The sequence below is a fragment of the Saccostrea echinata genome, unplaced genomic scaffold (assembly GCF_033153115.1).
Source record: "Saccostrea echinata isolate AGI-Se365-2 ecotype Australia unplaced genomic scaffold, CSIRO_AGI_Sech_v1 ptg000054l, whole genome shotgun sequence".
In the NCBI taxonomy this organism is placed as follows: Eukaryota; Metazoa; Mollusca; class Bivalvia; order Ostreida; family Ostreidae; genus Saccostrea; species Saccostrea echinata.
This window is the reverse complement of record NW_026889803.1, coordinates 47634160-47706248: the sequence shown is the minus strand read 5'-3', so window position 1 is coordinate 47706248 and position 72089 is coordinate 47634160. Positions and strand designations below refer to the sequence as shown.

Sequence of the window (72089 nt, the reverse complement as noted above, 5' to 3'; positions counted from 1 at the left end):
TCTTAATTAATCAACTTCTCCTTGAATTTCCATAAAAATACGTAATTAAATTCGTTGCACACGCTTTCTTGCAGATGCGCAAAATCTATGGAGGTGGAATTTCTATTACCTTTATGAGCTTTCTTAAAATTTATTGAATCCTGCATGGCTAAATAGGTATAAATTATTTATCCCCCTGGCAGCTCTAAAATTTGCTTGCATGTACAGGAGAAACTTTAAAAACACTTTTAATGTACAGTGTTTAAACCCAGTGTAGGTTGCAATTTTCACTAGGATATACAGGGAGTTTCAGCAAACATGTCCCGACTTTGAGGTTTCAATAAAAAGCTAGACAGTAAAAATGTAAGGAAATTTTTGCAAATATGAAAACTACATAACCAAGTAATTTTAACAATATTTAAGTTGAAGTTATGCTGAATCACTTATTTTTAAGACAGGCATTTTTAAAGTTTGGACATCAACAGCAGTTTTCAATTTATTGTCATTTTATATGCTCAAAATGGCTGCAGTGGTTCTCAGTCAGCAACCTCATTTTGTCTCTGAAGTCTTGAAGTCTTGTATGGCTTAAATTTTGACATTTTTTTTAAAGTCTGTTTCCTAGAAAGATGGTTGTTACACGAGTACTTCTTTTTCATAATCCTATGCACTAATTTTGGCGATTTTTGAGATTTTCTGTTTAGTTAAGAAATATCAATATAACAGATCCATTTCTGGAGAAAAAATCTGACAACCTGACTTTTTCAAGACGCAATCAAAACTTCAAGGAAAAAAATATAGTAATCTTATTTTATATTGTTTTTATCACAATAATATTGCCGGAAAATATACTATAAAGTACAGTTATAATTTAGTAAATATTTTATAAATGTGCAAAATATAGACTTCAAAAGTTGGGATATGATTGTTGAAACTCCCTGTACATTATGAAAAAAATGGACGTTGCATTCAACCATATTTCAGGTTGACGTCTACACCCTGTATTTCCTACAGATACTCCCCAACCGTTGCTTCCAAACTTTTCAATTATAAAAAGTCTAAACAAACAAGTGCCTCAATATTGAATATCTAAAACATCCATATTATCAAATCCTTACAATTAAAAGACCCTCTTAAGTGTTCTTGTGCTCTTCCTTTTCGATTCTTCTTTCAACTTTAGTCCCGCTGGACATGTCATTACAGATGATGTAAATATAGTTGAAAATGAGACCTAAGAGCAATCAATTTAAAAGGTCCTAAATACAGGTAGCCTCGATTTTTTAATTGGCGACTAAACTGTTCTGAATTCTGTCAAAGATTACCCCAGGTGTGGGCTAAATATTATGTGGAAGACCTTAACACTTTGTAAGAATGGATTGAGTGTTATAAATGGATGTTTTATATATATATATATATATATATATATATATATATATATATATATATATATATATATATATATATATATATATAAATGAATGGTATTAGAAAGTTTAAAGGCAGTATGCAAATCATATATTATTCCGTTTTCACTAAATCGGAAGTGAGAAAAGAATTAGAAAGACTACATGAAGTATATGTTTTGCTTCAAGCAGACAAGGCTTGTAACAATATCGTCCGTGTTTTGTAAGGCTCATTATTACAAGTTTGTTTTAGACGGAATTGCTTTTAATTCTACGTGGAAATCCAACCTATATTTGCAGTTCACTTTCTAATGACGAAATTCTTCAAAATCACATTTCAGTCTTTAAAACTTATAACATGCCAGTCAACGAGTGTGTTCGATCTACTGTACCGATGATGGATTCCTAAACTTTTTAAAAATCCCTACAAACAGAGATACATTGCCGGGTCCAGTATATTGCTTTACCAAACACCTACCAAACACCTATGTTTACTCCTCACAAAAATATTTACTGCTGTAAAAGAGAAACTTCAGACTTACTGTGCTACGGCATATTCGAAAAGGGGTGTAAATCAAAAGTGGTTTCTCTAAAACTTCAAAGAACTTTTAGAAAATTTAAAATCACATTTTTGTTAAAGTCAGTAACATAAAAATCTATGACTTTTCTATACTTTATACAACCATTTCTTACAATAAATTAAATACTTTTAATATCATAGACAACTACTTTTTCAATAAAATTGAAACCGAGATATTTTCATATTTTGTGATTGATCTCTGCAGAATTACTTTGAAAAAAAAAATCACTCGGATTCTACACACAAGAACTTTGAAATTGATATTCAAAGTATGCTTGATTTCCTCATAGACAACATCTATGTATAGTCTTTGAAGACCAGGTCTTCCAACAATCAGTTGGAATTTCGATAGACACTATTTGTGCTCTTTTATTTGATTTTATTATCTTTTTATATTCCTATAAAGCAGGATTTATTCAAAAACTTCTACATGAGAAGAAGAAAACAATTTCTGTGTCCTTCAACTCGACATTCAGATACATCAACGACGTTTTATCAATTAACAATAGTCACCTCCATTCATATATCGACACCATATATTCCAGTGAACTCAGAATAAAAGACACCACAGGTTCTGCCATATCTCTTTCATATCTGGATGTTTTACTGACGATAGGCGATAAAGGCCAACTTACAACTAAACTATGAAATATGGAGATAACGAACAGTATTTAACCTCAAAGTCCATTGAAACAATACAAATCGATAGCAGAGCAAATACGGACCTCCAAAAACATCAGAAGTGCGATCAGGTGCCATGGAGGAATGAGCATCCCCTGCCAACCGGTCAAATACAAACGAGATGACCAGCATTTCCATCGTCAACTTTCCTTATCTTTGTAGCAATATTCCAAATTCTCCTTATCTCCCAACGTAATCGATACACGAGAACATGCTCTTAGTACGATCAATTTTAATTAGACAGACTACTGAAAAATAAATTTCACAATATAAGAATAACACAAGTAGAGTAATATCTTGTTCTCAATCTTTAAACAATTTTGTAAATCTTGCTTTTTATTGTCATTCTCTCTTTTTTTAACAGAAAATACAAGTTCTACTCATTCAAATACTTCTGAATAGTTTTATGTACTTGTATTATGCATTGAGAAAACTTAGAACACTTGCACTATAAATTTACCACAGTGATAATCCTGTGGTTTTGTTAGTAACAGGACAAATCGGCAATATACAGGTGAAATCATAATAAGGCATTAATTTATTTCTTCCTGTCTCGTGACCTATTTATTCATCTAAGTCATCGAGGTAAAAATTATGTTTTGTACCAGAATTATTTATCAAATGATAAATGAAAATAGTGCATTAAGATCATTATTTTTCCGAAAACTTCTCTTTTTACCCAAGAATACAGATAATTCTTGTCGATCAAAATTAAACAGAGTTGAAGCGATGTAAAATTTGATAAGAGTGGACTTGAACATAGTGATATTACACACAGAAATGTGATTATCATTTATGTGATTTTTTTTTTTTTCAGTGACCTTCTTTCAATGCTTTCAATGATTTCAATGCATGTTTATTGTTAAAATGTATTGAAAGAAGAAATCATTTAATATTTCTGAGTTATTTTTATTTAAACAGTTTTCACAATCTAAATTTTTAAAAAAATCTATTGTAGATATAAATTTTCGGGGATAAATTAGTGATAGTCGAATTTTGTATTCCTATATACATGGAAAATATTCATCGTCATTCAGCATTCTTTTCCATTTTCAAAAAGGACTTTGCAGATAAGATGGAAAATTATATGAAAAATTGAAAGAATATCTGCTATGTGACTTTTTTTTTTATTTCAGGTCTTATTGCTATGTCAGAATGAATAGGAATAAATTTGTTCCATTACAAGCAGTTATATGTACCAACAGCTCCTTGTGTAGCATAAGACAAGATAATGAAATTAACTTATTTCATCCCAACTCTCATTTTCACTGAAACCTGTTGCAGAACGGTAAGATCGGCGCCAGATAGAATTTATAATATTTCGGAAACCTATTGAGGAATATTCCTATGCGCATATTAATGAATATAAAACTTAAACATCTTAATGAATTTTAATAAGTTTAAGAAATGTTCCTATAATTGCACAGATAACACAAGTGTCCCTGATTATAGCCTTAATCTTCTAATCAAAAGAGAGAAATAATAAGCTTGCATAACTTTGTGGTAGAAGAAATGTAAATACCCTTTTATCTTAATAAAAGATTAATGATATTGTTCGATTGATTGATTGTGTGGGGTCAAATGTCCCAGCGAGACATCTTTTCATACATTAATACGTCACAAGCTCTATGTGATCATGGAAGCTCCAAATTTAGACCTATGCTACACCGTGGGGAAGGTTCTTCCTCGAACTAGCACTTGCATATATCATGGATAAGAGCCACAGTTTAATCTCTTTCAAGAGAATAATGCCATCTACAATTGTGTGCATAAACAAATTTCCACACTGCAGAGAACAGAGCATAGTACTCTCTGCAGAAGTTAAGATTACTTTTTGCGAAAAGAAAACAGAAAACAAAGCATTTTTATATTATTATTATTACGTTTCGTTCTTTGCTGTAATCGTTATTTTGTCAATGAACTCTCTTTAAAATATCATAAAACATAATATTATTAACATACTAACTACAATGTGACGGAAACTCCAGGAAAATTCGTCACACGCCTCTTGTTTGGGATTTTGATTTAGTTCAGGACATCGACTACAAAAGAGATGATTTACAAACATTTTGTTTGTTTTTTATTGAGTATGATCTTATCATTAATCTTTGTGTATGCTTAATTACTCTTTTAGTACACTTCTTGGAAGATATGAACCTGATTTCAGGGCGATGTTGTTTACATTTGGTTAATTGTTTACGTTTGCGTCTTATTTCATTGCAAATCTTTTTTGAAAAAAGTTTAAATTAACGAACATATAACTATATAATATAATCACTTTTATAATTTATGAAAATTAATGAAATTTTATATAATAATTTAAAACAATATTAAATACTTTTAGAGAAATTTATTTTTAAAAAATGCAAAGATTAGGGAATTTTCTTTTCTTTTATTTACATATTTTGGCGAGTGAATTTAGAATTCAATAAAAATTTATGTATCGCCCTCATCTAGTAATCAGGTTTAATTTCAAGGAAAACAAGGAAACGTTTTAAATAAAAAAAATTTGATGTCTTATTATCGAATCAGAAGTCAAGGCCATTAAACGCCAGAATCATTTATATTAATTTTGAAAAAAAATCCTAACATGACACATTCATGAAATATTCTTATCTTTTTAACATTGAACCAAATAAAATTACCAAAAATCGTCATCTGATACGATTTATAATAGTAATACATCACATTTAATTACACGTTAACAAGGAGACCCCCGCAAAAATCTCCCTCCTAAATGACAGCATGTTCGGATTAATGCAACAGAACATGTCTAAGAACAATTGTTTTAAAACCAAAGTACATTTGTTTAAAAGCCATTTCAATCTACATTATCAATTTTCTCCTTTGATATAAAATTTATGAAGAGTTTTGAATTGAAATTTTGTATCTGATGCTAAACTGAAGTTAATGAAATTATAATGGGGTGCCTACAAGAATGTATTTTGAGTCAATCTACAACAACACTCTTACATTAGTCCTAAAAAGGTTTAGTACACATAAAAGTTCAATATGTATAACCTTTCACTTTTATTTAGAATTATGCTTTAAGGATTATTATTATTAGCATATTTATAACTGACTTATTCCAATCAAGATCCATAAAGTCAGTGCAAAGGTCTGTGTATAAGGCGGATCCCGTTCAAATGTTCTCTTGCCGTTGTTTATGTATATTGACAAGGAAATGTACATAGTGTCAGAGAATTAGAGAACGATTAGGGGATCTGACACAAAGCCCATATTCCCTGTCTCTCGATGGTGGTCCGTTATTTGAACTTCCTCAAGGCGAAACTTTTTTATCGTACAAATTAGAATATAAAAATTTATTATCACATTTACTCAAATGTATTTTATTGGCGTTTTTTGATTCGACAAATGGTGTTTAATGCCAATTTCATTATTTTGACTAATGAAGCAACAGTTGACACAGAACTCTTATAAATGATTGATGAACGAGTATTTGATTAAACATTAATGCATGTATAATATTACATGTAGGCCTATGAGACCTTTGATGTATTTGCTGAAGTGCAAAATTTCTTCCAGTGCTATATAGAGCATATATAATATTTTTTTTTGTACTTTAGGAAAGTATTTTTCATAACATTTAAATTCTTTTAAACTTTTGTTATTTTTATTTAGTTTTTTATGCTCAATGCAGTCATAGGCCGTCATCAATTTGAAATTTCTCAAGATTTTATGAATGCAGTCGAATTAAATATAAAACAAACAAACAAAATACTCGAATTCCAATAACTTAGGTGCAATTTAAAAAAAAAAGAACTGTTCTGAAGAAGGTAGTCTACTATCATATTTGTAAATAATATCTTCATAGAAGTCATATGGCAGAGTTTTTACAGAATACATTGTTTTTATTTGGTTTTCATGTTAATCGTTCTGATAACGATGACTTACCAGACAAGCATGATTAGAACGAAGGTAATCTTGTACAAGAGATTGTTTATCATGTGAATACATGTAAGGAACACGCAATTGTCTTAGCTTTTTTCTCTGACGTCGTTAATGAAAACCTTCAGGTTCATTTCTAATAAGAATACAATAAGGAACGTAAGCCATCGGTTCTATAAGCAATCAAATTAATAATAAAAATTAAAGCGTAATTGTCATTATGATACTGCAAAAATGCTTTTAGATAAATAGTTCATCGTTCCATATTCAGTTCTTCAGACTTGTTCCAAGTATATGGGATTTGTTTTCTGTAATTTCATTCTGACAATAGGTTTGGAAGATAAAATTTCTTTTCAGAATTAAAGCTTTTTTTTTTTTTACAACATGTCTACTTTTGTCTCAAGATATACTGACAATACTTGTACATCTGTTTGAAATGTTTAGTATAGATTAACGATTAAAAGTACACATGTGATTACTGAGGTACTTTTTTTGTTTGAAACATCTAAGGAAAAATAACGAAAAGACAATTTCACTTGCACTTACCTTCAGAACATGGACACTAACCTAAATAGTAAAAAGGAAAATTTTGTCACATTTGTAATCAATAATACATATGTTTTTTTCTGCTCTTTCACTTTTATTTTTGTTGAAAACTTGTTCACAAATGTTTGTGTGTTGAGTGAAAAAATTCTAAAGCATTTTTCAGTGCAAGAAAAAAAAAAGAATGCTTAAATATAATTTACGTATGCCTATTGTGAGTTTGATTTCAAATGCTATTGCTGTGCAAGTATATTGAGAGTGCATGATACATGGAATTAAATACTTTTGAACAACAGTATGCTCAAACAAAACCCATGCTAGCAATTTAAAATTTTTGTGTATTGTATGCTTGAACAAATATAGTGCCTTTTTCACTTGTATGATTTTGCTTCCCTTGCATTAGACAAAGAATTAAAGTAATATATGCATTAACTATACGTACAAAAGATATTGATAGATACACAAATAATTCATATTGATGAATATTCAGAATGTGTTGTTGATTGTTGTTTTACGTCCCTTGCCAGAATTTTTCGCTCAAAATGCCGTTAATTAGACGTATGCTCAAGTGAGGGTTGTTTATCGTGCCAAAGCCTCTATTATGACAGGGAACCTACCTTTCTAAGGACATATCCGAAAGCCAGTGTCTCTCACTTCTCATGCAGGGAGCTTGGCAAAAGAGCACTATTTAAGTCACTATTAAGTCACTATCTATGTAATACTATTTCGAAAATACACGGCGCCAGGAATGAAAATCGAACCTGGACCTCCCGATCACGAAGTAAACGCCCTATCACTACCCGAATTGTAGAGAAAGTAAAAATCACAGCATCAAAATTGATACCTTATATTATTCACATAAACGTGTTCTTGTAAACCGTACATTTTAAAATTCGACTTTCTGTTTATGAAAATATGATTTCTATCAGTACTATAAACTCATGTCAACATTGAGTTTGGTCACCGTACATTTTCGTGGTTTTCATGGATAGACAGGTGCCCCTTTGTTATTTGTTCTGCTAGCGTATTTTGTATGTTTCTCATAAAGTAAATTAAATGCTGTTCATCGTTTCGATAATCAACTGCGTGGAGAAATCTGATTGAAAATAGTACAAATTGAATATCATCAGAAGATTAAAACGTCACCTTTCATACATTTAATATGATTTGAATCTGCTGAGGTACACCTCATAGAATTGATCATTCAATATATATATTATATCTGATGTTGAAGATAATGTTGTGCAATACGATTCACATCTATACTGCTCAACCATCGATCTTTCATTGAAAAGGTACTGCCGACACATTCCCCTTGTGTTGCACGATAATAAGTATTTTCCATATACAGGGTCAATTTTAATAAGAATATTTTTTTTTCAAGTTCCTCATTGTTAATGCCTTTATACAAGCATACCCTCTTAATCTTTAAAAGTTAAATGATATTGAAAAACGTTATGGGGCATATTTATTTTGATAGGCTTCTTAACGGTTTAAAAAAAATTAATGTACATATATATAACTGCTAATTTATTGAATACATTTTCAAAAATTTTAGCACAACCCATAAAGTGAATAATTTGCTTGGCATAATGAAGATAACTGTCATCTTATTGGCAATTCTTATGATTTAATATTTAAACATCAAAATAAACAAAAGATAACATTACTTGAAACACAGTGACATAAAATTTTTAACACTACAAAACTAACCCTACAGAGTTAGGTTAGGCTCTAGGTAATACTAGTATATTCAAGTACAGGTGACTCTCCATCTCTCGAAGTTCAAGGGACCGCAAGAAAAGTTCGAGAGATCGAGGGGTTCGAGAGATAGAAAGTGAATAAAATTCCGAATTTTCAGTTCCAATCATCATTGTTCTACTATCATAAATACCGGAAGTATATGTTGATAATGTCATTGCACGTTTTCATTTGTATTTTACAGGTAATTCACTTGATTTCAACAACAACGATCGTATTTTGAATAAATAAAACGATCTCTTTAAGTTTCAATATTTATTTGTTCTCATTTCATGATAACATGAAACCTGAATAGCAATCGTCGGTGTTGCTACTCCTCGGGCTTGATCGGGTCCTTCACCAGATTTCTCGTATTAAATCGGTATTCAATTCTTGACATACGTTTTTTTGTGCAATGTTTGTCATACTGGGATTGTGTAGACTCTAATAAAACTTCATAATCATTGAAAAATTATTAACAAGTCTCTTAAATTATTTTCTAAAAATTATCGTCTCGATGTCAAGTCAAAATAAGTAGTGAAGCAATTCGTTTATAATTTACCAATTATAACCAATTATTTATATCAACTCTCGGATGCTCACAGGTATAGTGCCTTCAATGTAAACACCCAATTAACACCTCCATGCCAGCCCCAGGCGTTCACTGTTCTCCAGGTAAGTTTAAGCTGCATTAATTTTCCGCTTGATTGACGTGTACACACGCGCAATCAAAACTTCGAGAGATAGAGAGTAAAAAACAATGAAATGTGTGTAACGGGACCCAGGCCTTGGTTCGAGAGATAGAGAACTTCGAGAGATCGGAAGTTCGATAGATCAGAAGTAAATTTGCTTAGTTATATAGAGGAAAAAAACGGGACCGGAGGTTCACTTAGAGAGATCGAGAACTTCGAGAGATCGGGTTCGAGCTATCGAGAGTCACCTGTATTTCTGTAATTACAGTTAACTAAAGTAAAACTAAAGTTTCCTACTACAGCCATGAAAAATGGAGATAAAGAACAGTAATCAAGCTCAAAAGTCCATTGGTACAATGACAATCGGGAGCAGAGCAAACACAGACCTCTAAAAACATCAAAGGTGGGATCAGATGTCATGGAGGAGTAAGCATCCCCTGTCGACCGGTCACATCCGCCGCGTGCTCATTTTCATGATCGGGTAAATGGAAAAATCTGTAGACAATTCAATGTTTATATAATGGTTTAACAATTAAGTATGAAAAACTTCAGTTAGCGTTCGACTTAATAATAGATTGTATTTGCTGACAAGGTCATTGAAACGACCATAGAACACTTCAAAGGAGACTGTTGATATCTTTGTTTCATCAACTTGTTTGTCAAAAGGTTGCCTTGTTTAAGACATTGATCATACGTGGAGCATTATCTTGCGTATTTAATCTACTGGGAGATACATGTATAAACTCCATATGCAGGTGATAAAGGTATATTGCTGCATAAGCAAGGGAAGGTGACGATAGAAAAGTTGAATCCATCGCGTTTATCATAAAGTTTTGTAAGGTTACCATCAATGTATTTTTTAGTAAAATATCCAAACATGAAACAGATGTGTCAGACTCTGAAGTATTTTTTATTTCAAGTTCACTGGGATACATCGAGTCGACATATAAATGGAAGTAGCTATTGTCGTCGATATATCTAAATGTTGAGTTGAAGGCCACAGCAAGTGTCTTTTTCTTCTCATGCTTAAGTTTTAGAATAAAAATTTCTTCATATGAATACACAAAAGGTCTGCTAATAACGGGGCGCAATTGTTACCCATGGAAATTCCGACAGATTGTTAAAAGACGTGATCTCCAAAAACTACACAGACATTGTCAATCAAAAACTCAAGCACCTTTTTAATATCTACTTCAGAGTACTAGTTTTTGTGTACAAATCAGAATGATTTTTACCAAATAATTTTGCAAATGACCAATTGACATGGTTAGTAAATTAATGAGTTCCAGTTTTATTGAAAACGCAGTTGTCTATGATGTCAAAAAGCCTGGACTCTAATTTATCGTGGGGAATGGTTATATATATAGTATAGAATACTATAGTATAGAATAGGATACTGTAGTTTTCCACTGTAAATACTTAAATACCTTGATCAACTATGATACTTTTAATATTTACTTTTATGTTCTATGTAATTTTTTTAAAGTTTTAAAGCATAATATAAGTATGTATAAGTAACATTTCCCCCAAATATAACAAAATGCATAAAAATGAAATATATTTAAGGAATCACTGTCTCGTAAGTAGAGTATGCCAGGGCATCAACGATAGTTGGAAACGTGGGATAATTTGCATAACGGGCGAAGCCCGTTATGAAAAAAATTATCCCACGTTTCCAACTATCGTTGATGTCCCTGGCATACTCTACTAACTAGACAGTGATTCCTTTTATTTCCATTTCATTTTGAAATAAAAATGTAAATTTAGATTTTAAAAATATAGAATAATAGACTTAAATTACACGAAGCCTCACATGTCAATTTCAATAGTCTCCGCCCACTGACGTCAAACACAAAGCCGCACGAGAATTACATGCATATTAAGCCTCCTTAGAGTCAGACACAAAGACAGCCGCACGAGAATTACATGCATATTAGGCCTTCTTAGCTACTGACCTTTCGCTTGGCAAAATTTGCATTCCTTTAGAATGATCAAGAAATCAACTCTCCTTACTTTCAAAGAGTTATCACAGAGAAAACAAATAGAAATGGAAATATAACAAGTTGAACTTCATAGTTACGCACTTAATTTTTTTCGGTCAAAACTTTGATAATATAATGAAATATAATAAATTATAATTCACTTTGATATTCTTAGGGTAGTTACTGGGTGTTTTCCTTCTCAAAAATAGACTTTGTTTCACATATCAGTCTTTGATATTTTTAATATTTCAGTCCACAAAGGAAATTTCGATCTACCCTACCTATATTGGATTTCAAAAAATTCATATAAATCACTGGCCGGGTTTAGCAAGTGCTATAACAACCACATAAAACTATTAACTAGTATGACTTCTCTACATTTTTTACAACCAATACTCACGATTAATTAAAACTAGGCTTTTTGATATCATAGACATCTGCTTCTTCAATAAGAAAAGGAACCCAGAAATTTTCATATCTTATGATTGGTAACCTACAGAATTTGTTAAAAACCACTCTGATTCTACACAAAAGTATTCTGAAGTTGACATTAAAAGGACGATGGAGTTCCTCATTGACAACATCTCTGTTGTCTTTGGAGACCAGGTAATAGGGCAAACTGTTGGACTTTTATGGGTTCTAATGGGCTCTTTTATTAGCAGACCTGTTTTTATATTCCTATGAAGCAGAATTACTTCAAAAGAAGAAAAAGACACTTACTGTGGCCTTCAACTCGACATTCAGATATACAGACGATTGTTTTATCAATTAAGAATAGTTTCTTCCATTCACATGTGGACTCGATATATCCCAGGGAACTCAAAATAAGAGACATCAGAGAGTCTGCCACATCTGTTTCATACATGTACCATAGCGAGGATTCAATTTTGGCATTTTAAGCAAGGACGTTGAGATCGCTAAAATTAATTATCGCTAACAATTTATTCCGCATTAGAATTTACCGTTAACTTTGCATGCACGATAAAATCGTTAAAATTACTTCTTGCTAAAATTAAATACTGATTTTTAAGGACTAATTGCTAAATTTGCGTCACGCTGAAAATTCCACTTATACGGTATTTGGATGTTTCACTCACTTAAGAAGATAAGGGCCTACCAACAGCTAATCTGTATAACAATCAAGATGACGTCAGCTTTTCCATCGTCAACTTTTTTTTTTTTTTTTTTTTTTTTTTTTTTTTTACATATGTATGAAGTAATATTCTGCTTTCAACTACACAAAGTGTTTATGTCTCCCAGTTTATTCATACTCCAGATCATGCTCTGAGTGAGATTAATTTTTACACCAACGCTTGCTACTGACAGATGAGTTAATCCTACAAGGATTTCAACAGCCTCGTTTCAAGTCAGTATTTCGTAAATCCTATGGTCGTTATAATGACCTTGTTAGCAAATATAACCTATCATTGCGTCATATTTTGACCGACAAATTTTATACTAATTGATAGGTCTTTGTTATTATACTAAAATTTTGTTTACCTGATCAATATAAAGGGCTCATGGCATTTATGACAGTTCGACAGGGGATACTTATCCAAGGCACCTGATCCCACCTTTGGAATTTCCGGGAGGTCCGTGTTCTATGCCCTGCTCACAGATTTGTATTACGTTTTTTTTTTCCAAATCGATCACTGTTCGTTATCTTCACCTCTTCCCTCATAAAAACTTAAATATACTTAATATTGATAATTGAATTGATTTTACATCTTTAACTGAATGATGAGTGTACATTGTTTACCTGCCAAATGTTTTTATTGACGCACCTGTATAATAATTGTTTATTCGATCAATAAAATGGGTAAGTTCTTAATTTAATCATTCGTGAACTATATTATACAATGTGGTATCTTAATGAGAACTTTGTGGTCACATAAGACAATGTAGTTTACAACAACGATCATAAATCACGAAGCCTTTGTAATAATTTCGTACATACACAGTAATCTGTCATAATTATTTCCACGATTCTATTGAATGAAAATTAAAAAAAAAATGAATGGGGTTTTACAGTCTTTATTTTTGAAGAACATTATGATGAATGAGGTGATTAAGGTTATATAGTACCTTACTGTGTTAGTAAACTTTCATCCCAATCTACAATCTACATTGTTTTATTTCACAATTTCTCACTTAATTCAGTTTAAGTTGAAAATGAAAAATTGTAAAACAAGATATAGATATAAAAATAAGCACTAAATCATATCTCCTTAGGAAAACGACAAAAATTTTATTTCTTTGCTTTCGTGATGCGTTTTGTAGAACAAATAGATTTAACTTTATACGCAGACATACAGACCAGTGCGCTTGCGCGTTGCAGCCTCAAGAGCCTTACAAACAGTCAAAACGCATCTTAATAAAGCGGACATTAGTATAAAGGCGGTCAAGACGAGAGCTACAAAAAATTAATTTTCGTAAAAATTACATCCAGCTTTTAGCACCTCTCTGATCCATGACCGCATTAATAATGCATACTTTAGTATATGATTTCACACTACTCTATCAAGATGTTTCCATGTATTATTTAGATTGAAATTGTGTGATTAGTTCCAATTTTTTTTTTCATTTTGACAGTTTTTTGACATTCGGTCTTTTTCCTATATTGATGCAATAGTAATATCTAACAAAGGAACATAAAAAAAAACCTTTTAGTGCGATTGGCGCAGTTACAGGTGTATAAAAAGTATCTATGTATTAGTAAGCATTCGTGTTATTATATACAAAAGTTCTGGTGTTGTGTCATTTTTAGATAGTTTTTAAGTATCACAGTACGATTTGTTTTATACCTTATAAAAGATCTGTATAAAAATTCACTCTTATTATTAAAATCAGAGAGTATTAAAATCGCTAAGACAAAAACATGTGAATAAATTAAGTTCAAATTTTAGCTTTTTCAATCATTATATTAATTACACTTTTTTTTCGAAATGAAAATCAGGCATGATATATTGCAACAATCTTAAGTTAATTGACATTTAAGGCTCAGGCCCAAAATTCAGATTAGTTTGATCAATTGTATTCTTTGACGATTGTTTATTGTTAAAAATATCTGATCTTTAAAAAAAAAAACAACAAACAAACAAAGATACAAAAAAAAAATATGAAAGTTCAAATCAGCTGGATGTTTTGAATTGAAAAGTGAAAAATGGCATTCACTTTCATTTTGAATTTTTTCTTTCATCAAATCTAAAAGTCAAATAATGTATAAATTAAGGTCAATGTTTGCATTTTTGCCTCTTATAAGTATAACTCTTAATAAAAGTGATGTTTATTGGACTAGTTCTTAAATTAAGTTTTGAGAGGGTGGAATTAACACATTCTTTTGCATTATTTATTAGAAAGAAAAACCATAAGTAGAACTTGAAACAATTGATATTTTACTCTTGGAATACTTTACACTTCAAATCGGTCACATGTAGTTATGTACATGTACTTCAAATGCTGGCTGGACATTTTCATAGCTATTTTTGATAAATTAGATACATCAAATGCTGTAGCTACACAGAGGGTTTCTTAAACGATAAAACCTCCGGAATAAATTGCATAATAATTGCATAATAATATTAACAAATACAAAATTAAGTCACTAGTTTGGTTTCGAAGTTCACAATTTAAATTGCTGAATCATATACACTTAAATTAAAGTATAATCATAATAAGGGGAATATTGACGAAAGTAAAGAAAGCATAATCAAGCTAGGAACCTATCTTTCAATGCGTTATTGCTACATTGATCACCGAAGATATCTCATGTTCTTTCATATTGTAGGTATTTTTGAGGACAACAGTCGTTTTTGTACCTAATGTTTTGCCTAGTTTTGCTTGTGTTGTTGTTTATTTTTCCTCAAGGTATTACATGTAAAAAACAAACAAACAAACAAACAAATTAACTCAAGTTAATATACCTATTACAATAGACATAAAATAAATTGATATTAATTATATACTAACAGGTGGTGCAATGTAGCGACGCAGTTTCTAATTGGTAGAAAATCAAATCTTGAATCCTATAAATCATTTTATCACCCCCCCCCTCCTTTCCCCTCGTGTCAGTCTGTACCATTAAAAAAATACTATATGCATGATATTAAATCCTGTAATTTGTTAACATTTTGCAAGGAGAAACTAAAATTCTGCTAGTTTATTTTTATTTATAAATCATAACCGTCAGATATACTTTCTGCGTAAGTCAACTTATAATTAGCATATAATCAATACGCCCAAATTGTTCCCCCGAATGGTCTAGAAGTCCAACTCCTCTCTCCCGTTCGTCATCGATTCGCATGGTTGGATACTTATAAATAAGCGTGCATCGCCTTGTAAACATGTCATAATCCTACAGAAAGACTCTGTCATACCTACAATGAAGACTCTTGCTTTGACCGTGGCCGTACTTTTGTTAGTACATCTTGTTTCTGCCCAAATTACGTGGACCAGAACATGGACTACAGGTCCTAACGGAGGAGGCGGTGGGGGTAAGATTATATTCGAAGTATTCATTTTGAAACAAACATTTTATTTTCTTATTCTTCAAATCTGACTCCGTTCACTTTAGAACTTTCTGCTTTTTAAACCGTTAAATAACAATTTCAAAGTCTGATATAATTACTGTATTTGATGACAAATGTGATTCATGGCACTGTTTTTACATTGTTCTTTAGGAAGATTCTTTGGTAAATATTTCATTTTTTTTATTATACATGTCATGTTTTTATAAGTCTTAACTTATGTTTGTGATGTGGATTACTAACATAAATTTAAACTATTCAAGCACAAAATATCATAAAAATTCATTTTATATAAATACATTGTATTAGGATAATACATTATCATTTACAATAGAAGTGGATCGTTTCTTAGACAAGTGTGCTAACCAAAATGTTTACTTGATCATCAATTATTTGGAATTATATGTTTGGTTTTATTGATCAATACAAAACGAAAAGATTTATTAAAATCGGTACTTCTAAATTGACGATTAATTTTTTTTACTGTCAGAAATAAGGCAAAAATTTTATAAATATAATGAACGATGCAAATTTTTATACTATAAATAATTCACATCAGACTTATATTCAAAGGTAACCAAATCAAACTGCATAGAAGTATGACACAAGTCTTTCATGTAGAACATTTCTTTGTCTGATTTCATCAAGTGTCACATGATGCAGGCTTTTTTATATTCCTTAGTATGTTATATATTTTAAATCGTTTGACAAGCTTGTAAATTTGAATCTTTTCTTCCGATTTCCTAAGCTATATGTACTTACATAAGTTTATTGAGTGTTTGTAGTTTAGTAAACTAAGTTAATACGTGTGAAAATGGTGCAGGATAGTTAAGTTGGAACTAAATCTTTGCATGAAAACCACAAGCCATATATTAATCTTTATGACAGCATAACAAAGTGAAAATGGTGTATATATTTACATAGGAAATATGTGTAGTTATGTATCAGTCAGCAATTTGTGGTTTACGGAGAAGACGTGCTAACAAAAAGAGATATCAATCTTAAAAAAAGATACATTGAAAAATTCACTTTCAATTTCATACATTTTTTTTTAACATATAATGCCTTCATTTAAAAAAAAAAAAAGGCAGTAAGAAACTGCACAGAATTAGTGGTTATAGATATTGCTTTGATGAGGAAAGTACTAAACTACATGTAGAAGTAACAAGTTTCCTCTGGTCAAGAAAGTCGGAACTCCATTATTTTGTCACAATTTTATCAACCTTTGACTAAAAGGTGTTGAACAGATCACTAAATGTCCCTTGCATGTTCTTTTGTCTATAATTTATTGGAACACTTTAATGGACCTTCAGTATTATAACAATCCATCAACTACTAACATTTATCAACTATTACTGTTTAATGATTATCTATAATCTGATAAAGTTCCTTTTCCTCTTTTAATTTACATGAATTATATACTTCTATTTATATAAAACTATATCCAATCTTTATCATTACGATATTTGAAAGAGAATGATCTTTAAATATTACATTTGACTGATTCCAAATACTCGTTATCATGGGATTGTCGAAGGATTTGCATGGGAATTCATATGAACTTGATGTGAACAAAAAGGGCCCTTCGTTTACCGTCGGAACAACGTATTAACTACGATAAAATCAGAAGGATTTTTTATGTAATTGAGACTTTTGCTTCTCAATGAATTCCATGAATACGAATATATCATAAGCGTCAACTAGCCAAAGATGTAATACACAATCTTGAACATATCTGCCTTATCGTCTCATGTGCTTTCTTTTACAGATATTACGAATAATATCTTTCAAACGAATTCTATTCTTTTTGCAGACTTCAGTCAGCTCTTTCGAGAACTTCTAAACAATCTCCCAAATGCACCGAGCTTTAAACAACTTATTAATTACGGAGGACAGCTTCCTTCTAGGAGACCTAGTATTCCCCGCCCGGGTTACACACCAATTGTTCCGTCCAACGGTCCCCCAGTACCTCCCAAAGAAACCAATGATCAATACAACCCCAGGCCAACACAGCCACAGCAACCTAGTGATATTAAACCAATGGTAACTGAACTTTGTTTAAAAAAAAATTAAAAAGATCTTGATAGAAAAAAGAACAAATTTGTGTTATATATGCATGTTTTATCCAATGATAATCGTTGTAGACAACAACGTGCACAAAAGAATACCAGAAACTTAGAGGACACACCCTCTGTATGACGGACAAACCTAACGTCAGTAAACAGGGCATCACAGAAGCCATGAAGAAAGCCATTCTTGACCAACACAACAGACTGAGAGCCACAGTTCAGCCACCCGCAATGGACCTGGTAGAACTAGTAAGTCCTAATGGAATATATTTACATGTACCAGTTAAGCTTTTATCGACGATTTTCCCATACGAACACTGGTGATTTTAATTTAGATAATTACAGCTTATCCAAGCAATACACATTGTAAAGTAAGCCAGCTCACATTGGATTCTTGAGATAGGCTAAATATATATGCAAATTTTGCAAGGTCACTATGAATTTAAGTTGAATTAACGACGCTTTAGCCGTTATATTACGTCATTTGAAAACGTACGCAGGAATTTTATCAAATGCAAATTGAAATATTTTATATGATTGAAATTTCATTAGAATTGTCACTCAAAGGAAGAATGAATAATTGTAAACAATCAAGGATTTATATATTTTTTTTAAAATGCCCCCAATATAGTACTATTTGGCATCGCTACCCATAACAATAATTATCAAATAATTAACAGTGAGAATAAATCATAATTATGAGAATTGATGATGAAGTATCGTTATGACATTATTTTATTAAGTGGTTTCCGGGCTGTGTCGTGTGTAAAATACAAAATATCGTCATTAACGCTTGAATCACCATACAGTTCTGGCTTTACCTTATATGTCGTGGTCGTCATACTTCGGACTATGTCTCCTTTGGTCATCATACCTGTTTTGGTTATATATTCAACATGTCTAATAAGTGTAGGCGGTGACCGGGCGTCATTTGTTCGCTGATCACCGTTCCTTTTTTGTACAATTTCGTCCACTAAGAGCGTTGTACTTAAGCATAAAACCATCAGCGACACGAGTCACCAAATTACTTGATCATCATTTCTTATGTCTTTTGAATAATTACAGATATTTCTATTTTATTATAAACAATAGTTTTGTTTTGTATGCTAAATATAAAAAGAAAAAAAAACTTTTAATCCTGCAAAAAGATTTGCTTAATTTTGATAATCTATATAGCTACAGTATTTTCTTCTTGCAGAAATGGGACGAGAGACTTGCTGCCGTTGCTCAGAAATGGGCCAATCAGTGTGAAGCAGGTCACGACAGAGAAAGAAGTATTCCTTGTAAGTACTTTTTCCTATATTGATGCAATAGTAATATCTAACAAAGGAACATAAAAAAAAAACCTTTTAGTGCGATTGGCGCAGTTACAGGTGTATAAAAAGTATCTATGTATTAGTAAGCATTCGTGTTATTATATACAAAAGTTCTGGTGTTGTGTCATTTTTAGATAGTTTTTAAGTATCACAGTACGATTTGTTTTATACCTTATAAAAGATCTGTATAAAAATTCACTCTTATTATTAAAATCAGAGAGTATTAAAATCGCTAAGACAAAAACATGTGAATAAATTAAGTTCAAATTTTACCTTTTCCAGCTTACAGCTGGTTATCTTCTTCAAAAGACTTAAAATAATTGATTTATTGTGATCTATCGTTTAAATATGATAAATTATATCGATTTCTGTTCCCCTTGTGTGAAAATTGACAGATATTATGCACTTAATAAATGCTGTTATTTTCCGATTGACAATTCATCAATGTTCTGAGGTAAATAGATGATAATTTATTCCAACCTTGTCTCAAAGTTTGAAACTACTTTCGCTTCTTGGCAGCCATCGGGATGTCGATTGGACAGAACGTTGCCGGGGGTTACCGCACGTGGGAGCAGGCGGTACAGATGTGGTGGGATGAAATCGACATGTGGACCTACGGCGTGGAACCAGACTCCTACCTTGGCCCTGGGGGATGGAAGAAAATTGGACACTTTACGCAGGTTAATTTTAATTAATTTTCTCTCGTAAAAGTAAAATTTGAAGGAAAAGTCATACAACAGATGGTATGGAATCAATCAATCGATGCCATTCTTCGGTGATGCAATCCCTGAGCCTAATAGAACAATACATTTAGTCTGACTTATAGATCAGCTAGTTTCAATGGGCCTAAATAATTTAATAAGCCTTTCCATTTATGAGAAAATTTTCCTTGTAACAGAAATAGATGCTAGTAAACGATACAGACTAAATCATGATAAAGGGCATTAAGAATAAAAAATATATACTTTCATAAGTTGTACACATGTAGCTGTTCGCATTAAGAATTAAAAAAAAATAAGCTTTTATAAATTGCAGCTGATTAAGATAAATGTAATATAAAATATAAAACTACAAGTTGTTTATACTTTTCTTTTCAAAGTTTCGGAATTCTATATATCATTTTGTTAGATAGACTTACATGTACCACCATTTTAACTTGTAATTCATTATAATCAGTTTGTTTTACAATAATAAAGACTTGCCATATTAAGTGAATGATATAGGGTGACTTAGTTAACCTAATGAACTAAAAGCATTAACTTACAAAATCACGCAGATTATTGTAATATTCAAATAATGTCATTGTAGATGGCACAGAATGGTACCTACCTCGTAGGGTGTGGTTTTGCTGTGTGTGACAGAACAACTTTTACGCGTTACTACGTTTGTGATTATGCAGCTGGGTAAGTTTCACACTTGTCTACACATTTATTGGAACTGGACGCTTTTCTACTAGGAGAGTTCTAGTTTCTTACATTTTTCACTATTGGAATAAACGGTATACCTTTATTGTATAGACAATCCAATCTGGCTTCTCCTTATACCGCCGGAAGAAGATGTAGCAAATGTCCAAAATTCTGCAGGAATGGGCAATGCGGTGAGTTTTTCTTTCTTTTTAAAGATTAAGTACCAATTCACAACGACAGAATAATCTGCAGAATTGCTTACCTTAATATGGAAAATCATGGCCGTTCTAAAATTTTAGATTGCGGTGGTAAAGTTTGTTACAATGGCGGTACTCTCAATATTGAAACTTGTCAATGCCAGTGTCAAAAGCTGTACAAAGGACCTACTTGCGAGCAATGTGAGTGACATTTCTACATCATTATTTTTTCAAATAGTCTTCAATTTGGTAGATGACTTCTTTTACTTCCGCCTCTTAATTATATATTCAAATTATTTTAACTATATTTTTTGCTGCCTCCCATTTCAGTGGATTGTCCGGCCGAGGATAAGTGGGTGTGTGGTAGAGACTGGACCCCGTCCTACTGTGGAAAATTTGTCAACGTCCCCTTTGACTGTCCCTACATGTGTGGCAAATGTGGCAACACAAATGGTGACTAAGATACATGTGTACTTATACATATACTTAATTTTGAAAGTTGAGATGTACCTTGATTTTTATGGCCAAAATTTAAAAGAAAGAAAATAATCAGAAGAAATATTTTAGCAAAGTCCAGTAAATCTTATATATATATATATATATATATATATATATATATATATATATATATATATATATATATATATATATATATATATATATATTAGGGATGTCAACGAATAGTCGACTATTCGACTATCAGTCGAATGGACCGACGATCGAATAATGAAACGACATTCGAATATTATTTTAATTAAATAAATGCAATAAATGAGTGATAGATGAGATGGAATTCTCATCCAAAAATTGAGAAACAGTCTTTCCTCATAGACAGTCGATAATTTTCCTCAACAAAAAACGGTAGATTTTCCAAGTATGTATAGAAAGTACAGCAATTATAAGTGCTTCATTACTGCAAGAATTAATTGTCAGTAACTGCCTGTGTTGTTTTTGTAATAAGTTACCAACCAATATGATCGACTTTGTTTGTAAAATTATTAATTGGACTTGAGCTTATACCATGTACCAGTTATTTTAAGTTTGCTCAAATGCAAGGAATAAACCTGTTTTGATACTTGGATAATTATTAAAAAATGCGCTTACATTTTAAACTGTTTGAGGACATTTTGATAGCCTCCATCCACTTTATTTCATAGTAAGCTTTAAACAATATCGGCTGGCAATTTTTTAATGCTTACTAAATAAAAAATGACTGCATGTACAGGCCGATTTATGAATTCTATTGAGGGGAAATAATAAATTTTGGAGAATAAGGTTTCTAAATTTATTTCATAGAATCATGCTATCCACGCGTTACGTTGCATTAATTTTGATGTTACTTTTTAAATAGATTTAAGTAAAAAGGTTTTTGAGTATGTACCTGTGAAGCTTGAAATAAAATTTTATTTTCAGAAAATGTTCCGAACATTCGACTATCGTTCGAATAATGCAATCGAATGATCGACTAAGGAAAATAAATATTTTGACATCCCTAATATATATATATATATATATATATATATATATATATATATATATATATATATATATATATATATATATATATATATATATATATATATATTCCACAGAAGATGTTATGGTTGCCGAGAGCGAGAAACCAAAACCTCCCTTCGTGTCTGCGTTCGGGTGCAAGTACAGCGGCAAAAGATCCAGTCGTGGTGAGTATCTTTTCTACCAGTTTCTTTTACACAGAACATGACACAATCGATGTACATGTACGCGTACAAATTAATTTAAGGAGAAATAAAAATTTGGTAAAAAATTACCTTAATGGTTACACTTTTTATGTAGAATTTAATTTTAGAATTGATTGTTCATTCATATAAGAGAGAATAATAATGTTTAAGAGGAAAATAATATTCTTGTTATCAGAGGAGTGTCGAGCGTATGGGGACCGCGGCCTGGACATTAACCAGTGTGGAACTAAAAAAGGCGAATTAACATGCCATGACTGTAACCGATTTTCCAACGTTAAAAGGGAAATGTGTCCCGTCATGTGCGGGCTATGTGATCGTGAGTATTTACGCTTCTTTGCGCTCTTTAAGTAATAATTTGATGAAATACATTATAATAATATTCTTTGTGGTATGTATTGTGCCTAACTATGATGCAACATCAAAGGAAAGGTTAATGATTGATGAAAAGTATATACATGTATATTTACTGTTCTGAGTGGAACACTTCATAAATGTACTTCATGAAAAGGCTGTTTTTTTTAATGAAAAAATGATAATATTCAGTAGAATAAAAGTAAACATTTTTGTCATCGTCATTGGTCTGTAGAAGAGACCGTTTACAATTTTGTTTTCCACACAAGGGTGGCTTCTGAAACAAAGGTGTGTCAAAAACAGCATACATGTATTTAATTAAGGAGTTCCATGCATAGCGTCTTTCTTTCCTTATAGATCCATGTAATGGAAAGGAATGCCTGAATGGGGGGACACTGGATGTTGATAACTGTACCTGTAAATGTGAACATCCCTTCATTGGAGAACGGTGTGAAAAAGGTATCACAATCTACAGGAATTCTTCAAATATATTAATTCCATTGCATTTTTTTAAAATCATTTTTCAAATGTAAGTATTTCAACGTTGAAGCCGACAATTAGGCTTATTTCTTGTGAGGTCTAGATATAATTTTTATTTTTCGCCACAGTTGATTGCAGTAACCCAGACAAAAGCCATTGTGACGCATGGCCTGTGGCTTACTGCGAAAAGTACGATAACGTTCCTAGGGATTGTCCAATAAGATGTGGACTATGCTCACTACCTAATGGTCAATAAGCCCTCGTAAGTACATGTATATTTATTTTCTAAAATGCATCATTAATGTATGCTTTAAGATATTGCTGCATTATTTCACTGAGATTTTCTTTTCGGGTTCCGATCATTAATATTTGCTAATGTCTGTGCCAAATTTAATAAAAACACCCGTGTAAGGTTTATTCAGCTGTCTTAATTTGAAATGGTACACTAGGAAGTGACATTCGAACATCCGCAAATACTACGAAAAAATCAGTATAATGTACACCAAATGTATATATCACTGATGGAGAATGGGAATGGGAAATAATTTTATGGAAATGTCAATCAACGATGAAGATTTTATAAACTTTACCACGAGTTGATATTAAGACCATTTTATTTTCTCTTTACAGATTTGTTTTAATTCTTACAGAGAAATCCAAGCTGCATTTTTGACTTTCATGATGATCACGTTACAGGAGCTAAACATGATGATCACGTGATAGGTATAAAAATTCCCGTCTGTGTACAGTGTATGCTTTATTTGTTGTGTTTGAATATACATTGTTCAGAAATTTCTTTATGTTATATCAAACAAATGTACATATATGCACTTTATGTTTACGTGAGAATTTATGTTATTTTCACTTAGTTAAATAAATTATTACAAACTTTTGAACTTTTGATTTGGATTATTTTTTTTTTTATTATGGCAGTTTTTTTTATATATAGTTTAATAAAAAAAAATTGCAAAGATAATGGACAGTGATCAATATCATAAATCACAAAAACAACTGGAATCGTGAACAGGGCAAACATGGATCCTCCAAACACAAGAGGATGAATCAAGTGCCTAGGTGGAGTAAGCAATCCCCTGTTGACCCTTCAACCTCTGTATTGATCAGGAAAATAAAGTAATCCGGAGTCAAAAATAATGTAAAATCAAGAGCCTAACAACTGGGATAAAATGTCAATCAAAATACAACAGAACAATAAGTTGCATTTGTCCATCACAAAATGGCGAATTTAAAAAGTTGTTGAAAGTCCTGTAACATCAACTTATTTCTCAGTAGCCTGCCTTGGTTTTAGGAACGACTTTCACTCAAAATATGCTATTGCTTACCGAATGTGGTTGAGATATATAAGCAGCATATGCTGGTATTTTAAAATATTACTGCATTGATAGTGGGAGTTGACGATGGAAAAGTTGTTTGTTATGTAGTTTAGTTGTAAGTTAGCCATTAACGTCTATAGTCAGTAAAACAACAAATATAAACAGATGTCGCAGATTCTGTGGTCTTTTTTCGAGTTCACTAAGATATATCAATCGCTTCCCTTCGACTAGCTATTCAATCTATCTCTTTCTTGTTCAAACCTCTGAAAGTTGCAGGGATGGTAGTGAGGAGTTAGGGAATCACAACCCACAGAGGAATGAATGAAAATGACTGCTGTTAATCAATAAAACATTGTCGTTTATCCAGATATCGAATAGATGACCTCAACAAGAAATTCTTCCCATGCAAACGTTACTTTTTTTCGTTTTTTAAAATTAAATCAAATATAAAACAGGTCTACTAACTACGGAACACAGCATATATCCATCGGAATTTAACACATTTTTGAAGATTTCGTTTTACATGTACTCTTTGTTTTAAAAGAACTAATTATAATTTATCTGCATGCTTACCGTAAGTTAACAAGACATATCTAATTCAGTTTAATTTCTTAACCAAAAATGAATTAGATCAATCAACCAAATATTTCCGGCTCTGGATTTGTGATGTTAAACTCCACCTCCACTAGGAGAGAGGCTTTCGCGGCATTCGTCATGGCGGCATTAACCGTGATTCCGTATCCACTAGCTGACAACCAATGTCCAGAATTCCACACAGTCAATTTCTCTTCATCAGCTTCCATGCTTTTAAATAACGCTTCATTTGCATGGGCATTTGTCCATACCTAGAAAAATCAAACAAGTAAACTCTTATGTTTATCTTTAATTTTTGAGATGAAAACGTAAATATAGTTCCATGTATATAACATCTGTCTCTCACATAAGATAAGCTAACATGAGCTCTGTTCATCTGTTCCAGACTAATAAGACTAATAAGTATCTATAATTTCGTGAACAAATGTTCATTAAAATAATTGGCAACTCTTTTAGTCAATGCTGATTTTTTTTTTTAAACTAATCAAAATTTAAATTTCCTACTTACAAAATCTTTCACAATGCTACATATAACTGAATTTCTTTTTTTTTTTTTTTTTTTTTTTTTTTTTTTTTTTTTTTTGGACTATGGCGGTTCTTTTGTTTTCAAGCATTCTAAGTGAAAGTAGATCTTCTAAAGCACGTGAAGTATTGCTCTATATATTAATCATCAAAATCATCACTGATCGACATTATATACATTTATAATCTTTCTATAACATTAAATACATTTTAAAAGCCCTAGTCATCGTTCATTTATTTATGCGCGTTTGTGTACATCAACAACATGTCCCATTTCCATGCCGATATGGATACTTTTTGCGCCTCAATTGCTGGGAAGCTACATTCTCGAAACTAGCGTAACTACTGTTGTTACGGTTAAATTTACACGTTTTTGTGCGAATCATACGTTCTCCAATTAAAATAATCTTATTCTTACCTGGACGTGAAGCTCGTTCGAGTTTATTCCAAAGAAAAATGGAACACTCCAGAAAACAGCCACCTGGTGGTTTGTCCCGAAAACGGTGTACGTCAGTACTCCGGAAGTACCCGCCGTAGCATCTAGGCACAAATCACAAATGAAAACTGATTTAACCAATATCCATCAAAGTCCAACAACTGAAAAAATAGAAATTAAAGCTGGTTTTTTTTTTCTTTTTTTTTTCAAAAGAAACCTTTTCAAAGAATCCACTTACAGCTTGTTTTCTCAAAAGTAAAAATTCCTGCGTCCCCAGCCGGCAAATATCGAGGAAGAGGCTGACGAATTACACCGTGAGACAAATACCAAGTGGGATCCACGAGCTTCCGGTTACCAAGGTTCTTAAGTCCAATGACACATACACGGGAAAAATCGACATTGTCTGCTATCCCCTTCAAGACGCTAAAGGAAGCAGTTACTGCCGATATCACGCCGACAACTGTAAATTTAGATTATCTAATCGAAAAACTCACTGCGTCTTTGGAATTTTTATTTTAATCAAGACTACCTGTGAAATCCAAATTTGTTGTTTAAAATAATCAAAAACATTGATATACATGTACTAGTATTTAAATTTTTATGAATAAAAAAAAAGAGAATACCTCTCTTCTGCGGAAGACCAGCGTGCGTCAGATCTCGAAATCCCTGGTTCGTTTGGAGGAGATCGTCTTGATTAACCACCATTTTGTCTGCAAGTCGTGCTTCATGTTCAAGTCTGTGTGTATCTTTATTTGATTTTCCAAAACAATAAGAAAGAAGTACTAATCTAAAACAACAACGAACACAAAAGTTTCACAGATTGTTTGGTATAGAGTCCATCTAGTTACATGTACAATTGAAAGAATGATTAAAATATCAGGAATGGATAACATCAGCTGCGAAGTACATGTACAAAGGAGAAGATGAATCTGAAGAGGGCGCATGCCCAGAAGAGAATGCAACGATGACTGTAGACAGCTGTAGGACGGCAGCTGAAAGGAAAACATACTGGTATCTTTCCTACAAAATTAATTGTGTGTGTTACTTTGTTATTTCATTCATTAATTCGTTTGGTTTCGAGTACATATACATGTAATTGCCATTACTGAATACTTTATATATATATATATATATATATATATATATATATATATATATATATATATATATATATATATATATATATATATGTATATGTATATATGTATGTATACGAAGCAGGCAATGCGTACATATAAATATGTTAAGTTAAAAATTCTCATCTATGAAATATAAACGACTTCTACATCAACTTTTGGTGTGCAAAAAATGAAGAATTTCCTTACCCTGTCAAAACAATAAATTTCCATGGAACCATGATTCAAGTTTAAAATATTGCGGTGATGACCTTTTCCTTCAGTCAAGATAACGGTTCTTATCATGTAGACCAAAGAAAGATAACCCTACTCCTTTAGCCTGATTAAAATTACAAACTAGATGCTGTTATAAGACAGTAATACCAGCACATACATGTAGGTGATTGCCTCTAAAAATGTCATCCTTCATATTTGAGTAACCAGGGAAGAAGCCACAATAATACTATAAATAACACAAATTATACATTGTATATATATTTGATATATGTAAAATGGTCAAGTGAGTCTGTTGCTCTTATATAAGTATTTTAAGTAATAAATTTATTTCTAGTCTGAAATGACAGAAGAACGAGGGCGCTTTTGATTGGCATTCGGCAGGAATCTGAGCGCACTTAAAAACTGAAAATTTCATTGATCTGTCACATGAAATTTTAGCATTCTTTTGATGTATCGAGTTCCTATGAAATAGGAAAGGGAAATAATTTCCCGATATTGTATTCTGATTTGCTAAAAAAGAACTTGAAAGTTGGCTAGATGAGTCATTTGGTACAAAATGTTACATTTTTAAACACGTTTTTCTAAAAATTTGCAATCTCTGGGTCATCTCTCCATGATTTTGAAACTTTATTTGTGTGCATTTTAATTCAAAGAAACTAACAAACATTTGTAAAAAATGGAGAGAAGACCCAGAGACGATAAAAAATGAACATTTTCCAAAAAAAAATTCAAATGTGTAAATGCGGTGCTTCATTATCACTTTAGAAACCTATAAGTGTGTGTAGTGGTGATGGACCGCGGTGATAGCTCAGTAGTAAGCGTTACCCGTCCAGTGCAATGAAAAGGAATTTTTTTTTGGTTCGATCCTCGCAGGGAGCGTTAATATTTTTTTAAGTACGAACAATCAATACTTTTGTCAGTTTAATTTTATGAACTAATTTATTTTCAAATGGTTAAATTCTGGTTCTGTTTCACCGAAAGCGAAAGCAATTCTTTCAACCTACTGATACTTTAATATATACAAGTATGTACTTGTAATTGCGTTTAACTATACCCTATATATGTATTTATTATTTATGTGAAGCGTTACCAAGTTTTAGATGTAGTAAATATTAAGATAAGCGGACTGATATATTAAATTTGGCAAAGTATTTCAAACTAAATGTAAAATTTTCCCATGTGCGTAACTTTGTAAAGTAGCTGTAAAGTATGTCCAGCTGCGTTCAACCGACCAAATCGTAGACATTTAAACTATATAAATGTTTCGTACGTCTTATTCCTGCAGATCACACGCCAAACACGCCCATATTCTTTAATGAAGTAAATTCTGTGTAAAAAGGAATTTTCAAAAGAAGGTTTTTGTGTTTAAAACAAAATATGCACGCTGAGGGGTTACATTTTTGGCGCATAAGTAGTGATAAACATGCTATATTATTTACATTCACTGAAAATTATCTCCTTTATTTCTTATTGAAAGTCAGTCAGTAAGTTTACTCCGCTAAGCAAGCCACCTACAACGACACGTACACCGACATACATACCTATATATGATAAAATAATTTAAAACTACTTAATTTTAAGTTATATGATTATTTGCACAAATATAAATATAAACAATAAAATGTCTTTCTTTGTTAGTGCAGGAATTAACGTTGCAGCTATTGCAGTAAAAATTAACATAACCCGCGTAAGCGGATTATGTATTTTTTCCTGCAACAGCTGCAACATTAATTCCCGTACTAACAAAAAAGAAAGCATTTTATAGTTTTTAAAAATGAACTTCTACTGATTTAACATCACAAAAAAAAATAATAACCCAGCATGGTAACTACATACACATGTACCAGTACATCACATGCGACCGAAAGAGTACGATAAAATTAGTACAGTGTACGTTTTTATTGTATAATTTTGTTCTATCTATATCAGGAAAACAGATGAATTGAAAAGGGAGGCGGGGGGGGGGGGTAATTGAGGCAAAGTTGATCAGGTGTGCATATATTTGGAAAATAGCCAGGTTTCCAATAAATACTGATATCATTTTTGAAAGCTGTCAATTTTGTATCTAAAATTTTATATCCGTATATTATATACAGGTATATAGTAAACATGCTTGATTTTTTTTTTTTTTTTTTGATGTACGAATTCATAGCATGTTTTAAATAGGAAATTTATCACTATGATGTTAGGTACTAGTAACTGGCGGTGAGTACGTTACACGTATGTCATTAAAACGAAATACAGGTAAAATAAATCTGAATTGTAAATGGTTGGGTTAAAGCTTGGGTGTCATGCGCTATTACTAAGTAGGCTTAGAGGGGGTCATCCGCACTCCCCAATAGCTTTAATCAAAATTGAAAGCCCCATTACTACCTTTATATTATAATTTATGACTCGTACATTAAATCTATTGGTCATGATTCCGAAGGTCATCACCACCCACTGAAACAGGAAACAATCATAAAAATTTTGTTTTGACCCCGCGTTTTGCCCCAAGGGTGAAAATGAAAATTTCAAAATCTTTTTGCACATTTACAGGACTTCACCACACATATTCCAAAAGATGATTTGGCTACTGCAAAAACGTCACTATTTGACTCCCAATCGCCCAGGGTGAAAATTGAAATACCGAAACCTTATTGCACATCTACAGGTCACTCTCGATCATATTCCAAAAGATACATGTATAAATGGGCTAGCTACTGCCAAAAAGGTAAGTGGAGTTCAGGGCAGGTCCGCAGCAACGGTTAAAAAAAGGGGGGTCAATCCAACCTCCCAGAAATATCTGACAAGAAAACAAAAAAGAAAGAATGGGATAACGTTTGTAACCGACAGACGGCATTAATTTGTTTCGTTTGACGACTCCTGTTTCTACTGTTTGATTGAGATTTTATATTAATATCTGATCCTTCATTAAGGATTGATACCAAAGGAGAAATAGCAACAGTACTGTATGCCGGTAGGGTATACATGTAAGTACTTCTTTCACTTTTACTTCTGTCAATAATTTTAGCAAGACAGTGTACAACACACATACCAATACATGTAACCAGTGGGCAATTATATCGCAAGCAATTCTTCTCCAACTGCTATTACTTGTAGACATTCAGTTTATAAATCTTTAACTTGCTTTATTATGAAGGTGTGTATGGGTTGTTTTTTTTTAGCCAATCAAAAATTTACCAGAATTTCGGTGCCTCGTTCTGACGTAACAAAACCTATCACGAGCCTTTACCAGACTCTCTGCTCTCGCAGCTTACGAAGACAGCCAAGTGTCCATTCTCTATCCAGAGTTGTCGTTCCCGCTACGCTCTCACATACACCTCTATCAACGCTTGTTAATATACAAAATTCTTGGAAAATTTGTAAATGATAAAATTTTTTGTTAATAATCGTTTTAAATTATATTTCTTACCAGAAAACAGGATTTATTTCTAATCTATAACCTTTAAAAAGGATTTTTAATTAAGATGTTAATTATTACGCCGCAAAATAGTTCCCTAAAACTTTGAAAATAAATCGTTTTAGGGATGGTCAATTTAAAACAAATGATGAATTATCATCTTTATCGATAATTACAAAAATTATTTACGAATTCAATTCAAAATTTTCACCGTTTAGAATTTGTACAAGAACGAGCGTTGACAGAGGTGTTGGTAGCGCAGCGGAAGACAACTCTGGATAGAGAATGCCTTGAGTGTTCTGGTTGAAAGAGACTATCGTAGACAGGGATCTGTGTACAAGAAATAAGACTATTGTAGATTCTGGGTACATATAACTTGCTCAGGGGCTAAACTTTATATGTACGAATTTCCAATATGTTTTACATGTTTTAGGAATATATGTAATAAAGGTTGATAAAATGTAATGATTTCATTACAGAGGCACTTGTTTCTGTTAAATGTTTATCCCAAAATCATACTACACCAATGTTAATTGTATTCCGGGTTAGCATAATGTGACCGGTATGGTTTTGTGTCTTATTTCTCATTCTGTTATCAGTCACTCTTTCCGGTTTAAGGGAAAAGAGTACCAATTAATTTCCCATAGAACTCTTTACAAACCTATTGCCCTTCCAGTACTTTACTACTAGTAATTCCCTTCCAAACATATCTCTGGTATCATTTAAAACTTCATTCTAAGGACTTATTAAAAACACGGAAAAAAAATATACCGTGTCGTGACGTTTATAGGTCAAATTTGCAGTTGTTTACGACTTACAGTGATCGACTGTAAATGACACTCTACATCTAAAATCAACCCCACTCCTTTAGTCCCCCCCCCCAGTATTTCCATACTTTCTGTAATATTCCCTCATTCCATCATTTATTTAAAACATTAATACATGTATTTTTACTTTAAAATGAAAATATTTACATACCTGAATTCAGCCAATCAGGTAACTCCTACCCATTTAGTACTCTTCTCCATCTCGTCTAACTAGGAAATGATGTAAACATCCGGGGATTTGATACTCTTTTTCATTTTAACTGTGTTAGAGATATACACTAACTGGCGTAGTAGAGCGGTCATTTATCAACCCAAGCTATTTTTTTTACGCATATTCATCTCTCCTAGAATTGGACAGTAACCGCGTGATAATTAAAATTCACCCCGGAGAATCAGGTATTAGCGTATTATGCATAACATCGTAAACAGCATGGCAAATAGAGCGCCAAATCAGTTGTGCATGACAAAGGTAGAAACTCTTACGAAAACTGGAGACAAAATTTATTATACTCTAGACAAAATTGCTAATGCACCACCAAAATAAATTAATATTTTTTTCTTTTCAAAACTTGTTTTTTGATATAAAATTATGTTACTTTAATAAAAAAAAAAAAAAGAGGCATTTAAATTCTTAACTGATAAATAACAACAATGTTTACTGAAGCGTATCCATTTCATAGAAAAAATTCGTGTCCATACTTTTTTGGTGGAATAAATTTCTATTTTTTCTTTGAGGTTGTGTTCCTTATGATTGTACTAATGAAAAACTCTGAAAAAAAGTTACACCGTATGCGGCGTTTGACCCAAGAAGAGCGTGATAAGGCAGTCAGTATGGTGTCTGCAGGGAGTGCCTTTGGAGAAATTTGTGAAAAATTAAAACAATTAAAAGATTATTCATTCCTCTAATGAAAAATTGTTACAAATGAATTAACAATCTTAAAAATGTTTACTATAGATAGTGACGGCATTAAGTAAGCACCACACAATAATTTCAAGATTGATCCATAAAATTTGGGCAACCGGAAGTTGTGTGGGTTTGGTAAGGACACCAATGTACTGGATGACTACTAGGCAATATGGTAGTCAATCAGGGTATATTATTTGATTTTTAAGTGGGAGACTGCTCCCGTCGCAATCTCACGGACCACCTTCGGTAATCACCAACTTCATTATCTTGGCAAGAACGGTGCGCAGTGCAAGTCGGGAAATTGGTTTTCGGGCAAGAAGGTTCTTTAAGGGTCTTGTCATGACACCAAGACATTTGTCAATCCAACTGTTTTGGAAAAGATGGCATATTTTATATACTTGTACCGATCAGGCAAATGATCAATTCACAAATAAGAATAAAAAGTAGTACGTTAGCAATTTTGTCTAGTGTATACTATCTCTCTGGACCCTATTTCTTTTACTATGTCTAGAGGACGGAACAACTTGGGGGAAGAAAACCCGCGCTAACCCCCATAGAATCTTCGAGGACGACGACGAGAATATACCCGGGGCCAATCGCAAGATCCGCGCACAGGAAGTGAGAACCCTCGAACTCATGCTCGGTCAGATCGCAAATTACACACCTATTATATTTAGAAACACTTTTGTAAACAATTCTACGACACTTAGGGAGATATAGCAGATTATTCGCTTAAACTATGGATTTTAGTCAACACGTGCAGATTTCCTGGACTTTGTTAACATTTGATTAAGCCTAACGAACGACCTGAGGACCTTTTTTCAAGGACTAATGGCATTTACTAAAGAAAATCTGAAAGCAGAACTGGGTATTACACACAGAGGCCAGGAAATCCAAGAGGATGGGAAACTAAACCCCTACATTGAAGAAGTTTATCGTACTAACCTAGCTTACCCTTATCCATCCTGATCTCCCAAGATTATTGAAACAACAGTATAGGACCGATCTAAGATCACGTAGACTAGCTACATTGAAACCTAAAATACCCCAAGCCCTTGATTCACTGCTGGAAAAACTACGAAACACAGAGGACGCCAGAGCTATTCGCACACAGTTTCCTTCAGTGAAAAAAATCTCATCACCACAAGTCCAGGAATCATGTCCATTGTGTAAAGCTTCTGGGCGTCCATACAATCAATACCTTAGCAAGTGTTCATACCTTCCCCAAGAGTGACAAAAGAGACTTTACCACGGCAAGGCAGATAATGGATACAGACGATAACCAGTGCAGTGATGAAGATGAAATTTTATTCACTAAGGATCCAGGGTGCAAATCCGTCAATACATTGATACATATCTACATTCTACATTTAGCACACCGTTCTGTTCGTTTTACCACAGACAGTGGCGCAAGTGATAACATGATTCGATCGGATGGTGCCCACAATTTACAAGCATCTGTCACCCCTTCATCACAATATGCCCATCAGGCAGATGGATTATCACCACTCCATCTATCTGGTGAGACTAGACTTACCTTTACTCATGATGGGCAAGAGTTAACATTCGAATGACTAATTGTTGACACTCGGACACTCCCATTTTGGCTGGAATTCCATTTATAGAGGCAGATGACATTATAGTCAGACCCGCCCGTCATTGTTGCTGACAAGTGTGTATTCCAGTATGGCACAAAAGCTCAGGAAAGACACCACTCCATTCGGCTCACATAAGTACTTCGAGCTCCAGTACCCCACACCACAACCCTGTGGCCAGGAGAATATATCGACGTCAAACTTCCTGACAATATGACAAGTCCTGATGAGTACAATAAATTTTCGCTTCTGCCTACATCATGTCAAAGTTCTACAACAATCGGCTCCCTCCTTCATTTATAGATAGCGTGGCAGGAAAAGTACGGATTGCAAATTTGTCAAATGAACCTTGTACCATTAAACGAAACCAGCACTTGTGGCTAGTGAAACCCACCCACTTTCTCTCCGGATGTCTCTCCAAATTAAAACAATATACCTGTCCCTAAACCCAACACTAAATACAGTGAACGATCAACCACACACTTCGCTGCAGTCAATCTTGACCCTGTCCCGAGATGAAAGCACAGTTCAAGAAGACTCTTGACGCATACAGCGAGGTGTTTAGCCAAGATTTTAAAGGCTACAATGGCGCTAGTGGTCCACTTAAAGCTGTTGTAAATATGAGGTCAGTTAAGGTTCCTCAAAGAAAGGGACTTACCTCAGTACAATATAAACAACTTCTTTCAACATTTCAGGACAAGTTTAATGAGTTTGAGGTATGTGGTGTTCTTACTAAACCAGAGAAAGTCAACGTCGAGTATGTAAATTCATCATTTCTGGTCAAAAAGCCATCTGGAGGCTTCAGATAGTTACAGCATTTGCAGATGATGGGAGATACAGCAAGCCCCAACCATCGCTTATGCCTGATGTAGATTCGACTCTCCGACAAATTGCTCAGTGGAGGTATATTGGCATAATACACCTTACACAGGCATTTTAGCAAATTCCACTGGCAAAAAATCCTTGGGTATGTCTGGCTAGGAGGGCATTTTAGAGGAACTGACCTGTAGAGTTTAGGGTGACTTAGTTAAGGAAGCTGTAGTTGCTTAGTTAGCTGATAATTTGTACTGTCGTGGATCTACTCCTGAACACCTCCTTAATGATTTCACAAGAAATCTTCAAGCTATACAGAGAAATTATCGTAACTTATCTGCATCAAAAACCATGATTGCACCAAGGGAAACCACAATCTTGGTATGGATATGACGTGAAGATACCCTTCGTTAAAGCCCTCATCGCATCGCTGCACTAGCCAACTGTCAACCTCCATCTACTGTCAGCGGCTTGAGGTCATTTATTGGTGCTTTCAAAGTCCTCGTACGTGTCTTTAAAAGATTATTTCTCCTTTAGATGCTGCCACTTCTGGCAAAGACTCCAAAGACAAAATTTAATGGACTAACGACCTCAATAGTCACACAGTCGGGCATCTAAACAACCTGGAAAGAGCAGCTTCCCTGTAAAAGTTTGTGACTTGGTGTACTTATATTGCAACCGGAATAAATCAAAAATCCGAGAAAGATATATTGTAGAATCTTGCGATGGCAAATGACGACACATAAGCAAGTTCAGTGGCTCCCAGCTTCGACGAACAGCTTACCATGTTAAAGACAGTGATTGCTACTTTAAATAGTACTATCGGAGGAAATCAGTTAAGACTGTATTCCCAACAACCTACCCTCCGATGATGAGTATGATGAATCGCCTCATGAATTGATGGACTTGGGAAAAGAACTTAACCACTCCTACATACCCATTTCCACCAAAAATACCTATTATTTTCTTGAATCCACCAATTCCACTTCGACCTTTAGTGCCCGCAGATAGACCCACAGAACCACTAGTTTCTGAAATAACACAACCTGACAGTGACGCCGATTTACAATCCACTTGCAACGATGCTGTCCTTCAACCTACAAGTGGACCTACCCGTGTTCGCCATCCACTAAAGTGGTTATCCGACTATGTATATGATTAAACCGTGTGATTTTTATTAGGGGCATAATAATCCCCTTTTGTGCTAATTCTAGCCATATATCAAAAAATCAATTCAATTTGTCATAATCTATATTGTGTGCTTAATAATACTTTCTTTCGCATTTTCTCTGTGAACTTTGCATTTTTATTCAATAGTAATGTTTCCTTGTAAAAAAAAAAAAAGAAGAAAAGAGGGGGAAAATGGTGACACCAGTATGTTACTTGTATTCCGGGTTAGCATAATGTTACCGGTATGGTTCTGTGTGTTACTTACTGAGTATCATTCTCTTCCGGTTTGATAACAACTGAGTGTTTGTCGCCGTGTTGGATATACAGTAGCGAACTGGCGCGAGTAATTATACAAGGTTTATATACATGTATGCAACTCCATCAAATATGGAGTACTACCTGCCGAGATTTGCGATCAATTTTGCTTTCAGAGTAAAAGCAGTGGAAAAGAGTTTACTACACTTTTCCTTTTTTGACAATTTAACCTTCAAAATCTTGTCTGGCACGCTTGTCTTATTTATTGTCTTCTATCTGTGTCCAAACACTGCTTAGGAAAACTCTTTTCACATTTCATCACACGAAAATTAAATAAGTAATGTGAACTTTTAAAATTTAAGTTAAAATACATATATTCAACTTTTAATACACAAACAAATCTGCTAGTAACTATTTCTGTACAAAATTACATCATCACTCGCATTCATGGCACAATTATCACGTAGCGAAATGTTTTGTTGTTAAGACTATTGAGCAAGATCGTAAGTTAAGACGTGAGATCTAATTTTGATCCAATATGGCGGTAGTGACTGCAGTATTTATTCCACATTTCCCTTGTCCGCGTAGCATTCGAAAGTAACCTTTCTCGCCCCACTTAGGACCCCACGAGTTTTTGATTTTCCAATAGTCTTTGGTTCCGAAAATAGATTTTTCTGATCCAAAACCCACTAGCAACACAGCTGGAAAGAAAATAACATCGTTTACTAAAGGTAGTTAAAGAATTGCTTTAAATTTTGCAATTCAATAAAATGAACCCTATTCGAATTGCTGAGGTAAGAAAATCATACCATGATCCAAACTTTTTGGGTTACAGACAAAGGATGGCGGATCAAAGATCCCATGGTGGTAGAACTGTAGAAGCTCGGCGTTGAGCGCCACAGACAAGGGTCCCAGTTTAATGAGCTGCTCTGCGATTGATGTTTCATTCTGCAATATGTAATTGATTAATATATGATAAACTTCTATAGGTGTTTTTTTTTTAATGACAGCTACTACAAAGAATTTATTTTAAGAAAAGTTTAATTACCTACTAGAAGTAAATGTAAACTGTTGAGTACTTTAATATTGCTTGATTTTTTTCTTCTTTTTTTTTTTAATTTTTTCTTCTTCATATTTAACTTTTTGAATTTCACTCACATAAGAATATGAAAAGAAGATGGGTGAACAAGGCGTGCAGAATGCCTATAGCTTCAAATATTAATAAAATCACATTCTATTTTTGAATTAAGTAATTAAAATAAAGTTCTCATTATTGAAATTTATGAAATTATGACCAACAAAACTTTTCTGGTAAAAAAAGATCTCGGAAAAAATAATTCTTTTATTAAAAAAATAAAATGGTATTCGTGGGATTCGAACCCCTAACAATAAAAACCCGGAGTATCATATTGCTTTGAGACTAGCGCGTTAACCACTACGCCACGCAGCTCCTGATGAATAGTGGCATTTAAATCGTGTTTGTGATATGACCCTTGACTTAATGGACTTCAAGTATTTCTCGGAAAGATGCGAATGATTTGTCATAAAAGTGTACTTTTAAGGTATAGTGGGTCTTTGCTCCATGTTTTTGTTAACCAAAAAATGTATATTTTTATGCAAACTTTTCAGATCAACTTACAAAAAAATGGAGCGAAGACCCACTCATATCGAAAAATTTTGTTAAAATGTGAGAAAATGATCCTTTTTGTCCTCTTTAGTGTGTGTGTGCTATTTCGTAGGCAAATAATTTCAGTCTTTGTGAGATTTTTGTAAATTGTAGAGATTTAACAATAAAATATACTTTAATGTTAGATGAAATATCAAAGAGAAATTTTATATAATTGAGATTTTATTTTTCACTTCATGTTTGTCGCACTATAGGCACTTCGCCCGCCTTGTTCACCCATCTTCTTTACATCTTGAAATAGTTTTGCAAAAGAAAAGCCTCTACAAATACAAATACGAAGTACATATGTACAAAGCGTTACATTATTTTAACATTACCTCATCAATGGCTTTCCAGGACACTACTTTTAAACCTGGATGAAACTTGCTGACGTCTAATTTTGTGACACAGCTCTGACTCATATTACAGTAGGGTATAGGTGGGCCACAGAGTGTTGTGTTGTAGCCAGGGGCGGGGCAAACCTCACATGTGCCCGGAGCGCCACCTAGACCGGAACAATACCAGTAATCTTCCCAGGTCTCCAAACCTCCCTGTTGTAAAACATTGAAACTACGACTAAAAACGTTGTAGGCCCTATTGAGTTTAAATCAGGCAGTGCTTGCTTTTAGTCGAAACTACATAAACAAATTCAATGACCTATTTGTAGGAGGATCCATAATGAGTCACCATTTTCACAAAATTTAGTACCAAATCAAATACCGCAGACACAGATTCTATTATTGGTAACCATGGCAAAATTTAAAAAAAACGATTACTAGAATTGTATATCTTAATGTAGTCTACTTGTATGACGTGGTATATTGAAATCAGACCAAACCTATGCCTAAATAGTATTCAGGGTTTGATAAATAGCGCAGGAGCGATCAAAGAATGACAATAATAATGTCAGACATCTCCAAAAATAGATAATTTTCCTATGACGTATTTTGCCTCGGAGTTATTCCCCTTGGCCAACATCTTGTATGTCAAAGTAGTGAATTTTTCTCTTTGAGCAACCAATTTTAAACAAACATGCCAGAAATATATGGAAAAAAATATTTACAATATTGAAATTATGAAATAAAAGAGGGTTTAACAAACGTACATTCATAAGAAAAAACAGTGTTATTTTCACCTCTGTGCCCAGTATAACAAATTGAACTTGGTTGAATTATGAAGGGATCTGGGGATGTTGACCTACAACATGGCGGCCATGGGGAAATAACTCTTGCTTAAATCACTTCGATGGAAAACCATCTATTAATGGATGACCGAACCAGGGACCTATATACGTATATAGGTCCCTGACCGAACGGACTTTTTGTTAAAAGTAATTTAGTTCTTTATCCCTTTAATAAAGACTGGCAAAAGGTAGTTATAAACGACTTTGCTTTATCATGGTAATAAACATTTAAGATATCATACATACCGCTTTCATGACGTACTGGTAAGCCAGAAAAGGCCAACCTCCAAAAACTCCGCAGTCTGCCTCACCCCTAAAAATTAAACAATTGAAAGAATTTTTTTAGAACTTTAAAAAATGGATCATATTTGCATAGCTATAATCTTCGATTACTGGCATTGGGTAACTCAAACATTCAAGTCTTCATTATTCCTGCAGTCGCTTAAGAGCCGATTGCTTGAATTTGAAAATCAATTTATGGAGACATTTTTATTCTTATATATCGAAGCAATCTCCTATGCAGAGTTGTCGTTCGTTTCTCTCTCAGACACCTCTGCAATGGGCTAGCGTCAAGATTATTGACATAAGGTAAAAAAAAAAAACATGATATTCCAAGGAATATTTCAAATTAAACTAATATTTCTAGATCTACTAAGTAAATATTTACCTTAAAAGACAAACATTAGTAAAGGAATTTAATTATAATGAATTAAAACAAATGCACTATTTCTTATGCTTTACACTGCGTAATACGTGAGCCAACGACAGAGGTGAATGTATGAGCCGATGGTAGAGAGTGATATTGAAGTTTTTGTAATTGAACTCAAATTTATAAAGATGCTTCTCAGTGATTTCCTCACTAAACCTAACATTTTTCTGCCAATTACATGTATTTCGACCTTGCAAATTACCATGTGTCACTTCAGGCCAAAAGTATTTTTTAATCATTAGTTATAAAGAAATACAATTCCCTCTGTCCAAAAATCGATTGTGCAAAGTTTGATTGATATTCTTGCCAGTGGATCTAAAGAATTCAATTCAAAAACATTTAAAAAAAAATACTGATAAAAGTAAATCAATAAATAAATCTTAAAAATGTCAACAGCTATATGAAAGAAATAAAAAAAACAACTACTTATTTACTTGTGATTTATAAATCATATGCAGTTTGCTAGAGTGGAATTTTAAAAGGGTATCATCTGAGAGGCCTCAATTTTGCCCCTTCATAAACTATAACAAATGTTAATATTAAAATAAAACGCCGTAAATCACACCCGTCCGATAGTGCGTGACCATTGATTTGCAGGCTTTACGTAAACCCTGTCTATCAATGCCACGTTAATCAATAACCTCATCTGATCGACAACGTCGGATCCTGACACGCGGTTTCTCTTACATTAACTTGAATAATAAAGAATCCGTCCGATTACAACCTGACCCATATCTTCAAACAGCTCGGCCAGGTCAAGGTAGCATAGCTGTATATTCTTAATAATCTGCTGAGCGAATGCCAATACAAAAATGATATCATTTCATCTTAGAATTGTGTTTTATACCCTCCCATTAAATTTAAAATTTACAATATGACAATCTTCCAATAAAAGAGAGTTTTGTAAAGAACAGATGATGTTAATGAATGCTATTTGGGTAGTTGTAATGTACAATGTATCATATGCAAGTATTAATTATAACAGAAACACCAAACTAGTTACATGTAACTAGTATCTCCAGGCAGCAGGTATTGGCTTTATTTCTATACGTGGAAATGACTAGTTTTATAAGAAATGACAAGTCCTTGGTGTCTGTGTTTTTAACAAATGATAAAACGAGTGATACTCACTTTGGTACATCCTCCATTCCGTCACAGTCCACAATCTGCTCCACAGAAAAATTTGTCAGAGGTTTCCCCATCATTGCCCATTGTCCCTCAATGTTACCAATAGCACTGCAATTCACCCCAAATTATTGTAAATACATGTATATCACTTTTGTTAGGTCTTTTAGTGATTTTCTTCGTGAATTTGTACCGATTCTAAATGTCATCAGTCTGTATTAGACTATTAATGGCCAAACAATTCAAAGATGGTTAATTGCTTTTTGTTAGCAGAGACAGGGGTCTAACAATCTCAGAGAATGTGTATTGTGTAAATATGCGTGCGCGTCTGAATGGGGAGGGGGTCAGGTTCTGTGCCCTTGCGATTGATAGCAAGTTATTGAAACAAGTGCAAAATAGCAATTAGATTCTTTGTAACGAGATGGGTGCTTCGGAAATAAATAATTTTTTTTAAAACGTTGTTTCAATGTACATGGAAATTTGTTAGCTATCATTTTTAAGACAACATAAGCCATTTGCATATTCTTATAAAGTGTTTTACAATATATTTTCATAAAGTTTTTATCAATAATACATGCACAAAAAAGAGGCCCATGAGCCACAATGTGTGAACCTGAGTTACTTTGCTCCTGCTGTTTTTCATCAAAAGATTTTTTAAACAATTTTTTCCTCTGTATATATATATCAATGAATGATGCAGGCTGGAACTCTTGGAATACGGCATGCCGTGCAGCCTCAAACCGGTCCCAGTGGAAGAGGGATGTTCAGGCCTTGTGTGCCTTCTGGCATGGGGAGAATTAAGGTTCAGGTAAGGTTATACCAATAAAAACTTTTGACCCAATTTTATGGGCCTAACCTGAAAGGGATTATGATTTAACAGAACTTATTTCTACACAACATTTGGGTTGCATCAATATCATTAGGACTAAAACTGTATATGAAGGGTAGCATTTCGAAAGAAATTTATAGAAAATTTTATTTTTACTAACCATTCAACACCGTTCGTCAAAATCAAAAACCAATACATATAATAATGTATCTGAGCGTAGTCTACTGTGTAAAAGTGTTTATTTAAATCAGACCAACTCTAGAGGGAGAAGCCTTATGAAAGAATTTAACAGAAATATCTATTTTTATATGACAATGCCATTCAACAAAATCAATGACCGGTAATTATGTAACTTAGTGAAGTCTACCTATGTACAAATTTATATTGAAGTTGGACAGAAACTGAAGGATGGGTAGCATTTTGAAAAATTGTTTACAGACAAACAGGCGAACAGACGAACGGACACCTTACTATCGCATAAACTCATCTGGTCTCTGACCAGTAGCTAAATATTGACACGCACATATAAGAAGTTTAAATCATTTGCCAATTTGTATTCAAAACGGACAAAAAAAAACTGCCGGAGTATATAATTTATAAGTACTTGTAACAAAGGAAACATCTTTTCTTATATTTTATAGCGACAACCATACATGTAACAACAAAGATAATAATTTATGCTCTGAAAAATATACCTATAAGTAGTCAACATTTAATATCATTTCTAGTACCAACGTCAATATCACATATGCACAGAATTACGCATTTAAATAGTAGTACATGTATGTTGCATTTAATACATTTAAGTGACTAGTTCTCCAATGCGGAAGGGAAATCTTTTAGAGGATTTTAAAAATAAAAAAATGAAAACAACAGACATACAGCGAACACTTTACCACTGCATGAGTTGTAATGGTTTGTCCACTACAAATGAATCAGTTATCAAAGATTACGAAGCTAACCTTGTGTTATCTATTATAAGAAAGGCAAATCTCACATTAAATTTATTCTAGTCAGTGTGCATCCCGAGGTCATTATCCTACCAAGTTTGGTTTCAGTAAGACTTTTAGCTACTTTGGAATGAACCTGCTTCAAAAACATTAATCTGGTGACTCATCTGGAAAATGTTGGTCAGATCCAGCATCCAAGGCAAGTCTGGTAGTATGCATCTTAAGATGCATCATCCTTGTAAATTTGGTGGTAGGACTTAAATTACTTGTGAATGGACCTACTCCAAGGACTTTATGAAGGTCACTCATCCGGAAAATGTAGATCAGATCTAGCATCAGACGCAAGTATAATAATGTTCATCACTAAATGCATCATTCATTCTAGTTTGGTCTGGACATGGCTAGTAGTCATTCATCTGAAAAATGAAGTTCAGATTCAGCATCCGAAGAAGTTAATTCAGTAGTGTACATTCATAGATGCATCATCTCTGCAAGTTTGGTATAGTTAAGGCCTATAGTTACCTGGGAATGGACCTACTCAAAAAACTTTAACCTGTTCACTCATTAGCAAAATGTATGTCAGATCCAGCATCCAATGCAAGCCTGGTAATGTGCATCCCTAGATGTATCATCTATTCAGGTTTGGTTTGGTTTAGTTAGGGGTTATTATTTCTGGGTCCACACTTGTTCTAAGAACTTTATCTTGGTCACTCATCCGGAAAATGTAGGTCAGATCCAGCATGGGAAGAAAGTCTTATACTGTCCAACTCTAGATGCACCATCCATGCAAATCTGGTGAAGGTAGTCACTCATCTGAAAAATGTAGGTCAGAGCCAGCATCCAAAGCAGGTTAGATAGTGTACATCACCTAGATGCATCATCCCTGCAAGTTGGGTATAGGTAAGGTTTATAGCTATTTGGGGATGAACCTGCTCCAAACACTTTAATTTGTTCATTCATTTGTCAAATGTGTGTCATATCCAGCATCAGAAGCAAGATTGGTAGTGTACATCCCTAGATGCATCATTGATGCAAGTTTGGTCTAGGTAAGGCTTACAGTTATTTGGGAATAGGCCTACTCGAAGAACTTTAACTTAGTCACTCATCCAGGAAATGTAGGTCCGATCCAACATCCGAAGCAAGTCTGGTAGAGTCTATCCCTAAATGCATCATCCATGCGAGTTTGATCTAGGTATGTCTTTTATATCTAGTTACTTTAGAATGGACCTGCTCCAAAAAGTTTGTTCATTCATCTGCAAAATGTCGGTCAAATTCAGCATCCGAAGCAAATCTGGAAGTGCATATACATAGATACACCATCCATGCAAATTTCTTCTGGTCAGTGTAGGGTTTACACATGTAGTAACTAGGGAACGGACTTGTTTCTAAAACTTTAACCTGGACGCCAACATTTACGCCGGGTGTACCTAATAAGCTCATCTCGAATTCGTCGAGGTGAGCTAAAAACTGAAATGAAGACAAAACGAAGGAGACACTATTCTTGTGGTACTGATCACGTGACTTACCTGAAAGCCCAGCATGACCCGGCAGCACCTGTAATAAGCAGAAAATGATCGATGTGGGTAACCACGAAATATCACGTTTGTCATATTTACAAGGCAGCGGAAAAGTTGATTTCTGTTTTTTATTTTTTCACTGCCGGATAACTGATCATGACCTCTATATTACATTACAGTTACTGTTTATTTGTCACAGATTTCTCCCCTAAAACATATTAAATGTGTTTTCTACTTGTTATGCATTTTCTTCACCTGATATCTATATGATCATTTGGTCTATCAGTTGTTATGTTTGTTATTTAGTATATTTACCATCAAACAGAGAAACTGGGTGACAAGGAAGCCCCCCCTTTTGTTTTTGTTACAGTAAATGTGAATTTATTGTGCCATGTCTATTGATTTATTCATTTCTTTTCGTCACATTTGATATTAATTAATCTGAAAATAAGTCATTAAAATGACTATCCAGTAGAATTATGTCACCTTGATCCTTGATTGCTGTGACTTTGTTTTGGTTCGACCAATCGAACGAGTCTGGAAGAGATCCCGAGAGTGAACTTCTGATATATCTATAGAAGAAGTCAATATTCAATTCTTAAACAGACTTTGCATAAAGAATGCCTGAAAAAAAATGTACAGGAAAGACATGGACTCAAACAATACAATGAACCAGACAGTATTGGAAAATATTGTACTTGTGTTATACCAAATTAAAAGAGGTTTACTCATGATAAGAATAAAATACCGAGACCAGATGTTATATTTTTTCAGATTTCCGTCAATTTATGTATTTAACAAAGCAAAGGTCAATGATAAAGCACGGAATGTGTTTTGCAAACAAACAAATCAGGAAATGTATTTTTTGGGGGACACGCGTATTCTTGCTACCGGCAAACATATACACATGTCTGACTATGTATCGCGTCGTGTTAATTACCGGACAAACGTTAACATTACCAGTTTTCTTGTTGTTGTTTTTTTGTAATTCTACATTATATATGATGTACCTAATTCCTTTTATCGGTTAGAACCATAATTACAAAATACTTCTTGTCCATTTATTTCTGCAAAGTGCTGTCATACACTATTTTTTTATTTATCAACATAATTGATTGCAAAAGTCCCACTACACTTGCATCATGTGATACCATCATTCCAAATTACCTTTCTTTTTCAAAAATTGGGGCTCTTCTTTTGGGCATTAATACTGTTTTGGAAAATTCCTTCTGACTCAGATCTGCCAGATGGTTCAAGCCAAAGACTGTCTTCTCTCTGAAATGAAATTTGTTCTAGTTAACGCACGTGCAATATATTGCCCGCGGTCTACTTTACTCACAAAGAAAAATAAATTTGCTTCTCAACCTTTAACTGTTATATCTATGAATGATAAACAAAAAAGAGGGTATAATTAAGTCATGCACAAAAAAGCAGACATGTGAAAAAGTTTTTGTTTTTCAAGTACCGTAGAAAATTAGCTATCATCGGAAACTAAATGAAGGAAAAACTTCATCAAAACATTGTTATGACGTAGTTTGGCTAAGGTCATGGATCACGTTACCGTCAACATCGCCTATGTCACTTATTTTTAGAAAGTCTATGGTAACTTGATATAATTGGGTCAATCTGACGTCTCCAAAAGATTATTAATGATTCATTTCTACTTTAAAATCATAATTTTCATTAATCAATACATCAGAAATTGATTTTGATTCAGTATATGTAAAAATATACCCAGTTTGATATGTTTCAACTCCATACTTTAAAATTTCAAGTTTCAAATTCCATTTGAAAAATCGAACAAAAATGAAATTGTGTGTATGCTTAATTTTGATACTTACAGGTGGCTAGATAATGTAAAAGGTTGTTTTTACTCATAAAAGAAAGAATTTGTTTTGAAATTGTTACCGTATAATAAGCCCTAAGGTATCTTAGAATATTACATACTTGTATATATTCGGAGTTCTGATTTAAAAGAAGAAAAAAAACAAAGAAATATTGCAATTCTTTACAAAGCTTTGCTTTGAGGCCCTGTTACGACTATTTGTGGTACATCCGTAGCGGCCCCCATATAAATTAGCATGGGTGTATCGTTATACACTGTATATATGTACTTAGCCAATGCACCTTTGACAATACATGATGTTAACAGAAGGTGGGGTACTTAGGTAGAGGAAATCCCTCAAACTGTCCACTCTTGAATGAAAAAAAATCTACTCTCGTAGCAAGAAATGTTTGGGCCTCCTTTGAATCGAGATTTCTTTACATTAATTACATGTAACATAAGGTCAAGGTATGGTCATTTATTGACTGATTCCTGCCAGAGATCTGACAAATAGGTAATTAATGACGTTAAACATGTGATCCATGATGTTAATCACCAGAAAGGACATATTCTAACTTTTTTCTAACATCTGGATAATAATTATGACTAGTATTCTATAAGAAAAACAATTAAAAATGCTTCAAATTAATTGCATATTTAAAGAAATTTTTGTTCTTGTCATAGCCAAAAACTTTACTTCATGTTGTCAGAAATATATCATAATTTACACCTGTCTGTTTTTCCCTTAAAATTAAAGAAATGAAGAATTTGATAAAGACATGACGGCTTCTAGCTGCAGGTGTCCGAGTTCAGACTCCATAAGGACAAATAAATACCAGAGGAGGCCATTGACCACACCAAAGAAAGGTTAAAAGATATGGATCAACTAACTACTGAAAACACTTGTCACAAAATCTTCTATGATATTGATTAAGGTAAAAAGTAAAAAGGTCATGATATTTATAAAGAGGTCCATGGGCCACAAGGCTCACTTGAGTTACCTTAAAAGCTTCGCCCTGATGCATTTTCGCTAGCTAAGTGTTTCTGATCTAGCTGCTACTCTGTCCCGAGTAGCGGGTCAAAAACGCGTGGATAGCAAAGATGCAGATGATTTTTTTTAACCCCCTAATCTTTATTTCCAACAAAATTTTCACCCATACTGTGGCCTCACTCTGGCTCCAGGTGTCCATGACTTTCTACACTACATGGGGATGCTTCAAATGCTGATATGAAGATTTTTCCCTTATAAAGAGTAAAATGTGATCCCAGATTTTAGCCCCACCCTAATGCCAAGGTCCATAATTAAAACTAACACAATTTTGCATATCAATATGATTTTGAGTGGTCCTGCTACTCTTGAAAAGAATTATTTTTTAATTTCCTTTATGTTCTCATATATGGCTCCAAAGGCTTTGACTCGATTAAATTTGAATCTACACTACCTAATTAAGCATGCATATTAATAATACTACTAATCATGGCCTTGTCACTCTTAAGAGGAAGATCTTTAAAGATTCCCCCTCTTTCTCTCTCTCTTTATATATATATATATATATATATATATATATATATATATATATATATATATATATATATATATATATATATATATATATATATATATATATATAGCATGATGAATTCATAATTCAAACGTGTCAAATCAAATCTTGGACTAATAAAAGCTGATCAGTTTAAGGTTACTTTTTGATAAGTCTTCTTGTATCAGTACTTACTCAAACTTAACATTGAGTTCATTGATGACTTTCAGATTTTCCATGAAGGTGTTGAACTTTCTGCTTTCTATCACGTGATTTCGGTACACTTTGTTGTGCTCTTTCTTCCATATTCTACAAATAACCAAAGTATTGTGTCTCACAGTACTGACTTTCCCTTGAGATAACGACCCCCCCCCCCCCAAGTCCTTTTAAAAATTTCATATCAGTGTTACAGTAAAGTTTTAGAATCCAGAGAATTTAAAACTAACTATAACAATCAGAGTTTTAAATTCTCTGGATTCTAAAACTTTACTGTAACATCAGTATAAAAGATATTAATTTTTAAGTTTTAAATACTGTACAAACTACAAAGAAATGTTACTGTTGCCATCCCTTTCAGGGTTTCAATATTTTTTTTAGTAAGTTCTTACTGAAAGACTTTCAATGCTGTCTCTTCATCCTCGGGATATTTTTCACAACTGTAAATAAATCAAAATGATTGGTTAAAACCCTAAATATGAATAAATTAAAGCTTACAATCTATGCATGAATTTTCTACGGGTACAAAGTTCTGCATATAAGTTCATGACTACTGTCACAGTCGTTTTACGCATGGTATATAGTGCTTTAAAAAGTAATTGTTTTGGAATTAGTAAATAAATATTTTAAAGCTAGTTTCTGTCAGCTACAAATAAGTACTTTCTTAAAGTGATCAGCATTTGGTCGTTTATCTAGGTTTAATGATGAGGTTGATTATATAAACTCTGAATTGAAATGCACTTAATGTGTTGCCCGAGTCACATGGCAAACACATGTGACCTTCATTACTGACTAATGATTTATAGGAAGTGAATGTTATTTCCTTGAAGAACCTAAAACTTTAATCTTGTCCTTTCCTCGTGAAATCTTTTAAAGTATATTATGTTTTCCCAAGCAAAAACAAAAAAAAAAAAAAACAAAAAAAAAAAAAAAAAAAAAAAGTAAAATAAACAAATAAATACTAGTATACAGGATTAATATTCTATTCAGTTCAGTAGGTCGCAGGTTATAAAAAGGTTAGAAATATAACCTAACACGAGCGAAATGCCAGTCGTGTTTAAAGTAATTCTTCCAATAATGCTAGAATCTGAAGTCAGATAAGTGTACATATTAAAACTCGTAAAGGACTGAATATTCAAATAATATAATCACTGGTGTCTAAACTTAATTCAGTAACCCGACGCTGGTTCTTGACAATGGAAAAACAATGGAAAAAAAATTCCCAAAATTTTCAGATTCTCCATGTTACCAAGAAAAGTATCATCAAACCCTGAAATTGTGTTGAAAACCAGGTCACCAGGAGGTATATGAAGGTAATGTGCGGAGTTAAAATATTGCATAAAAATTTTAAATAAAAAAGTAGATTTTAAAAGTATTTTATACAGCGACGGTGTTTTCTAACAAAAATGCATTTTTATTCACACATTTAAAGATTAAATGCGTGATTATTACTAGGTTAAACATGATCACCCAAACAGACAGGATTTTTTTATTTATTTATTTATTGTAGTAAACTTTTCAAAACATTTTAAATTTGATTTTCTTGAGACAATATTAAGAGATTTCTTATTCTGTAAAAAAAACGAGGTAAAACGCCATTTTCATTTCGCCAAGCATTTTCCGCCTTGTTTGCGGTGCGCTCTCTGTGTTAGTATTTTTTGACACTTGCGTCTATATCTTTCTTGTAAGTTTTGATAGAAAGGAAGACGCAAATAATAACATACTGTAGATAATTATGACGTCTTCCAAATTACCATAGGGAATATTATGTGCACATAGCTAAAATCCAAAGCCCCCTTTCCCTTTTAAGCTCACCTGAGCGCGCCGAAGGCTCAAGTGAGCTTTTCTGATCACCCGGTGTCCGGCGTCGGTCTGTAAACTTTTCAAATTTTTGACTTCTCAAGAACCACTGGGCCAATTCTAAATAAATTTGCCACAAAGCATCCTTGGTTAAAGGGTATTTGAAGGACCAGGCCTTCTTCCAAGGGAAAATAATTATGAATTAATGAAAAATTAATGTCATGTTTTCAAAAATCTTATTCTCAAGAATTACTTAGCAAAAAAAAAAAAAAAAAAAAAAAAAAAAAAAAAAGAAAGAAAAACAGGAACCTTATATGGAAGCAGGTAGTGTAGGTTCCAATTATGGCCCTTGGGTTTAGGGTGGGGCCACAATGGACGATCAAAGTTTTACATCATAATACAAAGGGAAAATCTTTTAAAACTTCTGAAGAAGAACAGCAAAGGCATAATTAGTCGTATTACATGTAATTTGGAAGCATCCTAATGTAGTGCAGATTCAAGTTTGTTCAAATCCTGACCCCTGGGGCTAAGCCGGGGCCAAAATGCACGATCAATGTTTTACACAGGAACACATAGAAAAAAAAAACTAAAAAAATCTAAATCTTCTCAAGAACAGCAAGGCCATGAATAGTCATATTTATATGGAAACATCCTCAGGTAATGTAGATTCGAATTTGTTCAAATCATGACCCCTGGGGGTAGTGTAGGGTCGGGCCACAATGGGCAATCAAAGTTTTACATAGGAATACGTAAGAAAAAAAAACTTTAAAAATTTTTCTCAAGAACAGCAAAGCCATAATCCCAAATCATACCATGACAAAGCCATAAGGTCATATTTATATGGAAACATTCTCTTGTAGCGTGGATTCAAGTTTGCTCAAATCATGACCCCTTGGAGTAGGGTCGCGCCACAATGATCGATCAAAGTTTAACGTAAGAAAAATCTTAAATATTCTCAAGAACAGCAAAGTCATGTTTGGTCATATTTATATAGTGTATATTATGTAGTGTAAATTCAAGTTTGTTTTTTTTTTATATCATGACCCCAAGCGGTAGGGTGGGGCCATAATGGGCAATCAAAGTATTACAAAGGAATATATATGAAAAATCTTTTTAAAAAACTTCTTGAAAGTCTCAAGAACAGAAAATCCATAAGTCATATTAAAACAGAAGTATCCTCAAAAAGTGTCAATTTCCCAGGGGTAGGGTGGGGCCACAACAGGGGATCAAAACTATACAAAGGAAGATATAGGAAAAATGATTAAAAATCTTCTCAAGAACAGCAAAACAATGACACATTAATTTTGAAGCATCCTCAGGTAGTTTAGATTGATTTTCGTTCAAAACATGTCCCCCGGGGATAGGGTGGGCAACAAGAGGAGATCCAATATTTATAGGAAAAATTAAAATCATGAAAATTTTTCTAAAGTCATGATTTATCAAAGAAACGTGGAAGCATCCTCAGTAGCGTAGATTCACGTCTGTACAAAACGTGATCCCAAGGAGGGGAGATTTAGGGACCACTTCTATATTTAAACTTTCCAATACTGAACTGATTTATGCTTTTTCCTGGACAATGTGCTCAGGTGAGCAATGTGGCCCATGGGCCTCTTACATACGGTCGTTAGATTCCAGTAATGCAATTCATATTTTCCAGTTCATTAGTATGTGTACATGTCAACAGTACACATGGCGTACGATTTAATCCCATTTGTCAATTTTGCAATTAAGGAATCATCCTGTTTACAATTTCTTTTTTTCCTTTTCCTTTCTTTCTTTCTTTCTTTCTTTATTTATTTACTTATTTATTTATTCATTTATTTAGAAATACCCACTCGTTTAAATCAAAATTTATCCATATGTAACTTTACTCATTTAAATCATAATTTATGTATAAAAAGAGACTCGTATTGACTAAAGAATAGAGGTGAGGAAATTTTTACAATAAAGAATTATAATACACTTATGAAACCATTAATTCATCACATCTCTACTTCTGCGATCTTTTAAAGAAATTTCTATGATTACATTATGTAGATATTTTTCAAGAAAACTCGCACTTTTAGCAATTTACAAAAAGATCGCAATTTAGACTAGCAATGTACTCTTTAAGTCCAAAATAAGTCGATAAATACTGAACATTTTAAATTTGGTCACACTTGGAATTTTTACTGCATGCTGCTTTTGTGTAATTTATTGTTTCGGTAAAAATGAAAAGTTCACAGCAAAAAAAAAAATAAATAAATAAAATTGTTATATTGTCATTATGTCAAGTGTCTACATAAGGCATGGATGCATGCCAAGATCGAAAAATTTTTTTTTCATCAGGTTGTCACCTAAGCCTGACCTGCAAACTTCTATATAAAGCTTTACCCCCACCTACCCCCATTTACCTATACACAATCATTAATGCATCTGTATTTATATGATGTATGTCTTGATTACAAGACAATAAACAACGTTGAGACGTGTTATATAACCTTATAATAACGTCTAAAATCTGTCCGGACGTCGGTCACCATCAATCATCGTCAGTAGGACCGATCTGGAGCGAATTGCAATAAAAATACCTCAGAACGCCCCCCGTTCTGAGAGAGTCCAAAAACAGCACAGATGCATGTACATGTACATATATCTGATGATATTTAACACTGGACATATATATTTTTTTAATAATTAGGGAATTATTACCTTATTAGTTGTGAAATAGTGGCACAAAGCAGGAAAACCGCTAGAATCCGGAATGTCATCCTCTGAAAGCACTGGGGTAAGATCTACCTATATATACAAGAAAGTATATCACGTCAAATTAATGATAAATATACCACGAGAAGGTGGGCAAATTAATCCTTTTAAAAAATGTTTGCTACATATACATAAATGTACAGTATTAGATTGAAGTGTGTCTATGGGTCGTTTTTATCTAACACAATAAGCAAAGTCCAATTATTTTTGTATTTTTTACTGTTTACATTTGATATCTTGACAATGTGACTTCGTGATATCTAATGTTACAATTACAATCATTTCATCACTTCAGTCCTATATTTTAGACAATAAGATTTATATCTATTTTTTTTTAATTTAGTGTCATTAATGAGCAATAGCTTAAATTACACTATATGCACAGTCTTTTGAATTCGTCTTTAAAAACTTCATGCAGATCCTTTTGCATAAGTGGATAAAACGCAAAAAGAACAAAATTATATCAGAACAAAAATTAAAATTTATTTTGCTTTTAAAGGAATTTGATCCACGTAATTTTTTTTAATCTTAAAAGAAAAAAAAAGTCCCTGAATATTAAAAAAAAAAATACAAAAATACCATTGAATTATACATTCTTGATGGAGAGATAAAAAAAAAATAACTTCTTTGAAAAAAAAAAAAAAAAAAAAAAAAACCTGTGGAGATGCCGGGGATTGAACCCGGGGCCTCTCACATGCGAAGCGAGCGCTCTACCACTGAGCTACATCCCCTGTGCCAATACTGCCGCAATATATTATTTATAATACTTAGGCTGACTCATACATTTCTAAATATAGATTTTTTCCGTTTATGCATTTAGAAGGTCATTATTCCTTCTAATATAGAATCTATGTTGAATCTCAATCCTAAGATTAGATAAATAGATAATAATAATATAAAAAACAAACAAGATTCGTTTATATATAGAATGCAGAGTAAACAAGTAATGGCTATGCCTTTAGCCTATCACATGACGAGTAAACAAAGGGATATGTTCGCAGAAAAGCCCAGATTGGAAACCATTCTGTTTCTTGATATCCAGTTCTGACTGATGCTAGCATTAAAATCAGATTCCATAAGTGTATAGAGCATTAAATCTAACGTTAACGTAAATTAATATACTTACTTACCACTAGTTAGTAATGCACGTTTCCCACTTTGTTTTGGTGTATTCCAAGCTATAAACTTACACCCTCGACTGGCTCGAGAACTTCGAGCAAGCCCATTTGGAACGCGTTTTAGGTTTCACCTCAAATTCGTGGCATAACCTCCACCCCAATCTTCCAATTAATTTTTATGATCGATCTGTATTCTCTTTTATCAGTTTATAGACACCCCCCCCCCCCAACACACACATATTTACACACTTGTACGATATGCGATCAATTTTTCCCCTTTAGAATTAGATCTAATCAAAAATAAACATATTTAAAAATAAAGTTATGAGCCATTCTTAATTTTATTGACACGTTTATTTAATTATTTAATATATTTTATTTTATTTCATTTTATTTTAGTTTACTTTAGTTTAGTTTTATTTTAAATTATTTTACTTTAAAATTCTTTAGATATTTATAGGCTCGCAACAGAACAACTTGCACATGATTGAAAATTCCCCTATGCGAAGATGTCCATGGTTAATGGAATGGAAAAATTACCGATTTGAATGCACAGCGTGTGGCTTTCCAGTACTGCAATACAACAGATGTACATGTAATTCTGAGTACTTCTGCTCAGAATGCACGCAAGTTTTAGAGTCCCCAGCTTACCAAACTATTCTCAGGAGATCATTTATGGAGTACTGGTGTTCGTGTGTGGAGACGTCTCAACAAAAACCTTATCTTTCAAACTCCGAGGAATTTATATCCAACTCTCAAGCTGAAAAATCATTAGTACGGTACCAAAGTGAACTCGTAAGCATTTTCATGCGCTATTATTTTTTTCGGGGAGGGGGGGGGGGAGGGTTCACAGCAACTCAAAAGAATATCGGACTCGAAATTTTTTGACTAGCAAAAATCACATCCATGTAAATAAATAAAACGAGATAAACTTAACTTGCTTTGAAAATCTTATTTGGTGCACCAGGTGGGGGTGGGAAGTTAAGGAAACAATTGCAAGTTACTTTCCTAATACTAAGTCAAATTTTCATCAGGCACATATAGGCACTCCTTACCATATTACCAAGGGCCAATTGCTCGTCAAAGGGGAGGGGGCTTTTTTTCGTAAAAGTACATAGAAATTTAATACATGTAACTGAAAATCCCCAGGTGGGGGGGGGGGGGGTTCGGTGCATGAAAAAAATTAATAATAAAGTAAATATACTTACATCCAGAGTTTGAAATGAAAATAATTTGATTTGAAATTTAATTACAACTATCAAAATGAGTATATGTATAAAGATATTTTTTTTAGAACCAAGCATTTGTCCAAGATAATTCTGTAGAAGTTTCGAATACCAACCCAACAGAAAACCATGACAAGTATCATGCGTCTCCAACAGAGGGTATTTCAAACCTTTATAAAGATCAATGTATGGAGAATTTTTTTTCTTCATTTTTTTAAACTTAAAAAGACAACTGTTAAAAAAAAACCCAAGGGACTACTCTTATTTGTAAAATAACGCTATTTTTTTATTTGCAAGAATTTAAGTAATTTAGATATTCGAAAGCTCATTACATAATCATCCCTATTCAATATATATTATGTATACGTATTATAAAAATATACAATCTTTTTCCTCATTTTAGAGAACAGAAAAAACTTCGAGATGAATTTGGATCTTTTCCTGAGATCGAAAGGTGTCCAGAAAGAGTGCAAGGTCTCAAATGCTTCCAGGCAAGAACTGTTTCTTGTAAGATAATGAATAAAAAAATGTTATATAGTGACATTTAAATAAATTTTCTTCTCCCGTCATTAACGATTTTAATGCCGAAGACTGATATACATTTTGATAAGTATAATAGTAAAGTTTGGTTGACATTGTTTGCTTTTATTTCGTTTTTTTTTCTTTCTTTTCTTTTCCTTTTTTTTTTGTTCATTTGTTTGTTAAAGCAATTTTAAAAGACAAGTTTTATGTACTCAGGTTCCAGTATAAATTAGGCTTACACCTGAGAGCATCATATATTATTTCAACTACAGGTATTCACAAAATGAATGTCGAGTCCTATTAGACCCTCAATAAATCAAGCGTGTCTTTTTAATAATGCATGATATTCTTTACAGAAAATTCTACGAGTATCAAGATAAATTGATAGAAGGGTATGAAGAAGTGAACAAACCAAACGACGATAAATACGCCCGGTCTAAGATTCTGCGGAAGAAAACGACCTTGTATGCAAAACTTAGTTTTGCTGCAAATTTGGTGAGTGCCAACTGCAGGCAATTTTAAGACCACTCTCATTAAAACAATATCATTATGGGTGTTGGCATTAGTATTGAAATGATAAACATTCAAGGATACCCTGGTAGGCAAAACCTTTTATACATTTAAGTAATGTACATGTATATATAAATGGTACAAACACATGAAATATGTCCTTTATTTAATTCCACTTTTGAAAAGATAAAATAATGAAATATTTGATATTCCACATTCGACCTAAGCTCTTAAATAGATGTACTTCTCTCTGTTGTATCTAGGCCCTTTTTTCTTCAGGTTTTACTAGTTGCCAAGTTGACAGCAGCGATCCTGTCGGGATCCATGGCCATCATAACAAGTCTTGTTGATAGTGTGGTGGATCTAGTTTCCGGTCTTGTTGTCTGGATAACGACCAGAGCAGTCCGTAAAACTAACCATTTTAAGTATCCAAACGGTAAATCAAAATATCAAGTTTGTGCTCCATGTGTCGCATATTCATTTAGGTTTTACAATGCACAAGTCGGAACTACTTTGTAAATACTGAGAAATCACTATATTTCGTGGTATCGAGAATGGTGCGTTGTTTTCTTGATTTTAAGAGACCCATAAATTAATGTTCGCCACGAACGTACATGTATATCAAATATAAATTTCAAACTTCAAATACTAGTAACCCTACATTTCTTAAACCAAGAAATTTATGAACTCCTTACTAACAAATATTTTTTTCCCTTAAAACTGAACCCACGAAAATAGTGATTTTACAGTAATAATTCGTACAGACGCAAATGCAACTTATGATTTATGGATAATTTATAAGATTTTTACTGGAGTATAAAGAGCTTTTTCTATTGTAATATATAAATGGTATGCATTTGACGAATCTCTACCTATTACATACGGTCTGTTCAAAGGTCGTCACCTGTTGGAGCCTCTTGCCGTGATTCTGTTGTCGGTCATCATGGGAATGGCATCGTTACAGCTTCTGAAGGAGGCGCTTGATAAAATCACAGCCTTGTCCAGTGGATCTATAACACCGCCCACGGTGGATTACATCACAATATCTATATCGTGCTTCACTGTTGGTACGGGATTGTATAAATTTATACACATAAATGTACTTGTTACTAAATTTATACAAGATTTTATATACATGTATTCAAATTTTTTTTGTTAAAGAATCCACAGTTAACGTTTCACAATGAAAGAGAAAGCAACAAAATAAGATTTATTTAGGAAACAGATAGTTTTACAATAATTAAGGAAGAGTGGCCCTCTACTAAGAGAGATAACTCTTCAAATTGACCAAGCACTATGATCCCTATACATGTATAGAAATTTTCGTCTTGAACAATTACTTTACTCAGCTTTGAACATTATGGTATTTTAAATTTGCTTGAATCTCTAATATGATTAAAAATTCTATCCCAAGTTGATTGCTACACGATATATGTGAGCAGATCAAAGGACCTGATTTCAATCAGATTGCTTAAATCTGACTCATTTTTATACATTAATTTCCATCTTCTGGTAGAAAATTGTCAAAGTTAAAAAAAAATACATGTAAGAGACAAAGGATTGCATGTTTTCTCTTTACACATTTATTTTTATACTTTCCATGAACAAGTATATACATGTATGTGTCTTCATTTGAATCTACAATATATGATTTACAGTGCTAAAATTGATCTTGTTTCTATTGTGTCGACGTATCATGACCCCTACGGTACAAGCTCTGGCCCAGGATCATAGAAATGATGTCTTATCTAACACACTGGCCATTGTCTGTGGATATATAGGTATGATTAGTTAAATATACAATGCTTTTATTTTTACATAAAATTTTTGTGTATGTGTGTACATATATCTTTTAAATTAACGTCATTAATTTAGCTCAAAACCCTGGTTGCATGTATTTTTATTCGACGTCCACATCTACATCAGCCCTTGAAATGTCAATTAAGTATTAATTAAAAAAATCTTTCTAGTATTAAAGACAGTATAGCTCTGTGATATATTCATGATTTTATGAACGTTTAACTTTAAAGGGTCAAGGGAAATCCAGGACGAATTAGGAGAAAGATGTCTTGTATTCTTGGATCCAATTGGGGCTATAATTATTTCCCTATATATTGCAATCACTTGGTACATTACCGGAAGAGGTAGGTGCATTCTTGGAATCTTTATCAAAAGCAGGACATTTAGGAACACCTTTATAAAAAACGATTTTGAGATCACCTACAACTTTGATGTCCTTTCAATATATCTAATTAAAAAATTTAATTTAATTTAAAAAAAATTCAACCGATGATGTTTATTAACGTATCCTCCGGCTGGTCTAGTTAAAAAATAAGATACATTTCTTTTTTTAAGATCAAACCAAGCTTTTGACAGGATACAAAGCGGATCCAGTCATTGTCAGTAAATTGATCTGGATTTGTATGAACCATCACAACCTTATAGAATCCGTTAATCATGTGAGCGCATATCATGTGGGGTATGAAATCGCAGTTGAACTGGACATTTGTGTATCAGCAGAGCTGTCGAATTACAAGGCACAGGAAGTAAAGGATTCTTTGAAAACGAGACTGGAAAAAGTTGATGATATTAGTAAAGTTTACATCAGCGTGGTATCTTATAGTGAGGAGCAATGTAGTAAATTGTGAAAAGTCCCTTCCATAGATGTCTCAGCGGAGAACGCATCGATTGGACATCTTACCTGAAATTCAGCTGTATGTTTCAGAATCAGAAATCTAAAAATGTAATACCATAGTTTATGAGGGAACAAAGTGCTTCAACATCTTTTATTTACAGACTGATCTACATGTATGTTGGGAAAACAGTGAATTAAATTGTTTTACCATCCTTTTCAAATTTGTTTCCATTATTTGCATTCTCTTCGTGATCGGAAGGCCCGGTTTCGATTCTCGTTCGCGGAGTCGCGTCAAGCCTAAGATATAAACATAGGAAGTAACTTGTTCCTTCGCCGAGCGCCCGGCACTATAAGTGAAAGTCACGGGTCTTTCGGATGAAACCTTAAAAACCGAGGTTCCATGTCACGGTAGGCGTTGGCACGATAAAGAACCCATACTGCTCAATGGTCTCATGCCGAGTATAGGTCCTTCCCTGTCCCCATATCCTTCTCCCTTCTCATTACCTGTTCCCATACTGTTCTTCCTTTTCCTTCTCTGTTCCCACATCGCTCTTCCTTCTTTTATACTGTCCCCATACACATCTACCTTCTCCATCCCTATTCCCATACCCTTCTCCTTCTCCTTCCCTGTCCCCATACTTTCTTCCTTTTCATTCCCTGTTCCATTACCCTTTTTCCCTCTCCTTCCCAGTTCCAATACCCTTTCTTCCTTCTCTTTCTTTGTCATACCATTCTTCCTTTTCCATCCCTGTCCTGCTCCATATACCCTTTTTCCTTCTCCTTCTGTGTTCCCATACCTCTCTTCTTTTCTTTGCATTCCCTGTTCCCATACTCGTCTTTCTTTTCTTTCCCTGCCCCAAACCTTTCTCCCTTCTCCTTCCCTGTCCCAATACTTTCTTCCTTCTCATTGCCTGTTCCAATGTCCTTTCTTCTTTCGAATTCTCTTTCTTTATCCCTATACCATTCTTCCTTCTTCATCCCTGTCACCATACCCTTCATCATTTTCCTTCCCTGTCCCCATTAACATCATCCTATCTTATAATTCCCTGTTTCCTTACCCTTCTTTCTTCTCATTCCCTATCCCCATACCTTCTTCCTTGTACCCATAAACATCTTCTTTCTCCTTCCCTTTTCGATACCCTCCTTCCTTCCCTCATCCCCTGTTTCCATACCTTTCTTCCTTCTCCTTCCCTGTCCCATACTATTCTTCCCTCTCATTCCCTGTCCCCATACCTTCTTCCTTCTCATTCCCTGTTCCAATATCCTTCTTCCTTCTCCTTCCCTGCTCCCATACACCTCTTTTTTCTTCTCATTCTCTGTTCCCATACCCTTCTTCCTTCTCTCTTCCAGCCACATCCTCTTCTTCTTACTCCATTCCTGTCCCCATACTTTCTTCCTTCTAATTCCCTGTTCCAATATCCTTCTCCTTCCATGTTTCAATACCTTCTCTTCCTTCACTTTCTTTGTCCCATATCATTCTTCCTTCTCCATCCCTGTCACAATACTTTTCTTCCTTCTTCTCCCCTGTTCTTATAAACATCTCCTTCCTCTCCTTCCCCGTTTCCATACCCTTCTTCCTTTTCCTTCCCTGCCCCCCAAAACAGCTTCCTTCTCCTTCACCGATCCTATACCTTCTTTCCTTTCCTTTCCCTATCTTCTTACCCTTTTCCTCCCCTTCCTGCCATTTTCCTTTGCTCCCTATCAACTCTTTTCATATTGATTATGACTAACGATTACAGCAAAATCAGTTGGTAGTGTATATCAAGAGGTTGACTATAGGCAGTGGAATACAGCAGTAAATAGTGAATTTTATATCTCTTATTGTAATGAAACATGTTTTGTGTAATGACAGTGATCAGAAAAAATGTTGATATGAAAGAATTTCATAAATATTATACATTTATTGACTGGGTTCGAGTGCAACATGCGTTTTGTCAAACCCAATTAAGAACCAAACTGTTTGCCCGAGACCGTTAGGCCGAAGGGAAACAGCTTGGTTCGAGGGTCGACAAAACGCATGTTGCCCGAAATGTTTTGTTATACCTTTTATTTATTTATTTTTTTTTATTTTTTTTTTTTTTTGACATATATGTATCTTGTACTTGCTTCCATGATGTAAATTTCCTTTCCTCGCAATGCGGTTAATCTTGGTCAATTCCGTTACTGTCACGAATGAAAATAAGATTTAGCTGATCCCACCCACAGTGTGACGAAAACGGTCCAATATCTCATCGACAGGTCCAATATCTCATTCTGCTGTCAAACATAGACTTTTTATGACCGCTCAGTAAAACATTTTAGTATAAAACATAGGAACCGTTTTTAAAGGTATAACAATAATACTTATCCAAAATTAAGTTGTGAAAAATTTCGAAAGGACAAACTGAATCTTTGGCTTTGGAATGTTTTAAAATCTTTCTTTTTGCATTGTTCAATTACTAAATGTATATAGTGAACATAAAGTCTGTAGATTAATTTTTAAAAAAAAACCCATTAACAACAACAAGGGACCGTCAAAAATCATCAAAGGAGAATGAAATGCAAACGTGATCTGTAAACAAGATACACTTCATTACTAAAAATCATATCAATGTCTGCATGCGTTTAGTAATAAAAAAGCGGAAAACCAAGTGGGACAGACAGACAGATAAACGAAGAGGAAACCTATAGTCCCTTCCGGTTTCACTGGTAGAGGATTAATAAAAACTTCTGAGATACTATAGTATTGCGTCGGACAAGGACATGTATGTAGATGTATGTAGATACTCTTGATACTTGGATTATATATATATATATATGTATATATATATATATATAAAGACATATATTTGATTTACTAAACTAACCTACGATAAAAGCTGTTTTCTGATTGACAACAGTAATTCACCAGAAAAAAATGAAATGGTAGCTTTCCAGACCGACTTTTAAATAGGACTTTTGTCAAGGGTTTGTAAAGAGAAACAATATCAGAAAACCTTGACATTGTGAAGAGGAATCAAGGCAAAAAAAATTAAGAATTAAAAAAAGCATTTTTAAATTCATAACCTCCGACCAACCGCCCCCCCCCCTTTCCAAAAATTTACACAAGCATAAAACCTTTTCATAGAAATTGAGAAATTAATTTTTGAAAAAAATCTTATTCTTCAAACCTTAGTAGGATGATAATGTTGAACACTATCCATTGTTTCAAATAAGACAAGACAAATTATACTGGTAAAATATATATTGGAAATAATCAATAACATGAATGTAATTAAAATATGTTTGAACAATACTTATTGGCATTTTATGTCATTACCAAGTAACTTACAAACTATGACAGTTATATGTTATTGAGGTTATGCTCAGTTACACCTTTCCTTTTATCTTCCTCAAGTATGTTCAGTTGAAATATTGATACTTAGATCACCATTTTTTTGCGACACCTTATTTTCCTGAGAAAGCCTTATAATATTTATATGCGAGCCAAAACTTTCAGAAATTCTGGTAATTGTTGTAATTCTTCAATATATATAGGAGAAGATATGCAGGAAAATAACATTTTTGTGATCAGACGGTCTCTCCCATAATAACTTTAAAATAAAGATCTTGCAAATAAAAAGTGATTTACAGTAGCATATTTTAATTACATTCATCTTGATCTTAAATGGTACATTTGCAAGAAAATAAACAATACCAAAAACATTCATCATAGTAGAAATAAACATGAGAAAAAAAAACAGATAACACATAATTATTTCTAAAATATATAGTCACTTTTACAGACGAGTGTGTATTAAAAACAAACATGGAAATAAGCATCTACATAGAATACATGTTAAGGTCACATCACTATTTCAGTGGCAAATAAAATGCTTATATACACAGAAGTTGTACTGTGTGCAACCGTATTCTTTTTTAAAAACACTTTTAAACATAAAATTAAACTCCTGCACCAGGTCCATTCAATTCATACACAAAATTATACATTTAAGAATCAAAATAAACCTTCCATTATGGGTAATATTTTGTTATGAAAAAAATTAATGGCATTAAAATTATTTTTGTGTTCTAAAACAAAACCTTCTGTGAAAGATCTTTTTAGATTTAGATTTTCTAAGAATGTAGTGATAACTTTCAAAAGATGTTTATAAATTAATGAAGTCAAGGAGAAGTGTTGTAACAGTTCTGATAAACACTATGTATTTGATGTTAACAAAACAGCATAAATCACAGAATTCAAACCAGATAAATTAAATTACATCAAGTCTTCTCTAAGTCATTATTAGATTATTCCCAAGTCATTATTAGATTATTCCCAAGTCATTATTAGATTATTCCCAAGTCATTATTAGGTTATTCCCAAGTCATTATTAGGTTATTCCCAAGTCATTATTAGGTTATTCCCAAGTCATTATTAGGTTATTCCCAAGTTATTATTAGAGCAGGCCATCTTCAAAAAATGTCTGTTTGCCCTCTCCCAACTGACATACTAAAATGAACCAACTCAAACTTTTTTTTATAAACCTCCAGGAAACAATTATTCATTTATCCTTTCTAAAATTTTCTCACCCTGGCAACAACTATTTTGATTTGATATTCACAAGTTGTTATTGAAAAAGAGTTCCCTTCCTTCCTACCAATTTTTTTCTGAATCAGAAGAATGGAGGCAAACTTTCTTTTAATTACGCCCTCAGGTAACAAAAGTATGATCCTTACGATCTTACTTCCTGTACACGCAGGTTGAGATTCGTCATCAAGTACAGTTGAACTTCATTATCTGAAACACCATTATCTCGAATATTATCTGAAACACCATTATCTCGAATACCATGGATATGTCGATGTGATTTGGAAATCCCAACCACATATTCCTACTTATTCCTTTAGTATTTTCCCCTTGATATCTTAAATCTTCAGATATCTCTTAGTTTTTTCTCAGTCCTGTGGAGTTTGAGATAACAAGGTTTGACTGTATATGAAATCACTACTCAGATAAAGACCTACTTCTTCCTTTTTCCCGATTCTATATTCCCAAAGCTAAATGTACAAATATTCTAAATGACTGATAAAAATAACATTTAGAGCTCATATTTCCAAGTATCTAAAACTAACTCCTTTGACACAAGCTCCCATTATATGAATTTTAACAAAACAAGGTCCAATCCGGTCCCTTATTATGATGATAAACTGTACATATTAAAAAGAAGACTTAATGAAAGACATTCCAGTACAACCATTCATAGGCTAGGTCAGCTATTATCACTTCTCCTATTCCACAATGCTTTTAAGAACATATTTTACAGTGTATGCAAAAGCTGCAAGTCCTACAATCACAAAGATATTTGCCAGAGCACTCCCAAACAGTCCCTGGTTTTCATGGTCTGCCGGGTTTGGTCCATCATTTGAATGTGACCTCTGACCTATTGCTCCACGGTTGGTTGACTGTCTTAATTCTTCCGCTCTTCGCTGCTGTTCCTCCTTAATTTCCTGGGAAAGAGAAAGATTTACTCATTTAAAAAGTTTCACACAAGAGATTTTTCTTTGGCAACGTTAACTACTTAATCAGATGAGGAGTTAATGAGGCCTAAGAAGTTGAAAAAATGGTGAAAAATACCTCTGCAACATCAGGAAAGAGATCACAGAAGACCTTGTCTGATAGATTGAAAGAACCACTCTGGGCAGCTAGTTGTCTCTTCTATAAATACAAGCAGGTACCTTATCTATTATATTTCTGGGTACCGTATATACTCGCCTATAAGTCAGTTTTTTGGGAGTTAAATTTCGGTCCAAAACTCTGTGTCCGACTTATAGGCGAGTCATAAAGAGATTGGTATTCTTCTGAAATGCGAAATGTAGTATTTTTTAATCACTTCCAACGATTATCGTTGTCAAAAGTCTGGACACATTATTGATGTATTCTAAGATTATGCATAAAGTACAAGTAATCATAAAGTTTCTCATAAATATCATCGGAATGTTGGTAGATTATTTAAACAAAAGTAAATTCATTAGAGTACTGATACAGAATTTATTTGTTGAGAAAACAGAATATTGGTGTCATTTCTTAAAAAAAATATTTGAAACACAAGTAAAAACATAAGACCATTGGTTTGAAATTGTCAATATATTCTTGCAAAAAGCTGTACCGACTTATAAGCGGGTCAATGGCAAATCCCTCCAAAATAACCTAAAAATATACAATCGACTTATAGGCGGACCGACTTATAGGCGAGTATATACGGTATATTTCATGAAAAAGTACATATGTGGAGTAAATGGAATACAAAATTGATATCTCATAAAGTTCTCCAGATGAATCATACAGTGCAGTCATCAAATCATCCAATAAAATGGTATCCAGCTCAATATTAACATTTTCATTCTTATTTCCTTCCCTTAGAAATTTGGCAATCCAAATCATTGGCAATTGAATTTAGACCAAAAATGTTTAAATACATGTATTTATAATTCATTTTATTTTAAACTATTTGGGTATTTAAACTTTGAATTAGATGTCATAGATATTTATCTTTGGGATGTACTTACCGTGTAGTCTGATGTTTCTATACTTCCTAGTGTGGGATCTTTTTCCAGCTATAAATACAAAAATAGATTCAGTATAACATGATTACACTACACTGCATATATTAAAATCACACTTACTTCAATTTTTATTGACTGAAGTTTTTAAACATACAGTATTATGAACTCAACACCAGTTATCAGGCTTAATGAAATATATTTATAAGGTTAAGGCCATCTTTTAAAAAAATTTTGTTTGCTCTCTCCCGACTGACTCAAAACTTTTTTTAAACTCCAGGAAACAATTATTTTTTCTATTTATTCCAAAATTTTCTCATCCTATTAATAACTATTTTAACTTCATATTCAACTTCATATTTTAAATTCAATATCATTAAATTAATCAAAAGCGGATAATATAAATTTTACTTTTATTCCAAATTGAAGTGAAAATCGTAAAGAATCTCTTTCAACAATGACCTTTATATTACTATATATATATATATATATATAAAGATTTTGTCGAGTGCTTTTGTCTGGAAAGATGATTTTATTTTATTGATTTTCTTTTTAATAATATTATTATTTGAGTAGATTTTTTTTATTTTAAGGTTTGAAATATAGGTTCATATTTATTTTTCTCAGATGGCTAGTCCCTCTAGTAGACGGAGATCTCATCCTAGTAGACCTATTGTTAAGTACGGTAGACTCAGTCAGTCGGGTACGCCTGGTGTAGAACTCTAAGTTAATAACAAATCATAAGTGTTAGTCCCTGGCACATCACTATAAGCATGTTTTGCTGTATAACTGATCAGTGTTTTTCTAATTTCTTCCTCTCAGATATTAATACCAGATCATGTATTATTTCACTTCATTTCATTTAAGATGGAACACTTTTGAGAGACAAAATGAGTTTGAATAATAGCCAATGACTATCCAGGCTGCTGTATAAATATCTGTCCGAGACTGTAATGTACTGACCATGAAACTGAGTAATCCTGTGAGTATGGTGGACACGGACCACGCAGGATTCCAGGTGTCAGGATGGAAATCACTGATAGACAGACACAGTCTGAAATCAACAAGCTAGATTAACTACACAGTGACTCAAATATGCTCTTAGCTGATCCACAAAATCATGTGGTCGTTTTTGTTAATATGCCACTAGACTCGAATATGGTAACTCAAGTTCAATATCACTCAAAATTATTTTCAATTTCCTTACAAATAAAGATGTCTTGAAATCAGCTCAAAATTCCTTCTGAAAAATGTATCACAGGAGGAAAATTTCGGCAAGAAAGTATTACCTTGTGTTGCACTTAAACCTTCCATTTGGAGTAATCATGTATATACTAGGTGGTTTGAACGGAAATTCTCGTGGAAATATGAGCTTTCCATGGTATATTCCACCTGTAAAACACACATATGACAGGCAGTTGTTTTAATGAAATCTTTAATACAAAAGAAGCAAACCATACATTAATCATTTGCATGTATTTAGATTCCGAGACTCTTTCCTGCTAAATTTATAGTACAGTCAAACCTTGTTATCTCGAACTTCAAGGGACCAAGAAAATGCTTCGAGATATCCGAGGATTCAAGATATCCAAGGTAAAATACTTAAGAAATAAGCACTTGGGACTTCAAAATCACTTTGACATATCCATGGTATTTGAGATATCTGTGTTCAAGATACTGAAGTTCAACTGTATATTGACTATATTTTCATCTACACTGTTTATTACCAATTGTAAATTGCTTTCAAATTTCATGAAACAATGTTCAAACAACATGAACAATGTAAAGTACAAAATTGCAAACTTCTAAGAACCTGTGATAAAAACAGATTATTCTGGATATAATATTTGAAATAAAACACATTCTTTTAATAAAAGAAAACCCTACCTTCATAAGGAGATTTTTCTGGTCCTGTCACTATATAATGCCTAAAACAAAATGAAAGTAAACAGCTGAATTACATTGAAATGACAAATATTTATCAAGTATGAATTCTATGCATTTATCCACAATATATTTGGTATTACTTTTTACCCTCAAGTCAAACCACACAGTATGATTAATTACTCTATAAACATTTATGACAGTATGTGATAATAAACATATGTACAGTACATGTTTAAATCTTGAAGATTATACTAGCTACAGTAATCATGGTAATGATTTTTTTCTAAAGAAGAAAAATATATCATCCTCCCTTTCCATAAAGATCTTATGTTACCATTTTATGCATCATCTCACAAGTTTCAGACTTGAAAGTTTCTAAAAACTTAACATATATATCTTTATCACTACATAAATACTTTCCAATGACAAAATCTACCACAACAATTATAATCAATGCATGTTTTTTTGCAAGTGGAAACATTTTTGTGAGATTTTTCTAATTTACAATATACTAACTTTTTAGGGATGGGTGAAAGCCTAATTTAGAATATACTTTTTAGAGAAGTTTAATCTTAGTTTCATATAATTTTTAAATGTGAAAACAAAAGATTCTGGTTAACATGGTTAAGCAGACTTTTATGGGTACCTACCACTCCAGTATATTGGAAGGGAGAGGGAGCGCTCTGACGTAGGGTACAGGATCCTTCATTATCCTCATGTAATCCTGCTTCAAGCGAGCAGTCGCTGTTGTGTTCACACGTTTGGTGCTCATTGTGATTCTACAAATAACAGAGTTTGTTGAGGTCTGAGAAAAAAATTGTTTATTATAATATGCTAATAAAAATTAGGGTCAGTAGGAAGGATTTTGCATTTACGTTTTTCAGGTTTTTTTTATTCACATAAAGGCAAGGAAAATATATATTTGGGTCAGCACATAAAATTAGGGTAAGTCGTGTAACCGTAAACAAGCATATTTCTTTTCTTAAGCATGATTTATAGTCTCAGCACATGTAAATGTATCTAACATAGGTGCTCCATACACTATAAAATCAACAAGGCCTGCAACTCCAGTCATTTTTGGCTATTTTAACTTTGCTGGAAGTAGTCAGTTTTGACTAACACATGTTTAACATAATTTCTAAACAAAATAACTGATCATTTACGAATGTAAACTGTTTGTGAGAATACATATATACCATAGCTTAAAACAAGCGTAGTTATAGACTTTAGGCATTTCCGGCTGAGATCAGGAGATCAGGGGATGAAAATGGTGTGGAGTTGCAAGTCTATTTGATTTTATAGAGACTAAGAATAGGGATACAATATTTTTTTAACTTACCAATTTAGATGGGGAGCGCCTATGGTATTTAATATTTAACATAATTAAGCTCAGGTTTTCATATTCACAATTAAGTAAAAAATATAACAAACTAATGGCTTTAACAACATGCATGTACAGATTCGTTACTGTGCATGTTATCAATGAAACCTCAAAATAATCTGGTAACCTTGGATATTCCATTGTGACACCCACACATATATATGCTAATTAGCTTTTTCCCCTTTTTTGTGAAAAAAATTGAATCAGGATTGATGTAGCTTTTCGAGTAAAAGAAAAAAGTATCAGAATATCTCTTTCTCATCTTATTAGAGATAAATATATTAGATAGCTTATATTGTTTTCACTGCCCTTGCAAAAAAGGCGAGAATAATTTACGAAAAGTGAGAAAAATTCTAACACCATTAACATTTCTTAGGCTTAACACATCAAAATATACAATTCTCAGTATTATTTACCAGAAGGATCCTCCCATGCGACAAGAACAGGCTGTCAAAAATTGACAGTATTGCCAACTTCGAGCAACTTGACTTCTTGTTTCCGGCAAGCGTCTCAGTGATGATGACTTTTTACTCGAGTTGCGTCGTTTCTCCTTTGATTTTTACCGGAACTTTCCTCATTTTCATAAGATACTGAAGATGGGAAATTTTGAACCAACTATTTTTTTAATCATTATATTTTGATATATGACGAGTTGCTATTTATATTTTTTAACTATATATATAAATATGGACATGATGATAGAATATCAACGTTTCATTATTGCTTGGAGGGTTTTCATCAGACTAGAAACAGAGAAAGAAAACTCGTAGTTTTGCCAGTTCATCATTTTTTAAAATAAAAAAACCGTTTCCCCCACACTTTAGAAATTGTCGTTTAAAAATAAACATTTTACTGATTCAATTTTTTTTTAAAAAATTCAGAGTATTGTTTTATTATATGGTATAACTGATTTTGCCATACTTTGCAAAATTTGAAACACTTTACTTAGCTTAACATTTATCAACTTAAGTTTTTTGTTTTGCCCTTTCCATCTAGATGGAGCTGTATGTTCAGCATGTGAAATCAGTTTGTAGTGACAATGGCAAAGTATCAATTCAAGACCCTCGGTCGAAGTAGTACTGGTTTTACCGGGTTAAAAGTCAAATGAACATCGTAATGCATTAGGACAAGTTTATTCTTTTAATCTTTTTAGAATGTTTTTTTTTCTATGCACAGACTATATCTGATTTATACAGATTTAAATCAGAAAAGCGCTCTTTATACGTGTATAAATTGCCGATGGATTAGAATTTTTGTCCTAGGACTGAGAGATTATTTAAAAAGAGAAATAAATAGAGGATATTCAATGTTTTGTAGATGAATATGGAATTTATTTCATGAGTGCATGGGACAGGATTTTTTGACATTTTCACGAGTGCGAAACACGAGTGAAAATATCAAAAAACCCTGTCTCACGAGTGAAATAAATTCCATATTCATCTACAAAACATTGAATTTTCTGTTTATTACATTTTCTTTGATTTTCCCTTTGCCTATCTTTTCTTAACAGTGTCATAGGCTTGACGTCATAGTTGAGCGGTTGAGACGTCATAGCTTAGCAGTTGTGTGATTGAAAACATTACATAGCATGGGTTTTAGCAACATATTTGGGAAGAAATTTGCAGTTTTAGCTCTATCAAGAAGCTTAGTTACTAGATCTTATGACAGGCCAGAAATTATTTTTTACTTACTTTGATGTCCTTTCACACTGTGAGAGAATATCATTTTGGTATCCTTTCACACTGTGAGAGAATATCACTTTTATTCAATAAATAAATCACAGTATTTCACTGTTGAAAATGTAATAAAAATATTTTTCGATTGATTGATTATTTAACGCCGAGTCGGCAGTATTTCAGTCATATCAATATCAGCGAATAGTTTTTTTTCGATACATGTGGGCGATGTGGCTTTAGCAAGTTCCTGTTTGGCAACCTTTTTTGAATTAACCTATTTAAAATTAAAGTAATTTTTTATGTTTTGTTTGACAAATATTTTCTGGCTGTTGTCCATGTTGAAAACACATGCTACATGTACAAGTCAGTGTATGATAATGATAACTGAGATACACGTAGAAAATAATGATTTGATTTTCTCCACTGAAGAACAAACAAAATTATGTTATCAAAGCCTCTTAGAACTCATAATTTTCATATAATTTATATATTTTTTAAAGATTTTTCCACATATAGTCCTGTCACAAAAAAGTTTTCGATTGACACGATTTTAGCAAGAGTTATTTCCTGTTGTTAACAATATTGGAGGTATACAAGCCCGATTCCTTCATTATTCAACCAATTTAAACTTGTCATTTTGGGCAGTTGGGTGAAGATAACACAATTTTTCTTACGAATTTTAAAATTGGTTGCTCAAAGAGGAAAATTCGCTCGTTGGACCTCCAATATGGCAGCCAAAGGGAAATAACTCTTGCTATTTTCAAGCCTATCGAAAACTACTACTATCTATATAAAGCAAAGAAGAAAATTCACCAGGCTGATCTAACATGCCTGCCATGGGGCTGGAATATGTTTTTCGACAACTATCGATGAAATATTTTATGACAACTACTCAGTATGCATATACCGTTTCTTGTTGGTTTTGGGTTTCCTTTGATTGGGGAAGGGAATTATACAATTTGATGAAACAACAGTTTGCTACATGTACTATATCAGCATATAACTTAAGGTCAAGATCTAGTAAATGAAAGGTGCCTACAGATTTCTCAAATTTGAGCAATAAATTCCTTTAATGATGTTTTATAACTTCAGCTTTGTCAAATAGGGTGTTTCGGGACATAATTTGTAGGTAAACAAGATGAAAAATCATATTTTAAACGGTCATTTTTCAATAAGAAATTAAGAAAACCAGTCATGAATATGGGAGTTTTTTGATTATCAGACAAAGGAAATGTATCCATATTGCCTACAGTCTCTCAGAAAACGGTAATTCGTATGTTCTTGGCCTCTTCTTTGAAATAATATCAAATTTAATATAGGTATCGGGATTACTTTTCATATGATTTCAAATTGAACTCCATGAAATACTTTATTTTCCTCATAATTCTATTAGAGCTGTAAAGTACGGGAAAAAGAAAGATGAAATGGATTATGACGTCATAGTGGATCTAGCACCAAAATGTTAGTCTAAAGTCATTTACTAGATCTTGACCTTAACCGATTAAACGAAATTATACCATTCTCTATCCAGAGTTGTCTGCCGCTACGCTACATTGGCTACCAACACCTCAGTCTGTCAACGCTCGTTGTACAAGATTCTTGTACAAGTTTTAAACTGTGAAAATTTGAACGAATTTACTTTCGTAATTATTGATAAAGATGATAATGTATCATTTCCTTTAAATCTCTCATCCCTCAAAACGATTTATTTTCATAACTTTTCAGGAAA

The 72089-nt window shown here is 33.1% G+C and overlaps 5 protein-coding genes and 1 non-coding gene across 7 annotated transcripts; 2 read left to right on the top strand and 4 right to left on the bottom strand.

The window, feature by feature from the left end:
- Positions 1 to 15863: 15863 nt before the first annotated feature.
- On the top strand, positions 15864 to 24468 carry LOC133172086 (uncharacterized). Its single transcript, XM_061306893.1, has 14 exons — positions 15864 to 15999; positions 17846 to 18075; positions 18177 to 18350; positions 19300 to 19384; positions 19937 to 20097; positions 20726 to 20820; positions 20935 to 21014; positions 21123 to 21221; positions 21351 to 21473; positions 22613 to 22702; positions 22917 to 23057; positions 23450 to 23551; positions 23701 to 23834; positions 24203 to 24468. Exons 1-13 carry the CDS (start codon positions 15888 to 15890, stop codon positions 23826 to 23828), a joined length of 1620 nt encoding a protein of 539 aa, XP_061162877.1. The 5' UTR covers positions 15864 to 15887; the 3' UTR covers positions 23829 to 23834; positions 24203 to 24468.
- A 1070-nt stretch (positions 24469 to 25538) lies between these two features.
- Positions 25539 to 34582, bottom strand: LOC133204969 (uncharacterized). Its single transcript, XM_061340709.1, has 5 exons — positions 34488 to 34582; positions 27079 to 27242; positions 26694 to 26915; positions 26438 to 26559; positions 25539 to 25748 (listed from the first exon to the last, which is right to left on the bottom strand). The coding sequence occupies exons 1-5, from the start codon at positions 34580 to 34582 to the stop codon at positions 25539 to 25541; spliced, it is 813 nt and encodes a 270-aa protein (XP_061196693.1).
- Positions 34583 to 37120: 2538 nt separating this feature from the next.
- LOC133172335 (procathepsin L-like) lies at positions 37121 to 54049 on the bottom strand. Of its 2 annotated transcripts, none has more exons than XM_061307196.1 (12): positions 54014 to 54049; positions 52830 to 52912; positions 48731 to 48778; positions 48318 to 48431; positions 45924 to 46031; positions 45243 to 45328; positions 44766 to 44793; positions 41467 to 41571; positions 39873 to 39939; positions 38782 to 38994; positions 37587 to 37725; positions 37121 to 37478 (listed from the first exon to the last, which is right to left on the bottom strand). In XM_061307196.1, the coding sequence occupies exons 2-12, from the start codon at positions 52886 to 52888 to the stop codon at positions 37300 to 37302; spliced, it is 1146 nt and encodes a 381-aa protein (XP_061163180.1). In that variant the 5' UTR covers positions 52889 to 52912; positions 54014 to 54049; the 3' UTR covers positions 37121 to 37299. The 2 variants fall into 2 exon arrangements, with proteins under 2 accessions (XP_061163180.1, XP_061163182.1); XM_061307198.1 differs by having other exon boundaries at positions 52830 to 52916; positions 54014 to 54039.
- Trnaa-cgc (transfer RNA alanine (anticodon CGC)) lies at positions 53543 to 53614 on the bottom strand. Its single transcript has one exon. It is a non-coding gene; the product is annotated as a tRNA-Ala (tRNA).
- LOC133204968 (uncharacterized) lies at positions 53830 to 58931 on the top strand. The gene is made up of 10 exons (XM_061340707.1): positions 53830 to 53860; positions 54621 to 54796; positions 55296 to 55386; positions 55631 to 55718; positions 56106 to 56244; positions 56539 to 56695; positions 57156 to 57326; positions 57918 to 58040; positions 58290 to 58403; positions 58615 to 58931. The coding sequence occupies exons 1-10, from the start codon at positions 53830 to 53832 to the stop codon at positions 58905 to 58907; spliced, it is 1383 nt and encodes a 460-aa protein (XP_061196691.1). The 3' UTR covers positions 58908 to 58931.
- A 3168-nt stretch (positions 58932 to 62099) lies between these two features.
- LOC133172093 (ubiquitin-conjugating enzyme E2 J2-like) lies at positions 62100 to 69188 on the bottom strand. The gene is made up of 8 exons (XM_061306901.1): positions 69101 to 69188; positions 67954 to 68082; positions 67304 to 67344; positions 66706 to 66808; positions 66380 to 66470; positions 65423 to 65470; positions 64491 to 64571; positions 62100 to 64363 (listed from the first exon to the last, which is right to left on the bottom strand). Exons 2-8 carry the CDS (start codon positions 68073 to 68075, stop codon positions 64145 to 64147), a joined length of 705 nt encoding a protein of 234 aa, XP_061162885.1. The 5' UTR covers positions 68076 to 68082; positions 69101 to 69188; the 3' UTR covers positions 62100 to 64144.
- Positions 69189 to 72089: the final 2901 nt, after the last annotated feature.

Excerpts from the sequence above, each read along its gene's own strand:
- LOC133172086 (XM_061306893.1), top strand. The coding sequence starts at position 15,888 with ATGAAGACTCTTGCTTTGACCGTGGCCGTACTTTTGTTAGTACATCTT. Across the intron at positions 16,000-17,845 it reads TAACGGAGGAGGCGGTGGGG|ACTTCAGTCAGCTCTTTCGA; the intron begins GTAAGATTATAT and ends TTCTTTTTGCAG. Across the intron at positions 21,222-21,350 it reads AGGACCTACTTGCGAGCAAT|TGGATTGTCCGGCCGAGGAT; the intron begins GTGAGTGACATT and ends CTCCCATTTCAG.
- LOC133204969 (XM_061340709.1), bottom strand. The coding sequence starts at position 34,582 with ATGTCATCTGCCTCTATAAATGGAATTCCAGCCAAAATGGGAGTGTCC. Across the intron at positions 27,243-34,487 it reads TTAACTCTTGCCCATCATGA|ATTAGTACTTCTTTCTTATT; the intron begins GTAAAGGTAAGT and ends TTGTTGTTTTAG. Across the intron at positions 26,560-26,693 it reads TACTTTTGAGAAAACAAGCT|ATGCTACGGCGGGTACTTCC; the intron begins GTAAGTGGATTC and ends ATTTGTGCCTAG.
- LOC133172335 (XM_061307196.1), bottom strand. The coding sequence starts at position 52,888 with ATGACATTCCGGATTCTAGCGGTTTTCCTGCTTTGTGCCACTATTTCA. Across the intron at positions 48,779-52,829 it reads ACTATTTCACAACTAATAAG|TTGTGAAAAATATCCCGAGG; the intron begins GTAATAATTCCC and ends ATTTATTTACAG. Across the intron at positions 37,726-38,781 it reads CCTGGAAAGCCATTGATGAG|AATGAAACATCAATCGCAGA; the intron begins GTAATGTTAAAA and ends TACATATTGCAG.
- LOC133204968 (XM_061340707.1), top strand. The coding sequence starts at position 53,830 with ATGGCTATGCCTTTAGCCTATCACATGACGA. Across the intron at positions 57,327-57,917 it reads TATATCGTGCTTCACTGTTG|TGCTAAAATTGATCTTGTTT; the intron begins GTACGGGATTGT and ends TATGATTTACAG. Across the intron at positions 58,404-58,614 it reads TTGGTACATTACCGGAAGAG|ATCAAACCAAGCTTTTGACA; the intron begins GTAGGTGCATTC and ends TCTTTTTTTAAG.
- LOC133172093 (XM_061306901.1), bottom strand. The coding sequence starts at position 68,075 with ATGAGCACCAAACGTGTGAACACAACAGCGACTGCTCGCTTGAAGCAG. Across the intron at positions 67,345-67,953 it reads CCTTCCAATATACTGGAGTG|GCATTATATAGTGACAGGAC; the intron begins GTAGGTACCCAT and ends ATTTTGTTTTAG. Across the intron at positions 66,471-66,705 it reads AGGTTTAAGTGCAACACAAG|ACTGTGTCTGTCTATCAGTG; the intron begins GTAATACTTTCT and ends TGTTGATTTCAG.